The sequence below is a fragment of the Zophobas morio genome, unplaced genomic scaffold, assembly GCF_036711695.1.
Source record: "Zophobas morio isolate AGI-343-1 ecotype UQ-CSIRO unplaced genomic scaffold, CSIRO_AGI_Zmor_V1 ptg000012l, whole genome shotgun sequence".
NCBI lineage: Eukaryota > Metazoa > Arthropoda > Insecta > Coleoptera > Tenebrionidae > Zophobas > Zophobas morio.
This window is the reverse complement of record NW_026972117.1, coordinates 13,254,549-13,326,637: the sequence shown is the minus strand read 5'-3', so window position 1 is coordinate 13,326,637 and position 72,089 is coordinate 13,254,549. Positions and strand designations below refer to the sequence as shown.

Sequence of the window (72,089 nt, the reverse complement as noted above, 5' to 3'; positions counted from 1 at the left end):
CAAATCGAAACTCTAGCTACACAAAAGTGTCAATTTAATATAAACTTTTAATAATAAATAAATAAAATCAGCTATTTTAGAACCACCCCGTATACAACACTTTCTACTTACAACAGTCCAAAACACACCCACTAAACAGATAATGAAATATTTGCGTGACATCTTGAAAAATAACCACCACTGAATCACATCAGTAAAAGTTGCCAAAATGGAACCAAAACAAGAAAATGGCCTGTCAAAATCATGGGTCAGAGGGTCGGTTTACAGTTATGCGAACTAAAGCGATTGTTCCAACCACTGTGTGTGACATGAATATGAGTTGTGTCGATAAGATAATACGACAAAAACCAATACCTTTTTTGATGAGTTAAGATAAAAATTGTTGTTTCAGTTTTGGATAAGCGATCAAGTCAAATATCTTAATGAATTTATTGAGCGATACACGTGTTCAAAAATAATTGAGAGTTTAACTAAGGAAATGGTTGTGATAGGGTCATTTTGGCAAAGACTAGTTTTTATTTTTTGGTGTTTGGGAAGTTGTAGAATTCGAAGATGCAGATTTCTGATTTCGTTTGACCTGTATCATTGATAATCTCCGGAACTATTGAATCCACTAATTTGGAATTTGGAGCGTACTTTGGTAACAATGTATCATATTGTTCACTGACTTTATTAAGCAAAACTTCCTGAAATAAATATTAGGGACTAAGCATGTTTGGTGCAAACGACGTTTTAATTATTTTTACGTAGTTATTGTGACAGGATTTAACCGCAACTTCAATTTTCAACTATTTGAGCATACAATTAACACAAAGGATGGAGCAAGTTCGTGTTTATGCATTTCTTGCAAGAATCGTCGGACAATATTTCCCAAACAAATATTCTGTATTTACGAATTAATTTAAATAGAACTTGTGGGTCATGGTAAAGATTTCCATCATGGTTGTTTACCATTATTAAGGCTCGGTAAACTTGTTTTCAATAATTAGTTAAACGTAAATCCTAAAGTGACTCACTCATGATAATAATAATGTTGAAATGTGTATTACTGCTATCGTACTTCCTTGATAACTGCATTGTCTTGTTAGACGTTAATATTAAACATAAATACAAATTGGTAAAATAACAAGCATTGCGTAACGCAGAAAATAATAATTAACAATTTTTGAAAAACGAAGTATTTGCTTTTTGGTTTTTTAACTTTGCGGAAATTTCTGAAACTGATCAAGTCAAAATTTATAAAGCTTTAGGGCCGGTTGCATAAACGCAAATCAAATTTAATCTCTGATTAAGAACAATTGTAACTATGATAATAACAATCGTTACTATGGAGTTAATCAGAGATTAACTTTGATTTGCTTATGCAACCGGCCCTTATTGTATAAAAATTATAACTTTTCAGATATAAATATTTCATTTTAAAGCATCAAAATGTTTTTAAATCCACAGCTACCTTTACATACTAATTTAAAATAATCTGAGATTTTAACGGAATAAGTGATGTTCAAAGTTTTTAATAAATCTGCTACGAAAATATAAATACTTTCTGAATTTCCACCAAATTCATTGTACTAACTATATTTAAAGCTAATAATTTGTTCTTATCTTTATTGTTTCTGAAAGATAAGACACTTTTTGATACAAAAGTCTAACACCTGTGGCCTGGTTTTTACAATGACCCCAACTTTATAATATTAATATTAATAATAATAATAATAATAATCAATGCATATCATTACTTGGTCTTAGTACCCGTAATGATAGAAGTCTTGCCTGAATGCCGGTTATTTCCGGGTCAGTGGTGGGTCTTAATAATAGTATATTATTCTAGCAGACAATAGTCTATAGTGGATTACTTTCCAACACACAGTTTCACAAATTTTAAATATATAAATATATAAGACTGCAAATATTTTAAATCTAACATTAGATTTCTAATTATGGGAAAAATTTTAAAGCCTGTCCTACATATACAAATTTTTAAAATAGGCTAGTTGTTTTTGTAACACTTTTTGTGATCCTTTTTGTCGCCCCTTTTTGTGGACTTTTTTCATTATTTTTTTATGGTTTTATTTGTTGCCTTCTATATTATCGAATTTTTCTGCCCTTCTTTTTTTACACATTTTTAAATCCTTTTTTCCTCTTTTTAGCGCCTTTATTTTTATAGCGTGTTTTCTGTTGAATCGTTTTGTCGTCTGTTTCTGTCGCCATTTTAGTGATTTTTTTTTGTTCCTTTTATTATCCCTTTTTGATATTCGTCTGTTTCGTCTTGTCGTTTTGTTTTATTGTCCCGTTTGTTGTTGTCCTCTTAGTAGTTGTCTTCTTTTTTGTGATTTTCCTTTGTAACCCCACTTTATCACTTCTTGAGTTACTTTTTTGTTTTTTTTTCTTTTTTGTGGCGTGTTTTTTATCGCCTTTGTTCTCTTTCTTATTGACTACATTTTTGTTTCGTCCCTTTTCTTCGAAATTCTTCTTTGTCTTTTATCGCCTTTTTTTATCACCATTGTTTTTATGGCAGTCTCTTTTATAGTCCATTTTTGTCACTCCTTTTTGTGGTCCTTTTTTGTGGTTTTTTTATACTCTTTTTGACGTTTTTTAATGGTGATTTTTAACGTCGTTTTCACACTTTTTGTAATTTTCTTTTAATGACTTTTTTCCCATTTTTTGCCGTTTTTTATCTCCTTTTTAGCCTCTTTGTTATTGTTCTCTTTGTTTTTGCTCTTTCTATCGGTTTTTTGTTTCTTCTTTAACATTTTTTTGGTAGTCTTTTGTTCGCCTTTTTGGTGTCTTCATTTTTATGGGTTTTTTGTCGCCCTCTTTTTATCATTTTTTTGTCGTTTGTTTTTTTGTTGTCAATTTTTTTTTTATGCTAAGAATATCGTGTAGAAGATAAAACGCCAACCAAAAATTGTAACACTTTTTGTGATCCTTTATATCGCCCCTTTCTATCGTCTCTTTGTGACATTCTTTTTTGTCATTTTTTGATTTTTTTTTGTAGCACTTTTTTCATTGCATTTTGGGATATTTGATCCTTTGCTTGGCTGGATAGAATGCTACTTAACAAATCGTAAGTCGCACGTTGAATTTAATGGCATATTATCTAAATCAATTGATGCTTGTTCTGGTGTTCCGCAAGGTTCCCACTTGGGACCTATTCTGTTCTTATTATATGTCAACGATGTAAAATATGTATTTCAAAACAGTCTTTTCCTATTATACGCTGATGACTTGAAATTGTTTCGAGCTATCAATTCTCCCTTTGATTGTATTTTACTTCAAAATGACCTAGATAAGTTTAAAATGTGGTGTTCAGATAATAGTCTTAAGCTTAACGTACACAAATGTAAATCTATGAGATTCTCTAAAAAAATTGTTAAAGTACCTGAATTCAACTATAATATTTCGGATGTAGTTGTAGAACAAGTAGCATATTTTTGTGACTTGGGTGCAGTGGCGGCTCGTCAGATGAGGCAAGTGAGGCGGCGCCTCACAGCATATATCTTAAGAACAGGTTGACTTAATTTATAATTAAAAAAGAGTTTTCAATGCATTTTTAGTTACAAAAATATGTTGAAATGGGAGATCTGTACATGATTTTTTATTTTTTACGCTTCCTGCTGACATTTTTCGTTGAATACCGTACGATTTATGCCCCTAGTTCTTTAACTGAAGCGGCCAGAACGTCGGTTCACTTGAACCAACGAAGTCCAATCACAGACACGGAATTCCATGGCTTAGCTCCTATACTCCTATACATGCGTTCGCTCGGAACTGAGGCGATATCTTCGGTGCTTCTCGGCCAATTTCGGCGTACTCATGAAACCATTTTTCCATTTATTTTACAGAACGGTAGGGTTGCGGGGTGCGTGGGTAATTAGCATGGACGTGAATAAAAACCCACGTGTTGGTGTTTTCTGTTATTGTCTCTTTCATAGGTACAGGTGAGTGAAAAATGAATCCCGAGTACGATATCGTCATGTTGTTTCTTGAAACGCCGTTTTCACGGCGAACCGAGCTAGAACGTCGGCAAATTTTGCTAAATATCGAGCAGTCAAAACCGTAAATTCATTTAAATTCCATTGATAAGCGACAGAATCGTCAGTACTCCAAGTTTTTTAAATCAACTTGGTACCTACGAAACATATAAATGGCTCTGCCGTAATATTTACACAACATCCCGGGATATAACGATTTAAAGAATTTCATCCGAAGTGCAAAATTACATGAAAGTTCCAAAGTACACATTAAAAATTTCATGGGCTTAAAACGTTTAGAAAAGAACACAACAACTATTCCCGAATCCCTCCAAGAAAGTGCTACTTTCAACAAAATTTTGACTTGTAAAAACATTGTTGATTCAATGTGTTATGGGTGTCATTATTATTATTATTATTGGGACCTACCACTGACCCGGGAATGACCGGTATTGTGGCAAGACTTCTATTATTACTAGCTAGTAAGACCAAGTAATATTACTATTATTGTCAAACTTCTATCATCGCCTCACCACATCAGACAGTCACGAGCCGCCACTGCTTGGGTGTAATGTTAGATCCAAAATTAGCCTTTACTCTACATGTTGATAAAATTGTCAATAAAATTAATAAAACCTTGGGATTTGTTCTAAGACAATGTCAGGAGTTTACTAGCCTTCGTGTCTTTTGCATTTTATATAATTCATATGTTCGCTCATTATTAGAGTACTGCTGTATAATTTGGTCACCTTACTATCAGCTCTATATATCTAGACTTGAAAAAATTCAAAGAAAGTTCATTAAATTTTTATGTTTTAAACTAAATGTTATATTTGATAGGAATAATTACGAACTCATAGTTAAATATTTCGGGCTTAGTTTATTAATAAGTCGTCGCCATTACTTTGATTTGTGCTTTGTTTTTAATGTGTTAAATAACCGTGTAAATTGTTCCGACATTCTTAATCTGTTTTCTTTACATGTACCTAATCGCGCCACAAGAGGTTCTCATTTGCTCCAAGTCCCTTTCCATCGCACACTATATGCTCAAAAATCTCCGTTATGCCGCATGGCTAAACTGGCGATGGAGTATAATGATCTGAACTTTTGTGGTGTGTCAATTAATGTTTTTAAGAGGGAGCTGAAGAATGCTTTAAATATGTAAAGTGTAACTATTGTTATGATTTGTAATGGTATATTCCGTAAATAAACTATTATTATTATTATTATTATTGCTTTTTTTTGTTTTATTTGTTGCTTCCTTTATCATCGAATTTTTGTCATTCATCTTATTATCCATGTTTGATGTTCGTCTTTTTCGTCGTTTTTTTTTATGTTATTGTCCCGTATATTGTTGCCTTCTTTGTTATTGCCTTCTTTTCTCTGCGCATTTTTTGTCTTTTTTGTATGTTTTTTTAACCTTCATTTTTATCTTGTCTTTTTTCGCCCCTATTTTTGTGGTTTCTTTTTTGTCGATCTTACTTTGTCACACTTTTACGTTGTTTTCCTTCTTTTTTGTTTTTTAATCTCCTTTTTTCCCCACGGGAACTACAAACGGGTTATAACAAAGCCCTCTTTGTTTTCGCCCCTTTTCTACCGTTTTTCTGTTTTTTTTTTCGCGTTGTTTTGTCTTTTTTACCCATTTTTTATTGACGGTTTTTTGTGATATCTTCTTTGTAACCCCTTTTTATCACCCTTTCTTGAGTTCGTTTTTTTGTCTTTTGTAGACTTTTTATCGCCTTTTTTATGGTTCTCTCTCTTGTAGACTACACTTTTGTTTCGTCCGTTTTCTTCGGATTTCTTCTTTGTCTTCTTGTCGTCTTTTTTTATCACCTTTACTTTTAAGGGAGTTTCTTTGTTGCCTCTTTTTTTGTCGTCCGTTTTTGTGGTCATTTTTTGTCGTTTTTTATCGTCCATTTTTAACCTTTTTTTTTTGTGGTTTTTCGCTGTCTTTTTGCCACTTTTTGCAATTTTCTTTTAAAGACCTTTTTTCTTTTTTCTGCCATTTTTTGTCTCCATTTTATCCTCTTTGTTATTGTTCTCTTTGTTTTTACCCTTTTTCTATCGCTTTTTGTTTCTTTTTTCGCATTTTATGGTGGTCTTTTGTTCGCCTTTTTGGTGTCTTCGCTTTTATGGCTTTTTTTTGCCGTCCCCTTTTTGTCATTTTTTTGTTGTTTGTTTTTTTTTTGGATTTTTCGCATTTGTTGAATTTTTTGTGCATTTTTCTTGTCCAAAATCAAATTCTATAATTTACCAGAGAAACTGTAGATTTGTTTGATTATACTTCAGGAGCAAGGAAAGTTCTGTTGAGAACTTTGGACCACTTTTACTTACTGAGCGTAAGCTAAAATGTAAGCATGTATTACGGTCCATCCGATGGATCTTTGCTTTCAGATTTCCTCGACATTTTAAGACACCTAGACTACGAAAAAGTAGGTTCCTTGTTTCCGTCCGTCTGTCTGTCTGGCTGTCTGTCATTTGTGTCAATTTTTATTAGACAGATATTCTCTGAAACTAATAGATCGATTGTTGTCAAATTTTTTTTGTATGCTAAGAATATCGTGTAGAAGATAAAACGCCAACCAAAAATTGTAACACTTTTTGTGATCCTTTATATCGCCCCTTTCTATCGTCTCTTTGTGACGTTCTTTTTTTATCGTTTTTTCTGTTTTTTTTTTCGCATTGTTTTGTCTTTTTCCCCCTTTTTTTATTGTCAGTTTTTTGTGATGTTTTCTTTGTAGGCCCTTTTTATCACGCCTTCTTGAGTTTGTTTTTTTGTCTTTTGTAGACTTTATATCGCCTTTTTTTATGGTTCTCTTTCTTGTGGACTACACTTTTGTTTCGTCCCTTTTCTTCGGATTTCTTCTTTGTCTTCTTTTCGCCTTTTTTTATCACAATTACTTTGATGGCAGTTTCTTTGTTACCCCTTTTTTTGTCCTCTGCTTTTGTGGTCCTTTTTTTCTCATTTTTATTATCCCTTTTTTGATGTTTTTTTTTGAGTGGTTTTTCGCCACCTTTCTGCCACTTTTTGTAATTTTGTTTTAAAGACCTTTTTTCTTTTTTCTGCTGTTTTTTGTCTCCATTTTATTCTCTTTGTTATTGTTTTCTTTGTTTTTACCCTTTTTCTGTCCCTTTTTGTTTCTTTTTTCGCATTTTTTTGGTGGTCTTTTGTTCGCCTTTTTGGTGTCTTCATTTTTATGGCTTTTTTGCCGCCCCCTTTTTGTCATTTTTTTGTCGTTTGTTTTCTTGGCTTTTTCGCATTTGTTAAATTTTTTGCGCATTTTTCTTGTCCAAAATCAAATTTTATAATTTACCAGAAAAGTTGGATGTTTGATTGTACTTCAGGGACGAGGAAAGTTCTATTGACAACTTTGGACCACTTTAGTTTCCTGAGCGTAAGCTAAAGAAGTATTGTAGGTATTAGGGTCCATCCGACGAATCGCTGTTTTCAGATTTTCTTGACTCCTAAAATACGAAAAAGTAGGTTTCTCAGTTCCATCTAGCCGTCGTCTGTCTGTCTATCGTCTGCGTCAATTTTTATAAGACAGATAATCTCCGAAACTACTGGATCAATTGTTGTCAAATGTTATAGGTATGCTCGTGTAGAAGGTAAAACGCTAACCAAAAATTATCTAATCATCCCCCCCAACAATGGGATGACGTCATCTCTATTTTTTTTTTAATCAGTGCACTGCATACTTTTTGTTTTAATCTAAATGAATACGTGAGAAAAAAACTGAAAACTGGCAAAACCCTTAAATCCACATTTCAGCAGAAGACGCTAGAATTTAAAATTTCTTAAACTATGAGATTTGGTTTTTTCCGCAAATTTATTCTTAAAAAAACTTAATTTTACTATAATTTACATATTTGTTTTTGTGTGTTTTAAAGTGTTTTGCCAACTACACAACAATTAAATTACGTTGTTTATCTTCCATTCAGATTTTTTAGCAAAAATGATTGTCAAATCGAAACCAGAATATACAACCGAGGTAATTTTTATGGTCGTGTTAAAAAAAGTGTGGGTACGAGTGTTCTAAATTTAGCTGTACTTACAAAATGAAAACTGCGATTTAAAATTGTCTGCGATTCTTAAACGGTTTTTTTTTCAAAATTATTTACAGCTATTTGTCGCATGGTGAATCGGTGACTGTCATTATGACGTCACAGGTATATCTCGTGCCAGCTTGAGACTGCTGGAAAGCGGCGGCCTTCATTACCATTACCGATCTTTGATGGTTTTCCAAGTTTTTTATTATAGTTAATTGTGCCTTGTTTTATCATTTTTGGACGACGAAGTGCATTTTAGTCGTTATTCTGCCTTGAACCTCAACCAAGATTTTGACTAGTTTTTGCCTTCACATTGTTCGCTGTCAATAAAATTAACTGTTAATGAGATAAAACAATAACCAGAATTTAGATAAGTGTTAATCTGTAAAGCAATATTGAGCTTATAACATTTAAGTGAGCAAAATTATAAGCATAAACGGATTTACAACAAAAATTCTAATAAAAAAAAAATTAAGTCAATCGCAAAACTTGCATCATACAACTCTATTAACACCACTGACAGAAAAATCCACCATTTTCTAGAATTATTTCAACCTTTTCCTTATTTATTGAAACACTTATCATCTCATTGAAGTCCTCGTAAATGTACTAATTTAATACATTTAAAATACATACATCAGTCACAAAAAACGTGCCAGGGCAATAAATTTTTCAAATACAACGCAGAAAATGACAAAGTTTCGTTACAAAAAAGTGTCAAAATTGTCACTACTAAAGACAAAACATTAATTATCCGTTCGTTTGCAATGACTAACAAAAACAATAAATCGCGTAATTTTACAACTAAAACGTTCGCAGTCTCGTTAAATTCACCTCAAATTATTTGTATTATTAATTAGTCTAAACACCTTAGTAATAATAATACAATGATACATCACACGTGCAAACAAACGTCACATTGCCGCTAATTAAATTAGTTCCTGCTTATAAGAGCCTCAATAACACGATAATCTCCAGTACAATCCTGCGGTTTACTCAAAAATCATCCGAAATGTCTCCATCATCAAAAATTTTTCTACTCGCTGCACTTTTCAGCGTGATTTATCTAACAACAGTGACTTGCCAATCGACTGAAAATACAGACAAAGCTGTTAGCGAAGAAAGTACTACTGAAAATGTGAACGACACGGTCCCACAAGATCTGTAAGTTGTTCACAACTCAATAAAATAAAAAAAAAATTATTGCTCGATCTGCAGGTACGTGATCAAAACGATTGTCTACGAAGTTGGGATTTTAACGGATGCAACGAACGACACTGACAACAACACCGAAACGTAACTATATTTTCCTCCATAAACTCCTATTTCCGAATTTATCCTTGTATATACAACTATTAACACTTTATAGTCAATTTTCGTAGACGATAACACCATTTCCAAAGTCAAAGTCAAAATAAATCAACCAATCCCGGTTCTACCTTGTCTTTTCCTTTTGCAGACACGAACAAGTCGATGTGTCCTTCTACGATCCTTCAACAAATGGTAGCGTTATTGACCTTTCCAAAATACCCGTGCCCATTCAGACCAATGTCAGTGGTGTCACCATCACAGGACTGCTTCCTGGTGCCGATTTGGCGTCCATTCTTCTACCTCCTGGAGACAAACCTGTTGCAGTTTTGCCCAAAAAACAAATAACTGTGACGCAAAATGTTAGCACAACTGATCCAGACAGAGGCTCGGAAATTATCACGAATTTGCCAAAAATTTTGGGCTTGACGAAAAAGAATAGCTCGGAGACGAGCGAAAGCACGAAGAAAGAGGAGAAGGAAAAGGAAGAGAACAAGGAAAAGGAATACTTTTATCTGGAAAAGTAAAAACTGCTATTACTGATGCACCTCTCTCTATTTCCATATTTATTCTTTTCTATTATAATTGAGCGGTATTTATTTACGAAGTGTTGTAATGTCTAGTACAGTAATAAAAGAACCTACATGAAGTTGTTTTTTAAATCAATTACCAATTCACGTAAATATGAGTCAAATATATTCGATTATCTGTTAATCAGTTGAGAAAATTTAAGTTCAGGTGGAACAAACAATAAGTAGTTACACCTGACGTTGACTGTATGCCAGAAGTGTAGTATCTACAACATCTACAACTGAGTCATACTTTTTATCTTTAGCTGTACATAATAGGAATGTTGATTCGAATGCTTAGAAGACACTTGTGCTTTGATTTTGAATTTTTTCTTTATCTAACTTATAGTAAGTGGGTTGTAAGATGTACAAAAGATAATACGTAGGTGTCTACTAGAAATAAAAATCAAGTGACGTAAATGGAACGATTAAGATAAGAAAATAACATCCGCTTTATGTTATTGCATAAAATTCCGTCGAAAAGCTTACTTGGAATTTCTTGGAACTTTTTAAGTCCTGTTTGTAAATAAAATATGTATTTCACAGGAAGTTATTGACAAACTACACAACTAACCACAACTAATTAACGGTCGTATTCAGGGTGCTTAAACCTTATGGAATAGTTCAAATATTTTGTATTTTTCGTTTACGTCAGTCTGAATCGTCAGTTTCGTTGATAATAATCAAGTTGTTTTTGTTTGAGAGTGATTGTCACGTAATAAACTTTGTTTTTTCTTTACTTTATTTTGTCCTCATCCAAAAACTTTAGATGCAATTGTTATAAACAATAGAGTGCTTTAGATGAACATTCACAGGGTTGACATTTAAAAATTGTCTTAGAACCATGACCAGTTAAAAATCTTAACATTATCTTTTTTTCTTTCCTTGGCAGCCTACGTTCTATTAATTCCCATTGCCATTCTACAAAAGAATATATAATTAATTAACCCCGCCCACCCACCCCGCCTTGATTTCAGTGATTCATTTTATCTAGCCCGAATGAAAGATGAATCTCATACTCAACAGAAATTAAATCATTTGAATGAGAACAGCACGGGTGGGCGGAGCTAGTACTTGCTAAGATAAGACTGACTGGCAAATTACATTCACTCTAAGAAAACAGAGGGTGGGTGGGTGGGGCTAGTAATTGTTAAGATATGGCTGATTTTAGTAAATGGCTGAACAATATATACAGTAATCACTGGAATGAAGAGGGGGTTGTTGAGCCGAGCCATTACTTGCTTATAAAAGATTATGTAATAACAAGTTAAACTTAGCCCCACCCACCCACCCGAGTTCTCATTTTTCGTCTTCTAAAATAAAAAATTAATCTTATAACAAATAGCATAACAAAAAAAATTACGATTAACGCTTTTGTTTTCTTTTCTTGGCAGCCTACGTTCTATTAATTCCCATTGCCATTCTACAAAAGAACATATAATTAATTAACCCCACCCACCCACCCCGCCTTCATTTCAAAGATTCATTTTATCTAGCCAGAATGAAAGATGAATCTCATACTCAACAGAAATAAAATCATTTGAATGACAACAGCGCGGGTGGGCGGAGCTAGTATTTGCTAAGATAAGACTGACTGGCAAATTACATACACTGTAAGAAAACAGAGGGTGGGTGGGCGGGGCTAGTATTTCTTAAGATAAGACTGATTTTGGTAAATGGCTGAACAATATTAAGAGTAATGACTGGAATGAAGAGGGGGTGGATGGGCGGAGCTATCGCTTGTTTATAAACGATTCTGTAAGAAAAAGTTAAACTTTGCCCCACCCACCCACCCGTTTTCTCATTTTTTGTCTTCGAAATCAAAAAATAAATCTTATAGAAAATAGCATAACAGAAAAAATTACCAAGTAGCGCTTTTTTTCTTTTCTTGGCAGAGTAAGTTCTATTAATTCCTATTGCCATTCAACAAAATAACATATAATTAATTAACCCCGCCCACCCACCCCACCTTCATTTCAAAGATTCATTTTATCTTGCCAGAATGAAAGATGAATCTCATACTCAACCAGGGGCGGCTCATGACTTGAAAAATTGATGAGGCAAAGCACAAAACGCTCTAAAATATAAATAAATCAAGATTACTTAAATATTTTCTATTTAGTCAAATAAACAAATTTGTAAACTCATTTAACTGTCCACAAAGAACCAACGTGAAGGTGTAAGGAGGTCTTGCAAGGAAAGGATGAGAATGACAGGACAAAAGGAAAGGGAAGCGTGGTCAGAAAAAACTAATATAACTTCTAACAAAAAACAAAATTAAAATAAACTATAAAGAAAACATATCGAAAAAGATCAAATACAACATAAAATAAAGCTAATTTGATTTATAACAAAAAACAAAATGAAAAAAATATAAAATATAAATACGGATTTATTTTAAATTTTTTTTATGGATCAATTAACGATTTACTCAAATCAGGAACCGGCGGTTTTAATTCCTTAACTACATACAATTTATCATCATACGTGAAAGTAGAAAAAACAGAACTGCCATTGTCATTTAACGTTAGTAGAGAAAAATTCCGATTTACTCGTAATCTTAAATAACGATTACCGAAATCAAATTATGACAAGCACAAAGCACCAACGCGACCCACGCAAACGTAGGCACTTTTAAGACAAAATTCTGTTACCGAAATTTTGAATAAATTTATACACACACAGATTTGTGGCAAAACAATCAACGGCCTAATTTTGAATACTCCTGCGAATGCAGACTGCATTGTAATCGCACGTTCCACGCGCGCAAATATTATAGTTGTCCATCTCTTTTGCAAGCACGGAAATGAGGCTAGCCTCAATTTTGTCTTTTTTCAACTCATACCGCTTATGAGTGTATTGCAGGTTGCTTGCCTATTAACGACATGATTTCTATATATGCTGTAGAGGCAAGCTTCGAGTCGGCCTCATTCGCGTCAAAAAATACATGTTGTGCCGAGTGTTTAAGCGCGCTGTTTAATTAAGGGAGCAACGAATACCTACCGAGATAAAAATAAGAATATAATTTTCTATATTTATTTTTAAAATTTTAGAAAAAAGACACAAATTATTGGCCGAAATGTGTCCGTATAAAATAATAAAAATCCTAATAAGGCGTAAAATTCATTGGTGAGGCACTGCCTCACCTGCCTCATAGGACAAGCCGCCCCTGTACTCAACAGAAATAAAATCATTTGAATGAGAACAACGCGGGTGGGCTGAGTTAGTACTTGCTAAGATAAGACTGCCTGGCAAATTACATACACTGTAAGAAAACAGAGGGCGGGTGGGCGGGGCTAGTATTTAATAAGATAAGACTGATTTTGGTAAATGGCTGAACAATGTTAAGAGTAATCACTGGAATGAAGAGGGGGTTGTTGAGGCGAGCTATCGCATGTTTATAAAAGATTCTGTAAGAAGAAGTTAAACTTAGCCCCACCCACCCACCCGTTTTCTCATTTTTCGTCTTCTAAAATAAAAAATAAATCTTATAACAAATAGCATAACAAAAAAAAAATACGATTAGCGGTTTTTTTTCTTTTCTTGGTAGCCTACGTTCTATTAATTCCCATTGCCATTCTACGAAATAACATATAATGAATTAACCCCGCCCACCCACTCCGCCTTCATTTCAGTGATTCATTTTATCTAGCCAAAATGAAAGATGAATCTCACACTCAACAGAAATAAAATCGTGTGAATGAGAACAGAAGAGGTGGACGGAGCTAGTACTTGCTAAGATAAGACGGACTGCGGCAAATTACATATACTCTAAATAAACAGAGGGCGGGTGGGCGGGGCTAGTATTTATTAAGATAAGACTAATTTTGGTAAATGGCTGAACAATATTAAGAGTAATCACTGGAATGAAGAGGGGGTGGATGGGCGGAGCTATCGCTTGTTTATAAAAGATTCTGTAAGAAGAAGTTAAACTTAGCTGCACCTACCCACCCGTTTTCTCATTTTTTGTCTTCGAAAATAAAAAATAAATCTTATAGCAAATAGCATAACAAAAAAAAAATACGATTAGCGGTTTTTTTACTTCCCGAGCGTTAGCAAAGGAAGTATTGTAATCGAGTCCGTCGGCCGACTCTCTACTTTTACGTTTTCTCGATCTTTCATGACCCCTAGAAAACGAAGAAATAGGTCTCCCATTTCCGTCTGTCTGTCCGTCTGTCCGTCTGTCCGTCTGTCCGTCCGTCTGTCCGTCCGTCTGTCCGTCCGTCTGTCCGTCTGTCCGTCTGCCGTCCCGGATTTTTATTAGACAGATAATCTCCGAAAGTACTCGACCGATTGTTGTGAAATTTTGTACTTATATTACGAATATCATGTAGATGGTAAAACGCTAACCAAAATTTGTCTAATCATCCCCAACACTAATGCGATGACGTCACTTCAAAATTGTACATAGTAAATGGGTTTTCAATTGTATAAAATAACATAGTCCTACACATGTAGTTTACAACTCTGAATCGACTTTTCACCCGAAACGTCCAGATTTTTGGAAAAAAAAATCAAAACTATAAAACAACATTTTGAAATTTAATTTTTAATCTGCTAACCAGAATGCTTTGAAATGTTGCAGATGTTTTAAGGCTATAAAGAACATCATAAATCTTTAGTCAAAAAATATTTGCTTATCCCCTCCAAAAACTTGATGACGTCAGCTCAAAAGTTTGTGGAATAAATCATATCTAAAATGTACAAAATATGATGAGTCTGTACTTGTGATCTATCACTCCATTCATATTTTTTGGATTTGCATATACAGGGTGACTCAAAAAAATTAATGAATGCGTAAATATATTTTATTGATTTAATCAGGAACTACAAAACCGAATGCTCTGAAATCTTGCAGATGTTTTAAGGTCATAAAGAGCATAATAAATGTTTAGTCAAAATATATTTGCTTATCCCCTCCAAAAACTTGATGACGTCAGCTCGAAAGTTTGCCGAATAAATCATATCTAAAATGTACAAAATATGATGAGCCTGTACTTGTGATTTATCATTCCATTCATATTTTTTGGATTTGCATATACAGAGTGACTCAAAAAAATTAATGAATGCGTAAATATATTTTATTGATTTAATCAGGAACTACAAAACGGAATGCTCTGACATCTTGCAGATGTTTTAAGGTTATAAAGAGCATAATAAATGTTTAGTCAAAATATATTTGCTTATCCCCTCCAAAAACTTGATGACGTCAGCTCGAAAATTTGCCGAATAAATCATATCTAAAATGTACAAAATATGATCAGTCTGTACTTGTGATCTATCACTCCATTCATATTTTTTGGATTTGCATATACAGGGTGATTCAAGAAAATAAATGAAAGCATAAATTTATTTTACTGATTTACTCAGGAACTACCAAACCGAATGCTTCGAAATCTTGAAGATATTTTAAAATTATCATAAGCATGGTAAATTTTTGATCAAAATGTATTTGGTCGTCCCCTCTAAAAAATTTATGACGTCACCACAAAATTTTGCTGAATAAATCCTATCTAAAATGTACAAAATATGGTGAGTCTCTTCTTGTGATTTATCATTCCAGTCAATTTTTTTCGATTTGCATATACAGGGTGACTCAAAAAAATTAATGAATGCGTAAATTTATTTTATAGATTTAATCAGGAACTACAAAACCGAATGCTTTGAAATCTTGCAGATGTTTTAAGGTTATAAAGAGCATAATAAATTTTTAGTCAAAATATATTTGGTTATCTTCTACAAAAAACTGATGACGTCAGCTCAAAAGTTTGCCGAATCAATCGTATCTAAAATGTACAAAATATGATGAGTCTGTACTTGTGATTTATCATTCCATTCATATTTTTGGATTTGCATATGCAGGGTGACTCAAAAAAATTAATGAAGGCGTGAATTTATTTTATTTTATCGATTTAATCAGGAATTACAAAACCGAATGCTTTGAAATCTTGGGAATATTTTAAAGTTATTATAAGCATGGTAAACTTTTGTTCAAAATGTATTTGTTCATCCCTCCTAAAAAAATTGATGACGTCACCCTTAAATTTTGCTGAATAAACCCTATCTAAAATGCAAAAAATATGATGAGTTTGTACTTGTGATTTATCATTCCATTCATATTTTTTAGATTTTCTTAAGAGGTGGTTCAAAAAAATTAATGAAGTCAATTTATTTTATTGATTAAATTAAAGGCAACACTTATTATTAGTATTACACCCCAACCAACCCAATTTGGTAGACACAAAATTTGTTAAAGGAAAAACTCGGTTGAAACATAAGGGTAGCACGCTTATTTACATCGACTTTAACATTACAGACCTGCATTTGTTTTATGCGCTCACTTGGTTCCGCGAATGTGAAATAGACATGTTTATAATCAACCAATTGTGAATTTCACCGTCAAGAATTAAAATAAAACCCAATGTTTTATATAATAAGCGGAAGTCGAAGCAATAAAACCGATGGTCGTTTTGTTTACAGTTTCTCTGTTTGACTCTCACGTATGCTGTTACGCCTGTCATCTTAAATTAAGAATGTTTATACACACACGATTTTCAGTTGCCTCTGATACGTATACGTGAGTAAATTGTTTCGTTATTTTATTGATTATTACAAATCAATATTCAAAACGACCCAATTCATTTTCCCGAAAATTTGAGAATATTTATAATAATTTTATTCTTAGTATTACACTACATCTATCCCAACTGATATACGTGTCCTTGCAAAAATGTTGATGACGTCATCGCATTTTTTTTTAAATCCCCACTACAAAAATGTAATGAGAAAAAAAAAACACAATAGGCATGCAGTCGTCAAGTTTCCGACAGCGAGGGAAGTACTGTCTAAACTCTTTAGACCATTTTTTTCTTTTCTTGGTAGCCTACGTTCTATTAATTCCTATTGCCATGCTACAAAATAACATATAATTAATTAATAAAGTTAGCTCACCTACCCGTATTCTCATTTTTCGTCTTCGAAAATAAAAAATAAATCTTTTAACAAGTAGTATCACAAAAAAAAATTATTAGCCTTTTTTCTTTTTTTAGCAGCCTACGTTCTATTAGTTTCCATTGCCACTCTAAAAAAAGAACATATAATTAACCCCGGCCACCAACCCTGCCTTCATTTCAGTGATTCATTTTATCTAACCAGAATGAAATAACAGAAATAAAATGGTTAGAATGGGAACAGCGGAGGTAGGCAGAGCTAGTACTAAGATAAGACTGACTGGCAAATTACATACACACTAACAAAACAAAGGGCGGGTGGGCGGGGCTAATATTTGTTAAAATAAAACTGATTTTGATGTATATTAAATTAAGGCTTAACATACAAATGTAATACAATATTCAGGGCATTATATTTGAAAAAACTGAAATATCGATATTTGAAAATTATAGTGTTTTAGAATCTTTTTATAAAAATTCTGTACAATAAAATTTAATTTAATTGATACCACAATAAAGCGTCCATCTTTGTATTTCTCTCCCTAAAATATTGTACTACAGACCACAGAAATAATTCTACCATGATTTTTTTGTGAACCTTTGCAATAGCAAAAAAAAATTTTAAAAAATGGAATAACGTGGCAACGTCGCATCGTACTTTCGAAAATAAACAATGGCTGTAAGCCTACAACGATTTCAATCATAATATCTAAAATAACTAAAAGCATATTAAAAAATCTAATTGAGATACGACTCAAACACAGAACATTCTGTATAGTTGAAAATGGTTACTCAAAGAACTATGTAACGTTATTCATGTGATAACCCAAACATGCCGTCTTAAATTGACATGTGAAAAAAAAGGAATTAAAAGCCCGCGAAAAATTCAAAAATTTGGCGTTGGCTGTGATTGTCTAACAAAATGGAACCTTACATTGTTTTTTTTTGTGGCGGGATGCGTTCAGATGCAAGTGATAGACCCCAAGGTTGGAAAAGTACCGCTAAATAAAACACAAAATATGTATATGGAAGACATAAAATCATTTATTCCTCCACTGACAAAAAAAAATAAAAAAAAAGCTGCGAGTAAGTTGTGCCGATTGTTGAAGAAATCAAATTAAACATTCTACATCAATGCAAATATTTGAATATCACAAATTTAAAAAAACAAAGAAACTGGAAGCAAATACACAAGTTATTATGGACAGTGGCGGCAAATTTAAAATTATGCCAGTCAAGAGAACAAAATTTTAATACAAACTCTATGCAGAGTGTGGCGATCGAAGTATATCAATTTCATTCTAGAACACACCAAAATTACCCATAGATGGCGGTGTACCTCGAGCGGAGTTTGGAGCTCCTGATTGTGGCTGTTCTCCCACCACGACGGTGATTCTACTGTATCGGCAATCACATGTCGCCCAGCACTCTTCAATCTAAAGAAGAAACGTGCCGCGCTTACAGGCCGTTACGGTCGCAAACTCGTGGTTGGAAATCCAGACCGCTTCCCTGACTTCTATTCTACGTCTGCGTCTTTTGTGCAGATGGCGCGATAAATCCCGCCAGCTCGACTAGGAACCGCGCCCTCCGCTTCTGCCACGTGTTTCTGTATTATTTACTTCAATTCCATTTAAATGTTCAATTTCTATAACTCTGATATTAAACGACAACTGAACAAATGTTAAAGTTTCAAAATGAGCAATAAACAACATTTAAATTCGCCATACATTCTCGTAACATTTTAAACAGCAAACAATTCTCATCTGAGATTAAGGTTGAACATCGGACAATTTATATGACGGAAACATTAATCAACAAAATATTTGCGTGGTCAAAAAACTAGCAAAGATTTATAAAAACAAAAAGATCTGGTGTGGAGTAAAACTGATAAAAAAATTACGTGAGATTAGGAACTGCACAAACAAAGAATTTACATGATGTTAAATTATGCCCTGATCCAAGTGACCATGGTTACTTAAAAACATTTAGCTTTGAGAGTTTATATCGTGGACTGTCCCCAGCTTAACACATGGTAAATAAAAAAAATCTCCCACGTCGCGAGAAAATATGTCTCGATGATATAAATTTCGACGTCGCAAGAAAAGCGTCTCGTTGATGTTTAGATGCGGTCTAATGGAAAAATTGGTCTAAAGAGTTTAGACAGTACTTCCCTCGCTGTCGGAAACTTGACGACTGCATGGCTATTGTGTTTTTTTCTCATTACATTTTTGTAGTGAGAATTTAAAAAAAAATGCGATGACGTCATCAACAATTTTGCAAGGACACGTATGTCAGGGATAGATGTAGTGTAATACTAAGAATAAAATTATTGTATTCCCAAATTTTCGGGAAAATGAATTGGGTCGTTTTGAATATTGATTTTTTATAATCAATAAAATAACGAAACAATTTACTCACGTATACGGCAACTGAAAATCGTTTATGTATAAACATTCTTAATTTAAGATGACAAGCGTAACAGCATACGTGAGAGTCAAACAGAGAAACTGTAAACAAAACGACCATCGGTTTTATTGCTTCGACTTCCGCTTATTATATAAAACATTGGGTTTTATTTTAATTCTTGACGGTGAAATTCACAATTGGTTGATTATAAACATGTCTATTTCACATTCGCGGAACCAAGTGAGCGCATAAAACAAATGCAGGTCTGTAATGTTAAAGTCGATGTAAATAAGCGTGCTACCCTTATGTTTCAACCGAGTTTTTCCTTTAACAAATTTTGTGTCTACCAAATTGGGTTGGTTGGGGTGTAATACTAATAATAAGTGTTGCCTTTAATTTAATCAATAAAATAAATTGACTTCATTAATTTTTTTGAACCACCTCTTAAGAAAATCTAAGAAATATGAATGGAATGATAAATCACAAGTACAAACTCATCATATTTTTTGCATTTTAGATAGGATTTATTCAGCAAAATTTAAGGGTGACGTCATCAATTTTTTTAGGAGGGATGAACAAATACATTTTGAACAAAAGTTTACCATGCTTATAATAACTTTAAAATATTCCCAAGATTTCAAAGCATTCGGTTTTGTAATTCCCATAATTTTGGTTAGCGTTTTACCATCTACATGATATTCTTAATATAAGTACAAAATTTCACAACAATCGGTCGAGTACTTTCGGAGATTATCTGTCTAATAAAAATCCGGGACGGCAGACGGACAGACGGACAGACAGACGGACAGACGGACAGACGGACAGACAGACGGAAATGGGAGACCTATTTCTTCGTCTTCTAGGGGTCATGAAAGATCGAGAAAACGTAAAAGTAGAGAGTCGGCCGACGGACTCGATTACAATACTTCCTTTGCTTACGCTCGGGAAGTAAAAAGATTTAATATCCCGACCCTCAGTCCACAATATTATGAATTCTACTGTACTTTCACGGTCCTTTTCCCAGAATGGGATAACGTTTGGTTAATTTTAACTGCCGTAAATGAATCTTGTGTGAGGAATTAAGAACTGTTATAATGTAACACTTATTCATAACTTTGTAAACAAAGGTTGTTAGCCTGACTTAGTGAATTTCATGAAAACTCCTGCAAGTGCTTATCTAAACAAATTTCTGATTGTTAAATTGTGTTAGATTAGAACTAGTTAAGGGGGAACGCTAGACGAGAGACAAGTTTGAATTGGGCGCCATTTGTTGCCTTAAACGCAACCAGCAATTCTTCTTTAAATCTACCTGACGCGCTCGGATAGACGATTACCGGACGTGGGTCAAAAAACATCGTAAGCTGATAAGAATAATGATAATTTATGACAGGCGGCCCACAACATACCTTCAGCACAGAATAATCATTTCTCGTATTCTTTTGCCATATTAATTTTAATATTCGAGATAATTATTATATTATTCAAACACAATTTAAACACTGTAGAGCAAACGAGGCTTATCAAGCCCGTCTATTAGTTTATTCGCCTAAATGTATTATTAATACCGTTTTCTTGTTATTTAGATAAGGGAACAAATTAAATGCACAGTTCTATCTTTTAACGAGAAATTGAACAATAAAAAAATCAAAACATTGAAATCCCAGTAAGTTGATAAATAGGAAAATTTAAAAAACAAAAATTTTAAAAATCCAAGAATTGAACAACAAAAAAAATCTAAGCCTGAAAACTCAGAAAATCGAATGATCGAGAACTCAAAATATCAAAGAAAACAAAAAATCTAAAATTTAAAAATTCGACAAATTGAAAAATCATGGAACTGAAAAATCGAAAAGTCGAGATAGAGAGAAATCTAAAAACCTAAAACTTTAAAAACTGAAAAATTAAAATATCGAAAACTTTAAAAAGAGAGAAAACACATAAAAAATTTGAAAAATTGAAGAAACGAAATATTGCAAAATTCCAAAGCTGCAAATATTGAAAAACCTAAAAATGTAAGGAAAATTAAAGAATCGAAACAGTGAAAAAATCCCAAACTGATACATTGAAAAATTGAGAAATGGAAAAATGGGAAAAGCAAAAAAATTGATCTTGGAAACGTGACGACTGCATGCCTATTATGTTTTTTTTTTCACATTAGATTTCAAAGCATTCGGTTTTGTAGTTCCTGATTAAATCAATAAAATAAATTTGCGCATTCATTAAATTTTTTGAGTCACCCTGTATATCCGACTGCAAAAAATATGACTGGAATGATAAATTACAAGAAGAGACTCATTATATTTTGCACCTTTTAAATAGGCTTATTCGGTCAACTTTTGAGCTGCCGTCATCAGTTTTTTGGAGGGGATAAGCAAATATATTTTGACTAAAAATGTATATTCTTTATAAACTTAAAACATTTGCAAGATTTCAAAGCATTGGGTTCTGTACTTCTGATTAAATCAATAAAATAAATTTACGCATTCATTAATTTTTGGGGTCATCCTGTATATGCAAATCCAAAAAACATGAATGGAATGATAAATCACAAGAAGAGACTCATCATATTTTATATAATTTAGATAGGAGTTATGCAGCAAAATTTTGAGGTGACGTCATCAATTTTTTAGAGGGGATAAGTAAATTTATTGTGATTAAAACGGTCCTGGTTTAATAACAGAAAAATATTGTTCGTCTATGAAACAAGCTCGTCTTAGACAAAGTATTCGTAAAAAAAATATGTCGTAAAAAATGTACGTATGCTGGTCCCGACTGCGATTATGGTTTAAATATTTTTTAGATAATCCTGACATGGATGTAGAAACATCTGTAACAGCCAAAGAGGTTTTTTTGAGAAAATTATCTTTTAATTTAGACCAAATTGAAATAGACACTAGGCAACAGGCACATTTGGACAAAAGAAAGAGAAATTAGGGTTACGGCTTCAAATTTTGGACGCATTTACAAACTTAGATCAACTACAGCAACAGCTAAAACTGTGAAGTCTCTGTTGCACAGTACATTTAGACGTAATAATCATACATACTATGGACAACAAAATGAGGAAAAAGCTGTCAAGTGTTTTGAAATAAATAAAAATATTAAAACTGAACGGTGTGGCTTGTTTATTTCAAAACAATTTCCTTACTTGGCTGCTAGTCTAGACAGGGTTCTAGAGGATAGGAGTGCATTAGTCGAAATTAAATGCCCTTCAAAAGATTTGTCTCCCGAAGAAGCGATTAGAAAAAAAAATAATCAAATTTTGTACATTGACAGACAGAGAATTGAAACTAAAAAAAAATCATGATTACTACTTTCAGGTCCAGGGACAAATGCTTGTTACGAGTATTTCACAAGTTTATTTTGTTGTGTGGACACCCAAAGGAATTAATATAGTAAAAAACGAAGAAATATGTAAAAAGATGGCAGATAAACTTGGCAGATTTTACTTTGCCGCATTATTGCCCGAAATAATTGATTTAAGAAGAAAGAGGAACCTGCCTTTGCGAGAGATTTTTTTAAAATAAATAAAATTTGTTTCTATTTTTTTATGTACTTTAATAATTTATTAGGAGTACATTTTTCATCACCAAGACTTGCATATTTTTATCATAAATATATTTTGAAAATGATCTCTCGGCAAATGAAAACATACGAGCACTTTTTTCGAGTAAACAATGAAGGGAGAAGTTACTGGGCGTAGGTCTTTTTTAAAACACCTCCCTTCTGGGATAAGTAGTAGATACACTTAGCTCAGTGGTTCGCAAACTTTTATTATTGATGGCACCCTAAAATATTAAACAAAATTTGACGGCACCCTGCCAAGAACAGTTTTAATTGTAACTAATTTATTATCAAAAACACTTTATCACATGATTGTATAATATGTAATGATTGATGTTAAGATTGTTTTTATAAATATTTATTTTCCATAATTTAAGCTTGTCTTTTAAAGCCAAAATTTTTTACTGGAGCTTAAAATATTTTCATTTCTACCTTGTATACTTGAATTTACATATTTTATTTAAGTGTTCAAAAATATTAGTTAAATATGCTAGTTTTGTACACCAAACGTGGTCTTGAAGGAGGTCAAAAAATTGTTCAATACATATTTTCTGATTCAAAAAACGTTTACATCTGTTTTCTTAATTCCCAAAATCGGGAAAGAACACGGCCTTTAAACCATCTCATCATCTTTTAGCCATCTTACTTCAGTATGAAGAAAATTAACATGTTCAGAACACATTTTCCATTACTGAACAGTTGTACCATATTAATAAAATCATATCATCAATTATTATTTTTTAAAGTTGGTTTTGTGCTTATATTTATTAAAATCATTATAAAATTTTCACGGCACCCTCTTGGGGGTTCCGCGGCACCCCAGTGTGCCGCGGCACCCAGTTTGCGAACCACTGACTTAGCTACTTATACGTGTTAAACAAAAGCTGTATTTTATATATTTTTTATTATTATTATAAATATGCTTATTAGTTTTATTAATTAACAAAACAAAATATATATTAACAATAATATTACAATGAATTTTTAGTAATCATGTGTATTGAATTCAGGATCCTGATTGGAGTAAAAATATTATAGTTCCCCAGTTTTAATTCGGTTTTATGATAGTACCTCATTGCGTAAAAGTCAATAGATTACTGCGGCCGGTCCTGGCGGCTTGTTATAAAACTGAGTTCCTTGCCATAAATTAGAAAAATCAGCCGAGAACGCCAACAATCAGCTTATGGTAGAGCAGGCGATAAGGGTTTTACCTGGAAAGTCGCTTCCGTAAATTTTAGCGGCGCTCCTGTCGGCAAAGTACTGAACTAACGGCTCAAAATCTGTCGAATTGATACCCATTTTTTTCAATAATTGTTAGTTTTTGTTAAAAACTCTGCTAACCAATAGATCATTAATTTTCCTCTGATATTCCTGTTAAAATTATTCTACGTATTTTGCATTAATTTGTGGTATATTTTGATTTTAATAAACACATTATTACTCAAACAAATTGTACCACTAACAAACATTTAATGACTCTGCGCCCTGTAAAAAGTGATATTTTATCCATGTGCGAATTTTCAAGCGACTCAATGATGGTTATGACTCAAAAAACTTGAAAAGAAAACATACAATGGTGCTTTTTTACGATATTTCTCAGCCATATTTTTTTAATTGATTGAACTGGTCTCTGCGCTCTAGAATATGAAAAAAGCTGCAGTTTGATGTATGATACATCTATATTAATATCATTTTTTCATACAAAAAACCAAAAAAATGTTATACCTCGTCTAGCGAGTTCCCTTAACGATTAAACTCCTCACATGAACTGTGAATTTATAAAAAATCAAACAAATTTACACACGTGTTAGCGTGGTATTCACTTTTTGCAGTTGCCCATACTGAGTGGCAGTATTTCCACAAAATGGCTTTGGAAAAAAATAATTTATGACCTTGGTTTTCCAATCGTCCTTAGAATAAGTATATAAACTATCACATCTAGTTCCTACAATAAAAACAGAGTATAAGTTATTGTGTAATTATAGATTACAATTTCTCACCCATTATCCTAAATTGCCTTTCTTCCAACCACTTTTGTTGCTCACAATTGTTTGAATACAACAGGGCTGAAGAGGCGTGCTTCTGTTTAGTTGATAAAGCATCTCAGAAAACTCTGAAAGCTCTGAATTTTTATAGATAATGTCTAGTTCTTCATACCTGAAAAAAAAAAACAAAAAAAAAAGCAGCAAGAATACTAAAATAAGACCGTGGAGTCTCAATGGTACAGTTTCATGGTAGCGCTATTTTACATTACAATTTTGGTACAAGTTGATAGACGTGTTTTGCTCCTTCAGGACGTCCCGTGTCTTAAGGTACACTGATACTTCTCATTCCGGAACAGCTGAAATTACTATCTTAAAATTTTATGCGATTTTATAATATCTGTAACTGACCTGCCATACATCTAGCTAAAAATAATTGCTGAGATACGACTATTTCCATTGATAATGTATTGTACTGTAAATACCTATATTTTACTTGTGCAGAGACGGTTTATACGGATATACTTATGATGCTAGGTCATCAAGCCCCCGAAGTTAACGGACTTCTTCCAACCTAAATGTAACGAAAATAAATGTATTGTTTTTAATTTGGTTATTGTAAAAATACGATTTCGTCTTCGACTGGCCGTTTGTTGGAACATATAATCTCGAGATTGTGCGAAATGCAAAATTGTCTGCTTCCGGTAGTTTACGACTTGCAGCCAGGCAGCCACCTGTACAAAGAGCTGCCGCCTGAATTTTGTTTGGACAATCATCCCATTCTTATTAATGACTCAATTTATTTTATTGAATGATTCAAGAACTGTAAAACCCAATGCCTTGCCTTGCATTTTGGGATAGAAGTGTCGCATGTGAAGGAAATGGTAGGGAGCAGTTAGATAAATTTTTGTTTTAATTTCAAAAGTGATGTTAAATACTGAAGTGTATTTTGGGTTGCGTTCTCAATTCTGTCAAGCTCATGATTACTCGTAACTTACCTTACCACCTTTTCACTCACCGTTGAACCGTTGAAACATTAGCCTATGCAGGGTCTCTGTATGAAATCAGGTAAGAAAAACAAAGAAGTACTCAAAAGATAACACTACGGTTTTATTTCCAGAAGTTATGAATCAACAAAAAGATATATAAAAATAAATACAACGTGTGAGAGTTTATGTCACAAACATTAAAATTTATTCTGATAATGTAAAACTAAAGAAACACATGTATATAATAATCTAGTCCTATTCTTTAGTCTTCTTTGCAAGTGCAACATTACTTAATTTCGGTCTATCCTATACCATATGAAAATTCATTATTTATATTTTACATAATAAATAGAGAATATAATGCAAATACATATCAGACAGCATGTCTCGCAAGAAACCGCTTGGTCCATGTTTTATAAAATGATTTAACGTCCTGCTCGTGTAATTTGTTGTTAAATAACTGTCCACACACCACAATCATAAGCACTAATATTTAACTAAGACGCTTAATCCGCAGCCTTCGCATCACAAGGCGATGCGTTTTCGGCCGACGAATTGCTTACTGTCGTGGAATCAGCATCTACAAAAGAATCAAGAGACAATCCAGGAATGGCAAGATACACACTCGAGTCGTTCAGTTCAGGGAAACGTGCAACAGATACGCAATGTCTACGTAAACACGCACAGAAGAAAATGTACAGAAAAAGAAAAAGGAAAAAAAAAAGATGGATGTATGTACAAAACAGAAAATGAATTTATTTGCTCACACATACAAGAGAGAGATCAAAGGGTATGTGCATACTCGATCACCTTTTGTTTGATACCTTTACATTTCAAATTGGGCATATAATTTCCACATTACACAAGAGTATTCTACATACAAATAAAAAAATACCTATCAATTTACAGTGGACAACGATATCACGATACCGTGTATATACTTCGACACTATGTTAAAAACAGGCAGGCCTTTAGATCACGAATTACCTACTTTTACTAGTACTGGGGTTGCTGTTGCGCGAGTTTGTTGACCCTGTTGATGACGATGGACTCCCTTCTTTGCTCGGAGTCGCCTTCGCAGGCTGAGGAATTATCGTTATTTCGTCGTTGATTTTCAACGGTTTCATGATTTGATCGTTTTTATTTGTTGACGACGAAGAGTTCTTCTTATCCATCACGCGCTTTGCCACTACACTATGGGCAGAGTACACGTGGTTCTCGAACTGCTTGTACATGCCGAATGTAGCCGTACACACGGTGCACTTGTACGAGAGATGGGCAGGCTTCAGGGTCATGTTGTGGTCGCGCGCCACGTGGTTCAGCAACTTCCATTGATACACCTGCAATTAGACCAAATAGTAAGTTTGCGTCCACATAAAATTTTGTTGCCGATGATAAATTAAACAAATCTTGCGATAAAATTTGCTATACTTTCTACGAGTTTAATACCTCCCATTAAAGCGGCTACACCCAGTTTATTAAAAGTTAATTAAATATTGACGAATTAAATATTTAATACGATTAATTGTGGATTGAAAATCTGACTGGTTTGAGTAATCGCTCAATTAAATTGGTATTTTTTAATTTTGCCGTGCGCAAATGAGCCTTTAAAAATTTAAATTATAAATAATTTTATTATTTTAATTTCGTCTCATGGGACTCGCTACACCGTTCAATATTTTTCAATAAATTTAAGAATCACCAAAAAACTTATAATCGTGATTCAATTATGTATATGTATTTACATAAAACAATTAAAAATAAAATTACGTTTAAAAACAACACATTTATTACCAGATAACCCACAAAACTGATTATTTTCATAACGCTATAACTTAATTTTATTAAAATTAATATCAAAAATTAGTAACAATTATGACACAAATTAAATCTTCAACCAAAATTTATAGCAAACAATATCTAATAAGCACATAAAATTAAATGTTAACGTGAAATTTAAAACACTGTCTCAGATTACTCAGACACAGCACACCCTATATAAGCAATTAAAAAAATAAAGATGCATTGCTAAACCACAACACATAATATTTTGCATTATTTATTAGATTTATTAGGTAAAATTTCGAGATAATGTAAGCAAATTTTGGGAGAGGATAAACAGATATAGTTAAATTGTAACTGGATGTCTTGGATAAAAACCAAGACGGTTTCATAAACCACATCTGGAGGAGTATGTTATTTTATAAAATTTAAATAACAATTACTGTGAAATGTTTTGAGGTGACGTCATCACATTGTTGCTAGAGACAATTAAGCATAGTTTGGTTAGCACTTGGCCACCAACATGATGTCCAAACACATTTTTTTTTGTTTTTTTTTCTAATTTATTTTTTCCTGTTTTTAGTACCTTATCACTATTTTTTTAAGAGAAACTCCACAGCGTGATTTATGTACTGAAAACGAATAGAGATAATGAAATTTCGCAAACGCCATTGTTTTTAGCTTAAAGGGGGAAGCTTAATTTAGTATATTGTAAATATGACATATACCAGGTGTCTGGAAAATGGCGGACTAACTCTCACACACAATCACTATTAATAACTAGTAATAAAACTTTTAGTTAATATTTCTCTCGCCCATGACCATATTTAATTACCATTTCAGTTAGAATGTACAAATATATGGTTGTGTTGTTATTGTAAATATTTGATAAAATTCCATTTGCCTGATATAAAGCGAAGATACAAATCAGCAAAAAATCGAGTAAGCAGTTAATTTTAGGTCCCCTAATTTTCGGATAAATTTAAAGGAATCTGGTGTTCTGTGGCTGGATGAACTTGAAAAAATCTGTTGAGCTTTTAATATTTTGGTTTTTACGAATTTGAAAAAGTCTTGAGTGCCGCAGTGTTTTTCTTTTTAATTCGGGAGACTCTTGGGTACCCATGCTGTATTATATCTAGCATAGAGATCTTTTTTGTAAATTACTTATTACTAGATCCACCCACCCGCCTTCTCTTTTCTTAGAGTGCATGTCATCTGCCAAAATCAGTTTTATCTTAGCAGGTACTTGCCCCGCCCACCCGCCCTTTCTTCTCTTAGAAGGTCTCTCATCTGCCAAAATCACTCTTACTTTGGTAGCTACTAGCCCCGCCCACCCACCCTCTCTTTTCTTAGAGAATATGTCATTGCCAAAATTAGTTTTATCTTAACAAGTACTGATGACTAATTTTTACAAAAAATGATCCAAATTTTTAAACATTACGAGCTTACTTATATGCACAAGGCAGGAATTTTGAACATCTTCTCTAGTGTTTAGTTGATTATGCTTCAATGGATTTTTTTTGGTTTTGTTTTTGTTTATAATTTATAAACGTCTTTTTTGATTTATTTCTTAATGAATAACAGCTTGTTTTATTAATAATAATGCAAATGATTAATGATTACTGGTTGTTATGGTTATTGTTCTAAAAAAAATAAAAGATGGATTTCAGTCACCATCTTTACTAAGAAATCAGAAAGTAAGCCGGAGGTATTCACGCATCAAGTGCGTGCAGTGTTGTCAATTTTACTTTTATAAAGTTACGTTTTTTTTTAGTAATCTACATCATAAAGAATTTTTTACCGACATACATTTTTTTTTCAATTGCAACGTATATATTTTTCAACTAATTTTATTGGACAGAAGCTAAAAACAAAGGCGTTTGCAAAATAGCAATATTTTGATTGACCCAAGGACCTATTTTCAACAACAGTTTTTTGTTTATTGAAAGAAGTTGAACAATTACAAAAATATTCCCAACAGCGTTTTCGTATTTTCGCAAAGACGTCCTGTATATTTTGATTTTTTAAATAAACTTTATTTTGAAAGATATTAATTAGCGTCAACGAGAACACCTTAATTTTTCTTAAAGTGACTTTTTTTTATTTGTGTCATAATTTACAGACACACTTATATACAGGATGTTTCATCTAAGATTTAATCTTGCTGCCATTTTTTATAATTATGTAATTTAACGAAGGACACTGTATGACTAAAATATATTGAACGCCAAAAAAACTAGTTTCGGAACTGTTTTTGCGTAAAATTTATCGAACTAAATTATAGGTGTATTACTTTGGTCGATCCAAAAATACGATAAAAACCGATAAATCTTGGAATCTCGAAAATTCTAAAATTTATAAATACGTTTTTTTAGAATCGAAAAAAGTTTTGTGGCTCAAGCTCAAGGAAAATTAATAACTTCAATACCTATTAAATGCCGCGTGATTTTTTAAATTTCTGCTCTAGTTACCCATGACACGTCAGCACTGAGTTCATTCCTCCTCTCCCATGAAAATTTTGACCAATTTTCAACAATTCTCGGTAAAAGATTAAAACATGTTTGGTTCAAAATCACACAAACAAAAAAAAAAAACAAGCATTAGTTCAATGGGCGACTCTGGGAGAATAGTAAAAGGTATCGAAGAAATGAAGCCAAAACTAACTTCTGGAGGTCGAAATTTATAAGAAAACGATTTTACTTAAATTTCGAGAATTGTAAAATTGAAAAATTTCACTTTTGAAAAAGTTGCCAAAAAATTCCCAAAAAAATCTGGGACACAGATTTTGTCGTGCTGATTCCAAAAAACGTAACGTTCAGTAATTAAAAAAAATACAATAAATTCGGTGGGCGATTCTGGAAAAACTATCAAGGAATTGTTAATATGTCTACAACTTCTGAGATAGTAGAAACCTTGAAACCCTTAGCTATTTTGAAATCCCTATATTATATTGTATATATTTCAAGGATCTTCAAAAACTTTAGGGCCTGAAGAATTTAACAGATCTTTGTAATAATTCTTGGGAGTTTCTAGATTTTTGTATTCGGCATTTTCGGAATCGTCATGAACTTCAGTATCTTCAGTATTTTCAGAAGATTCAAAATCTACAAGTTCTAGGATCTTCAGGAATTTCAAAACTTCAGAGTTCATGACATTCAAGATCACCAGGACTGGAAGAAGTTTCAGTATTTGCACTATTTTTAAAAGTCTCTACAATTTTCAAAATAATCTGGCTTTTCAAGATCTACAAAATTTTGAAAAGATGGGCAAGAAATTCAGGATCTTTACAATTTCATATCTTCAAGGTTTTCAGAATTTCTAAAATTTTGAAACTCCTCTAAAACTTTAGAATCTGTAGAATTAACATCTTTGGAATTTCTCCAGAATATTTTGGATGTATAAGATTGTTAAATTATCTAGAACTTCTAGGATCTTATAAATCTCGGAAAATTTTAGCTATTTATAATGATTCCTAGGATCTCTTGGCTGCCTTTAGCATATGTATGTATCTCAAGGATCTTCAAAAACAGAATTTTCGGAATCGCTATGAACTTCAATACCTTTAGGGTCTTTCGAAAATTCAAAACTTTCGGGATTCTTGACCTATTCAACATCATCATGACTGTAAAAAGCTTCAGTATCTGCATCATTTTTAATGTTGCTACAATTTTCAAAATAATCTGACTTTTCAAGATCTTCAAAATTTTGAAAAAATAGGCAAGAAATTGAGGATCTTGACAATTTCATATCTTCAAGGTATTTAGAATTTCTAAAATATTGAAACTCCTCTAAAACCTTACAATCTGTAGAATTAACATCTTCAGAATCTCTCTAGAATATTTTGGATGTGTAAGATTGTCAACATATCTAGAACTTCTGGGATCTTATAAATCTCTGAAAATTGTAGCTATATATTTTGAAATCCTATAATCGGTATATTATGATGATTCCTAGGATCTCTTGGCTGTCTTTAGCGTATGTATGTAGCTCAAGGATCTTCAAAAACAGAATTTTTGGAATCGTTATGAACTTCAATATCTTTAGGGTCTTTTGAAAATTCAAAACTTTAGGATTCTTGACATATTCAAGATCAGGGCTGTAAAAAGCTTCAGTATCTGCATCATTTTTAATGTTGCTATAATTTTCAAAATAATCTGACTTTTCAAGATCTTCAAAATTTTGAAAAGATAGGCAAGAAATTCAGGATCTTTACAATTTCACATCTTCAAGGTTTTTAGAATTTCCAAAATATTGACACTCCTCTAAGAGCTCAGAATCCCTAGAACACCTTTAGAATCTCTCTACAATATTTAAGATCTGTAAGATTGCTTATAAAAGACTCTAAAGACAAAAGTTGAACTTAGCCCTGCTCCGTCCTCTATTTTCTTTCTTTCTGAAGTAAGGAATAAATCTTATAGCAAATAGTACAACAAAAAAAGTTACGATTTGAGCTTTTTTACATTTTTAGAGCCTAAATTCTATTAAGTAGTTCCCATCCCATTCCCACTCTCCAGAGCAGTGGTTCGCAAACTTTTATTATTGATGGCACCCTAAAATATTAAACAAAATTTGGCGGCACCCCGCCAAGAACAGTTTTAATTGTAACTAATTTATTATCAAAAACACTTTATCAAGTGATTGTATAATATGTAATTGATGTTAAGATTGTTTTATAAATATTTGTTTTCCATAATTTAAGTTTGTCTTTTAAAGCCAAAATTTTATTTTTTCATTTCTACCTTGCATACTTGAATTTACATATTTTATTTAACTGTTCAAAAATATTAGTTAAATATGCTAGTTTTGTACACCAAACGTGGTCTTGAAGGAGGTCAAAAAATTGTTCAATATTTTCTGATTCAAAAAACGTTTATATTTGTTTTCTTAATTTTCAAAATCGGGAAAGAACACGGCCTTTAGATAGCCATCTTACTTCAGTATAAAGAAAATTAACATGTTCAGAACACATTTTCCATTACTGAACAGTTGTACCATATTAATAAAATCAGATCATCAATTATTATTTTTTAAAGTTGGTTTTGTGGTTATATTTATTAAAATCATTATAAAATTTTCACGGCACCCTCTTGGGGGTTCCGCGGCACCCAGTTTGCGAACCACTGCTCCAGAGGAACAAAAAATTAACCCCGCCCACCCACCCGCCTCCATTTCAGTGATTAACTTTATCCGCTCCAAATGAAAGGTGTAACTCATACTGAACAAGAACAAAATTTGTCGTTGGAATGAAAAGAGGGCGGGCGGGTGGGACTAATACTTGCTAAGATAAGATTGTTTTTAGTAGATGATATATCCTCTAATAAGAAAATGATTGGTGGGCGGGACTACTGTTGGTTTATAAGACTGTATAAAAAAGATAATCTTAGCCCCGCCCATCCACCCGTTCTCATTTTTTCTTCTGAAGTACGAAATAATTCTTATAGCAAATAGTGCAATAAAAAAAGTTACGATTTAAACTTTTTTTTTTATAATTTTACAGCCTAGATTCGATTAGTTCCCATTCCATTCCCACTCTACAGAGGAACAAATAATTAACCCCGCCCACCCGCCCCGCCTCTATTTCAGTGATTAATTTTATCTGCTCCGAATGAAAGGTCCAACTCATACTGTAGAGAAACAAAATTTGTCGTTGGGATCTTATAAATCTCTGAAAATTTTAGCTATTTTGAAATCCCTAAAATCCTTATTTTGTGATGATTCCTTGGATCTCTTGGGTCTTTAGCATTTGTATGCATCTCAAGGACCTTCACAAACTTAGGGGCCTGAAGAATTTAACAGATCTTTAGAATTCTTGGGAACTTCAAGATTTTTATACTAGTTAGAATCTTCGGAATCGTTACAAACTTCAATATCTTTTAGGGTCTTGCAAAACTTCTAAACTTTCAAGATTCTTGACATATTCAAGATCATCAGGACTGTCAAAAGCTTCAATATCTTCAATATTTTTAATATTTTTAGAATATAATCAGTCTATACAAAATCTTCAGAATTTTGAGGATCGTCAAGAAATTTGGGATCTTTATAATCTTTCATATCTTCAAGATTTGTGAACTAATCAAAACAGTGACACTTTCTAACACCTCAAAATTTCTCTAGAATATTTGGGATCAGTAAGATTGTTAACATGTCTAGCTTCAACATCTTTATTATTTTTAATGTTTTTAGAATTTCTAAAATAATCAGGCTCTCAATAAACATCTTCAAATTTTGAAGATCGACAACAGATTCAGGATTAAAAAAAAAATTTTTAACCAAAAGATTGCAATAATTCAGTGGGCGATTCAGGAAAAATAATAGGGCGGAAATTAAGTTTCTGAAGATCGACATCTAAAAGAAAATCTTTAAATTTCGAAAATTGGCCGAAATTATCATGGTGGGTGAAATCATTCTGACATAAGCATCATGAGTAACTAGAGCAGAAATTTAAAAATTCGTCGTATATTATATATTCTCAAAATTTCGGAATTCTATATATCCATTATTTGCAAAGTTTTTAACTTAAACCTCGCTATTGTTAGGAATGTTCAAAACTCAAACGTTTATTTTCCTTCTCAGGGCATACATATTGTAACGAGTTTCGAAAAAAAAAATCCGAAACCATTGCAATTTTTTGCAAAATGGATTTTTATATTCCACGAAATAACAAAAAAATAATTAACCAAAACTAGTCAAAATTAGTGAAAAAAAAAAAAATCATTAATAAACTAGACCACTTACGCACAAAAAAATCTTGGTGCCTAAAATTTTGAACAAATTTTGGCGTTCAAGTTTACTTACCCTTCCGCAGACCGGACACCTTCCGGCGTCCTTGCTCTTGTTCGCCGCATCCTGCATACTAGACGTGACCAATCCGTGCGAACCCAGCAAATGTCGCTCCAGTCCCTGATCGGTGAAAAATCTAAATTGGCACTTTTGGCAGTTAAGAGGTGGCCTGTTGTAGATCATCTTCGGATGAATCTTCACTTTATGTATCCACTGCATGTGATTCCTCAATTGTTCTAAATCTTTAATGTAACCATCACAGATCTCACAAATAACGAACGAGTTCTTTGAGTTCGTGTCGCCCGGCTTGGATTGAATGTTCGCGTTAGGCGACGACGACGCTCGAGGTAGTGGAGTTATAGAAATGCTCGGCTGGTGGACAGACTTGTTCTTTGATTGGTTCTGGAACATACGCGGACGGGCGTTAGAAACGGACTACTCGAAGGGTCACAGAAGCTAGTTCTCGGTGAGGGAGCGTTAAATTAATACAAAACAAACTGAGCGAGTCGGAGATGTCTACATGATTTTTTTACGACCAGTGTCAATTTTTTTGAATCGTTATTTCGACAGAACTTCCCTCGCCCCTGAGGTACAAACCAACAAATTCCGCATTTTTGAAAAGTTAGTTATATTTTAGTTTTTTGATGACATCTATAAAGTTAAAACCAGTGGCGTGAATAACACTATCGCAGCTTTTTTAACTTGAATTCAGTTTTTCATTGTTTTTTTGTTTCTCAAGATTTCAATTTGCAACTTTTCATGTTGTCGGGTTTAAATTTTTCAGTTTTTCAGATTTTCAATTTTCCAATTTTTGAATTATTCAATTTTTTGATTTTGCAACTTTTCCATTTAAAATTTCTCGAGGTTTCAATATTTAATTTTTCAATTTTACGGTATATAACCCATTGAGTTTTCATTTTTAAATTGTTCAGTTTTTCGATTTTCCAATTTTTGTAGATTTCGCAATTTTTCGTTCAGGTTTATTTTCGTTTTTTCAATTTTTCGGTTTTTTACTGTCCTGATTTTATAATTTTTCTTTTTTCAATGTGGAATTTTTTGATTTTCCAATTTTTCAAATTGCAATTTTCGGTTATTCAACTTTTAGATTTTTTAATTTTTCGTTTTTTCAACTTTTGATTTCCATTTGTTCTAGTTTTATAACTTTTAAAATTTTTCACTTTTTGGATTTTACGATTTTAGGATATATCCATTTTTCAATTTTCTGATTTTTATTTCTTGATTTTCTCGACAATTAAGTTTTCAATTTTTCGATTTTACAATTTTGGGGTTTTCCAATTTTTAAGTTTCTCGATTTTTAGTTTTTCAATGTTTCAATTTTTCGTTTCTTCAGTTCTTCGATTTGAAATTTTTCGATTTTCCATTTTTTCAATTTTGCAATTTCTCGTTTTTTCAGTATTTAGGTTTTTCAATTTTTTTACAATTTCTTAGTTTTTTGATTTTTTAATTTTTCATTTCTTCAATTTTTTGATTTAACATTTTTCATTTCGGCTTTTATTTTTTTTATTTTTTCAATTTTCCGGTTTTTCAATGTCCTACATCATAATTTTTCTTTTTTTCAATGTGAAATTTTTATTTTTTACTTTCCCGTTTTTCAATTTTTCGTTTCCTCATTTTTTCTAGTTTTCATTTTAAATATGTACTAATAATTATAACTTTCAAAAATTTTCCGTTTCAATTTTACGATTTTAGAATTTTTCAATTTTAAAACTTTTTCTTTCATTTATTCAATTTTTCGATCTTGCAATGTTTCGGTTTTTGGCTTTTCCAATTTTGACGACTCTATAATTTTTTGATTTCATAATTTTAGGCTTTTGCAATTTTTCGATTCGATTCATTTTTTCTATTTTCCAATTTTTCGACTCATTAATTTTTTCGATTTTTCGAAGTTTTTCTCTTTTTAGTTATTCAATGATTCAATTTTTCTACTTTTCATTTTTTTCCGATCCTTCGTTTTTCTATTTTACAATTTTTCATTTTTGCAATTTTGGATTTTTCAATTTTTCGTTTCCTCAATTTTTGATTTGCAATTTTTCTAGTTTCCATTTTAAATATGTAACAATTGTAATTTTTCAATTATTGGATTTTTCAATTTTTTAATTTCTCGATATTTAGTTTTTCAAAATTTCGATCTATCAATGTCACAGTTTTTCTACTTTGCAATTTTGACGATACTATAATTTTCCCTTTTTATAATTTTTATTAAATTCTTTCTTTTTTCATTTCTTTAAGTTTTCGATTTGCAATTTTTCGTTAAAGTTTTTTATTTTCCCATTATCATTTTTTGTTTTTTCAATTGCAATTATTCAATTTTTCGATTTGCGATTTTCCAATTTTTGATTTTTTTTACGATTTGTAACTATTCCAGTTTTAATTTTTCTTTTTTTTTCTTTTCGGTTTTTCAACTTTAGATTTTTTAATTTTTTGTTTTTACAATTTTAGATTTTTCAGTTTCTCAATTTATTCAATTTTTGATTTGCAATTTTTCTAGTTTTTATTTTGAACATGTAGTAAAACTGTAACTTTTAAAATTCTCACTTTTTCAATATTACGTTACGATTTTAAAATTTTTCCATTTTTGAATTCCGCGATTTTTATTTTTTGAATTCTTCAATTTTTTCAACTTTCAGTGTTGCAGTTTTTCGACTTTGTAATTTTGACAATTCTATAATTTTTTGACTTTACAATTTTCGGGAATTTCAATTTTTCATTTGGATTAATTTTTCTTCTTTCCAATTTTTTGTTATTTTTTTTTATTCTTAAGTTTTTCGATTTCTAGTTTATCAATAATTCAAGTTTTCGTTTCTTCAGTTCGTCGATTAGAAATTTTTCGATTTTCCACTTTTTTGGATTTTGTAATTTCTCGTTTTTTCAGGATTTTGATCTTTCATTTTTTTCCGATTTTTTAGTTTTTCCATTTTTCTATTTTTCCACTTGCAATGTTTCCTTTCGATTTTATTTTCTTTATTTTTTCAATGTGAAAATTTTCAATTTTTCCATTTTTCAATTTTTCGTTTCATCAATTTTTACTTTTCCTTTTAAATATGTATGTGATAATAATTACTATAACTTCTAAAATTTTTCAATTTTACGATTTTAGAATTTTTCCATTATGTACTGGATTTTACAACTCTTTCATTATTCAATTTTTCGATGTTTACTTTTTGACTTCGCAGTTTTCGGATTTTCCGAATTTTCGATTCGTTTTTTCTCGTTTCCAATTTCTTGGTTCTTTTTTGTTCTATTTCTAAATTTCTCTTTTCTAGTTTTTCGTTTCAGTTCTTCGATTTGCAATTTTTCGATTTCTCAATTTTTCGGTTTTTCAACTTTTAAATTATTTAGTTTTCGTTTTTTTCAGTTTTTCAATTTTACGATTTTAGAATTTTTCCATTTTTTTCAAGTTTGAGTTCCTTCAGTTCTTCGCTTAGAAATCTTCCGATTGTCCACTTTTTTGGATTTTGCAATTTCTCATTTTTTTAGTATTTTGATTTTTCAATTTTTCGACTTGCAATTTTTCATTTCGGTTTTATTTCCTTTATTTTTTCAATTTTTCCTTTTTTCAATGTGAAAATTGTCAATTTTTGGATTTTTCCATTTTTAATTTTTCGTTTTGTCAATTTCATTTTTTTTGAGTTTCTCAATTTTTCTTTTTATCAATTTTTAATTTGCAATTTTCTAGGTTTTCCTTTTAAATATGTATGCGATTGAAATTTTTCAATTTTAAGATTTTAGAATTTTTCCATTATTCAATTACTAAATTTTAAAACTATTTCATTTATTCAATTTTTCGATATTTTTTATTGACTTTGCAATTTCGACGATTTTATCATTTTTCGATTTCACAATTTTCGGGTTTTCCGAATTTTCGATTCGATTCGTTGTTTCTTCTTTCCAATTTCTCGATTCATTTTTTTTTCAATTTTTTAGTTTCTATATGTTTAGTTTCTCGTTTCAGTTCCGCGATTTGCAATTTTTTGATTTTCCAATTTTTGGGTTTTTCTTTCAAATTTTTCGTTTCTTCAGTTCTGCCACTGGAAATTTTTCGATGTTCCACTTTTTCGGCTATCCAATTGTTCGTTTTTTCAGTGATTCGATTTTTAAAATTTTCCCGTCGTTTTTAGTTTTTCGAATTTAAATTTTTCAATTTTTCTATTCAACGTTCCGAATAAACAAAAAATGGAAAAATTGTAAAATCGAAAAATCAAGAATCAAAAAACGAAACATTAAAAACTTTGAAAAATCCAAAAACTGGAAATCAGGAACTTGAAAAACTGAAGAAATGAAAAATTGGAAAATCGAAATATAAAAAATTGAGAAACTTTAAAATCGAAAAAGTGCAAAATGGAAAAAACAAAATATTCAAATTTTCAAAAACATCCCAAAATCGGATAATTGAAAAATCCAAAAATTGCAAAATTGAAAAATTTAAAAATCGGAAATCAAGGAATTGAAAAATCAAAGTCTGAAAATTTGAAAAATTGAATAAACAAAAAATCATGAAATTGAAAGTAACATTTGAAAAAATAAAGGAAATGAAGAAACGAAAAACTATGAAATACAATCCACAAAATCAAAATTAAAAAATAGAGAAAATGAAAAATTAAAATGAATAACTTGAAAAATTGACGAAAGGAAAAATTGCAAAATTGAAACATCGAAAATCGAAAAATTGAAACGCAAAGTTGAATAATTTGGAAGTCGAGAAATTGAAAATTCTTTAAAACCAAAGTTGAAAAAACGAAAAATTGTGATATTAAAATATTAATTAAATAAATCCAGATTTTACGAAAAATTATATGATTCGATTTTGGGAATTTAATTTTTTGATAATAAATTGCCTCGTTTATTAATTTTTTTGACTCACCTGCATAAGTAATTCTAAAATCTTCTATGAGTGCATTGATAAACTAGAACTATATAAGTCAAAATATTTTGCATACTTCATCAATCACATTTCATCAATTTTTTGCAGATTCAAAATTATTTTACAAAATGTTAGATAATTTTGATTTTTTTTTTCAAAAATCTGAATATGTAGGGTAAAACAGACGACAGACTAAAACGGCAGACTTATTTTTTCGTACTCAAGGGGTCACGAAACGTCGAGAAAACGTAAAAGCAGCCAGTCAATACTTCCTTACGCTCACCAATTAAAAATGTAAACATCTTCGCCGCTTGTTAAAATTATTAAAATATGCTTTTAGGTAAATAAATAAGAAAGCGGTGTGTTAACGATTAGAACACAACACTACTTGAAAATTCTCTTAAAAATATGTGATTAAATAAAGTTATAAATGCTACAAAGCATGGTCTTTTTTTGATTAGCTGCAAGTGAAGGTGAAACGAGCAGGCAAGTCTGGCGTACCTGAATGGTGACTGTGCTAGAGGCGGAAGGTATGTTGGGGACGAAAGCCATGTGACCAGGATGACCTAGTCGTCCACCCAACTCCTGTCCACCCACCACCTAACACACATTCTAGCTTACTTTCAAACACACTAGGCAAACATGGTATTGATTTTACTTAATCTACACGTGCTTTGAGAATGTTTCCGTTGGTTTGAAAAACAGTGGGTGACACAGGGCCGTAATTACAATATGTACTAATATTTTTTCTTATAAAAACCGTAACTACAGCCCCGAACCACTCAAAATACACAATATTAAGACTTAAGTCAGACCAACGCAAGCCAAGACGCTTGACAACTGTAGCAACTTTCGTTTCTTTGCACAAAACTCGACTCAACATCAAATTTGATCTCCCCGACCCCCAAAAACAAAAACCGCAATCACCTGGTACACCTGATTCCCGCTGAGCTGGTAGTTCGTCGGCACCAAGACCGACCCCCCGCTCATCGTCTGCTTGTAGACCATTCCCGAGGGCCTGATCATCGCCTGCTTCATCGAGGCCGGCCCGCCCAGCGACGGCCTTCCCCTGCCCCTGTGGAGGGCGTTCGACGTGGCGTTGTTGTTGCTCAGGAGCTGCATCTTCGAGAGGAACTGCAACTGCGACGACTTCATCGCCTGATATGCGGAGACGTTGATTCCCTGACGGGCCTTAGGCACTCTCGGTATTTTGGCTGGCGGCTCCCAGTCTATGGGCGGGTCGAGGTTCCTGTCCGGCTTGAACTTTCTCATGCAGGCGACGAGGTGACGAGACAGCTTGCCCTTTTGGTTGTCCTCGAACGGACAGTTCGGACACTGGTGGAAGGAGGGGGCGCGTTCCAAGCGGCCGCGAACGGCGTGCTCGGCTTCCATGTGGAAGAGGATGTCGTGGGGGCTGCGAGCCTGAAGATGAATTTTTTTGTTAATTCAAAACATAAATAAATAAAAAATGCGATCGTAGAACGAAGTGTCCGACATTTATCGATACTTATATAACAAGTTAAGTGGATAATAATGGGTTATTATTAATTTTCTTACATCACAGATGGTTTAAGAAACGTTTACATGTGTCGATATTAAAACAATATCAACAATGACACTTCGCTATTTGATTTTAATTCGTTCATTGATTGCTGTTTTCACCCAATATCGTTCTTTATAGTGTAATTTATTGCGGTGTTCTGAATTAGCTAAAGCAATAAATCGAAACAACAGAAATTTCTGAGGGACTGGAACCTCAAGAACAAAATCCATAAACACTTTAACAAAGTTGTCCTAGCAATTAGAATGTTGTAGACCATTTTTCAAAATGTGAAAAGTAGGATAGGAAAATTGCTTAATTTATTGTTGTACTATGCTTGACCTAGATTTTTTTAATCAAAAGTGATCTTAATCCATTTTTTGAAATTATTTACATGTCCCTTGTTTATATGCAACCAGATAAACACATCAAATGGTCTTCGAATAAACCGAGCATATTCAAAAATTTTACTACAATGTAATAATACTTTATAGTAACCCTATATGTATTATAATGAGCATACGAAGTTATTAAGACTTCTTGCAATCATTCAGACTTGTTGACAATATAAAAATGTACATAGGACTTATTTTTGGTTTAAATAAAAAACATTTTTGTTTACAAAAATGTATATAAAACCGAAAAAACAGCTTTTGCCTTTAAAACAAATTCTACCGTCAAGATTTTTGCCTTCACAGGAATTATTTTTAATTTTTTTGGTTAACTATCCACTTTTTTAGTTATTGTTGATTAAACAGGGCATGTAAAAGTCAGATAAAATCATGAAATCACATTTAAATAAAAAAAAAATGAAAGGTTTTGTTAATTTCTACATTTTTATTAAATTTACGAAACCAAAAAAAAGTTTAATTTTTTTGACCGTTTTTTCGAACTTTCGAGATATTTAAAAATCCAATTTTCAAATCGCATTTTTCGAAAACCTTGGTCCAGGATGTTAGTTTTTCAAATTGCGTCGTCGAAATGTATCTCCCAGACTTTTGAGTACATTATTTATTTATGACTTCATTTCTTCGAAAATTTCAACAATTTTTCTATGATGAAATAAATTAATTAATTAATAAAGTCAGGTACTAGGCCCGCCCACCCGCTCTCTCTTTTCTTAGAGGTATCTCATCTGCCAAAATCAGTTTTATCTTAGCAGGTGCTAGCCCCGCCCACCCACCCTCTTCTTTTCTTAGCGGGTATGTCATTTGCCAAAATCGATCTTATTTTAACGGGTAATTAACTAATTAATTATTTTCTGAAGATGAAAACTGACAATTTGCGGGATACCTAATTAAAAAATTTCATTTTCAAATCGAATTTTTCGTAAATATTGGTTTATGTTTTTCGAATCAACTCTATGTGACTATTTATAGGCAACTTTTCAAAAATCTCAATTTTTCCATAAATATGATTTTTTTATAGTTATTCGAGCTTTCGAGATATAAAAAAAAAATTATGATCAAACAGAGTGTTTCCAAAATATTGTTAGGGGACCATTGACACTTAAGTTTTCGAGTCAACTCGTCGAGATCTGCACCCCAGAATTTTTGAGTATTTTTAGGCAACTTTTCAATATCCCCACGTATGAATTTTTGGACCCATTATTCAGCTTTCGAGGTATTTAAAAAACTTCGTTATCAAATCGAATTTTTCGAAAATCTTGTTCGAGATTCACTGACACATAATTTTTCGAATCGAGAGAGAGAGAGAGAGAGAGAGAGAGAGAGAGAGAGAGAGAGAGAGAGAGAGAGAGTAGAGATCTAAATATTTTCCGAAATTTTTGAGGAATTTTAGACAAGTTTTCAAAAATCTCAAATTTTAAATATGATTTTTTTATTTTTATTTCTTAATTTTCTCGACATTTAATTTTTCAATTTTTCGATTTTACAATTTTGGGGTTTTCCAATTTTTCGATTCGTGTTTTCTTCTTTCCAATTTTTATCTGTGCATTTGTTTTTCGATTTTTAAGTTTCTCGATTTTTAGTTTTTCAATGTTTCAATTTTTCGTTTCTTCAGTTCTTCGATTTGAAGTTTCTCGATTTTCAATTTTTTTACACTTTTTTAGTTTTCTGATTTTTTAATTTTTCATTTCTTCAATTTTTTGATGTAACATTTTTCATTTCGGCTTTTATTTTTTTGATTTTTTCAATTTTCCGGTTTTTCAATGTCCTAGATCATAATTTTTCTTTTTTTCAATGTGAAATTTTTATTTTTTACTTTTCCGTTTTTCAATTTTTCTTGTTCGGGAATCACTGGCACATAATTTTTCGAATCAAGAGAGAGAGAGAGAGAGAGAGAGAGAGAGAGAGAGAGAGAGAGAGAGAGAGAGAGAGACGAGATCTAAATATTTTCCGAAATTTTTGAGGATTTTTAGACAAGTTTTCAAAAATCTCAAATTTTTAATATGATTTTTTTTATCATTATTCGAGCTTTCGAGATATTAAAAAAAAAACATTATCAAACCGAATATTTCCAAAATATTGAATTTTTAAGCAACTTTAAAAAAATCTCTTTTAATACCCCCCAGTTTGAATTTTTTGAATCGCGCATTTTTGGAAAACCTTGGTCCAAGACGTTAGTTTTTCAAATTGGGGCATCGAAATGTATTTCCCAGAAACTTTTGAGTATATTATTTATTTATGGCTTCATTTCTTCGAAAATTCCAATTCTCGAGCTTTCGAGGCATTTCAAAAATTTCATTATCATACCAAATTTTTCCAAAATCTTGTTCGGGGATCACTCACTCATAATATTTCGAATCAGCTCGTCCAATTTTTGACGATTTTTAGACAACTTTCCCAAAAACTTTAATTTTCAGCAATAGCCGTAGAAATCTTTTGACCCATTACCAAATTTTCGAGGCATTCGTCGAAATCTGCTTCCCAGAATTTTTGAGGAATTTTAGACAACTTTTCAAAAATCCCAAATTTCCAGTTTGTCCCGTTTTCAAGCTTTTGAGACATATACAAAATTTCATTACCATACCAAATTTTTTTAAAATCTTAGTTGTAAATTAGGAACACTAATGTTTTTCGTATCAACTCGCCGAGATCTATATCCCAAAAATTGTTGATGATTTTTAGGCAACTTTTTACAAATCTTAATTTTTAAATACCCTCGTATATTTTTTTTATCCTTATTCGAGCTTTCAACTTATTTTAAAATATTCCATTATCAAACCAAATTTTTCCAAATCTTAGGGAATTTTGGATTTTTAAGCAACTTTTCAAAAATATAAATTTTTCAAAAAAACCAAGTATCTTTTTTTTCGTTATTCAAGAAAAAAAACTTAATTTTTTTCCAAAATCTTCTTCGGCGACCATTAACACTACTGTTTTTCCAACCAGCTCATCGCGAATAATATTCCAGAATTTCTTGGATTTTTAGGCAATTTTTCAAAAATCTCAATTGTTCAGTACTATTTTCGAGCTTTCAATATATGTATTTAAAAAATCAAACAGAATTTTTCGAAAATTTTGGTTATGTACCATCAACACGTTATATGTCTTTGGAATTAGCTCGTCGAAATATTTTGAAAATTTTTAGGCAACCTTTAAAAAATTTTTTTCTGTTAATAACCACTTTCAATTTTTTGACTGTTTTCGAGCTTCGGAGATTTTGAAAAAATTTAATTTTCAAATCGCATTTTCCGAAAACCTTGATTCAGGTTAGTTTTTCAAATCTTTTGAATACATTATTTATTTGTAGCTTCATTTCTTCGAAAATTTCAACAATTTTTCGATGATCAGTAAAATGAAAACTGACAATTTTTGGGATACCTATTTAAAAAATTTAATTTTCAAACTGAATTTTTTGAAAACACTTGTTTATGTTTGTCGAGATCTAAATCCCACGACTTTTTGACGATTTCCAGGCAACTTTTCAAAATACTTCAATTGTGTGAGCCACTGTCGAGTTTTCGGAAGATTAAAAACAATTCAAACCCAATTTTTCGCATCAGATCGTCATGATCTCTATATCCCGCAATTTTTTGAGATTTTTTTAATCAACATTAAAAATCTCAATTTCTGAAAAATATGAATTTTTTAATATGTTGATATATAAAAATTTCATATTTACATACATACATAGAATTTTTAGAAAATCTTGGTGGGGGACCATTCCTTTTTTTTTTAATCAGTTCGTCGAAACATTTCCAGAATATTTTGAAAATTTTTTGTCATTTTTTCCAAAATCACAGTGTTTTAATAATACGCCCTAGTTTGAATTTTTGACCACTTTTCCAGCTTTCCGAAATAATAAAAAAAAATCGAATTGAGTTCCAACAATTTTTCTAGAATCGACAAAGTGAAAAATGACAGGCAACTTTTCAAAAATCACGAATTTTCGAAAGATTAAAAAAAAATTAAAACCGAATTTTTCGAAAATCTTGTCTTGCGTATCAGGTCGTCATGATCCCGCAATTTTTTGAGATTTTTTAATCAAAATTTCTGAAAAATATGATTTTTTTTTTCGTTACTCCAATTTTAGATATATTTAAAAATTTTATATTCTGACAGAATTTTTAGAAAATCTTGGTTGGAGACCATTCGTTTTTTCGAATCAGTTCGTCGAAATATTAAATTTTTAGGCAACTTTTCCAAAATCTCAGTTTTTTAATACGCCCCAGTTTGAATTTTTAACCGTTTTTCGAGCTTTCCGAGATATTTAAGAAAAATCTCCAATTGAGTTCCAACAATTTTTCTAGAATCGATAAAATGAAAAATGACAACTTTTATGTTAATGAAAAAATTCCATTTTCAAGCGGAACTTTTCGAAAATCTTAATTTATGTATTTCAAATGAGTTCGTGAAGATCTATATCCCAGAATATTTTCAGCATTTTATGGTAAATTTTGAAAATCTCAATTCTTCAATAACCCTCCGTATGATTTTTTTTAATCAATTTTCTAACTTTCGAGACAATTAAAAAAATAATTTTCAAACCAAATTTTTCGAAACTGTTATCTGGAGACCATTAACACTTATGTTTTGCGCATCAGGTCGTTGTTGATCTATATTCCACAATTTTTTGAGAATTTTTAAGCAACGTTTAAAGATCTTAGTTTCTGAAAAACCCCCCTTATTCGCGGTTTCGAGACATTTAAAAAACTTAAATTTTAAACCAAACTTTTTCAAAATCTTGTTGGAAGACCATTAACACTGTTTTCGAATCAACTCATCAAGATGTATATCCCAGAAATTATTGGCAATTTTTCCAAAATTTTAATTTTTCAGTACTATGTAGTCTGTGGTACTATCCCGTACAAATTTTTTGTTCGTTTTTCGAATTTTGTCATTGTAATTTAACTTTTTTTTAAAGAAACCATAATATTTTATTAATTCTTGTAGATTTTTGTTTTAATTCATTGGTGTATCATGATGTGATATTTTGTTAAAAAGTTGTAACAATGATTTTAATTTTTCTGTCGAGAGGGCTACTTTATAAACACAATTATTTAAGTACAAATCTATTTCACGCCAAAACAGTCGTTAGCAAGTTCGAATATTTTTGAAGCTTTTGTTAATATTAACAAAGTTTTTTTTTTGCAAATATTAATGTTTGAAAATATGAAAGTACTATGACATGAATGAATTCAGAAAAAATCTTTAGAAAAATATATAGGGTGTCACTAAAAAAGTTGAGTGTTGTAGACAAAAATAAGTGAACGTTAAAAATTAATTTTTCAAACCAGATCACAATCAGCTACGGACTTCTTTTTCGAACATAACGTAATAAAGAATTTTTTGAAAAATAAGATTTAAAAAATATGGAACAGCAATTTAGTGCTAATCTGAATTTTTGATTGTACGAAAATGTAGCACATGATTTTTTAAGTTGGTACATAAGGGGAGACGGTGGAAACAAAAGATGTGAAAGACATAGGGCGTAGTTTAATTAATTTAACCTCAATTTGTTTCAGAGACAGTGACATTTATATAAAAAATAATTAAACTACGACCTACGACCTACGTCCTTCGCATCTTTTGCCTCCACAACCTCCCCTTATGTAAATGTCATTTGCAATTTAGAGTAAGTTTTCTACAAATTTTCAACTATGGTCTTATTTTACATTATTTAAATAAAAAAATTGCTAAACGGCAATTTGTACGGAGACAGCAATAAAATATATACTCTGACAGGACAAAAATTTAATCAAAAACAAATCTTCGCAAAATCATGGCTGTCTTTGATCATGCTTTTTAATTGTTCTCTGCAGACCATCACCATCATTGTAGAATGCCAATAAATTCGCTTATTTTTGACCAATTTCCTAAAACATGATTCCAACAACGAATTTTTTCGGTGAAATAGTTGCCTTTAAAACCATCCAAAATTATAGCGGCTTCATAGACTTGGAAATTTGTTCTAAATCTTTGAAACGCCTATTAATTAAATCGTTTACCATTAACAACAATTTTGTAAAAAATCCACGATTCTTTCAAGCAAAGATAAATCAAAAGCTTACCTATAGAAAGAATGTTGGTTGCCTACATTTACAAAAATGCGTTGCTTAAGTACTTTTCCTTAATCAGCAAGAATTAAAAAGCGTAGTTTTAACAAAAAAATAAAAATAACGCCCCTGAACGCAAAAACATAAATCGTTTCTTTTTACTATCTCAGTTCTAAGAAATAAAGTCAAAAATATATCTAATAGCATTTCTAAAGTTTTGTAAGATGAAATCAGTGGTGAAAACCGCGTTCCAAAATTTCCATAAATACCTGATATATTGATTTTTTAAAATAAGTGATGCAAAAATTACAACAAAATTAAAAAAATAATGTGATGAACTGTTTAAAAGTATATACTCTATGCTGTGACTCACCTCATAAGTACAAAAATTACATTTATAAACATAATTTTTCGTGTGCGGCGTTTCCAAATGGTGTGCCATCACCAGCAGCGACTCCGTCTTGAAATTACAGAACTCGCACTTCTTCATCGTCATCCTGAACGGTTCGTTATTCTCTTTAGTATACTCGAGATTCTTCATCAGCGAATAGATCGTCTTGTTCGTCGTCGGGTTCTGGCCGCCTTCTCTATCCTTCTTCTTCTTCTGCTGTTTCAGCATGTCCGCTTGCACGTACTCCTGCACCAAATTAAACCCTATGTCGATAAAAAACTTCCCTAGCGGACTGTCAAAGTACGAAAACGACCTCTTCGACGGATCGGCCATCGAGTCGTCTTCTTTGTTCGCTTCTTCCTTCTCCTTCTCGTCCGTATCCATCTTCTCGTCGTCGTTGTCCGCCTTTCCGTCCCTCTCCTCCTGCTCCTTCGCAACCTTCTCGGCGACTTCCTTCAGGAAGTTTTTAAAGTCCGTCACTGGCGGCTTCTCGTATACGTAGGGGACGATAAAAGAGGGCGCTTCCACCACGAACATGTCGTCGGTGAGGGTGGGCAGCACCGGCGCCAGCGCCGCGGGGTTGATACAGGACGAGGAGGAAGGGGCTTTCGTGAGAGGCGGGGGCGGGGGCGTCGTCGGCGCTGAGGAGTTCATGGGGATGGGAGTGATGGTTGCTCTCATGTTAGGAGGGTACATACCTTGGGCGGGGAGGGCCATCGGGAGCAACGTGGGATACGACTGGCTGACCGAGGGAGAGGAGGACTTACTCACAGGAACCGGACCGCGACCTGACAGTATAGAGTTCGTATCTATGATCACCAAAGTCGGCTCTTTTTTGTTACCGGAGTTGTTACTGTTACTCTTCGCCGCGATCTCCACCAGCCGCTTCGTGTCCTTGACGACGATCGTCGACGAGTTCGAGTTCAACTTGGTCTTCTTCATCTCGATCTTGTCGTTCATCGCGAGCGGGTCCTGCGGCATCACCTCCTCGATGTCGGACTCCTCCGACGAGTTCGACTGCGCCACCTGCTCCTCCTTGTCGCTCTCCACGTAGCTCTTGCTCTTGTTCAAGTTGCGGACGCTCCGCCGCGGCGGCAGCAACGACAGCTCGGGCTTCTTCTTCAGCGGCGTCGTGTCCAGCTCTATCACTTCGAGCTCGTCGGAGGGGCGCCGCTTATCTACGGAGCCGTTCTCTTTAGGTTCGTCTATGATCATTACGTCACCGTCGGCGTCACCTTCTCCCTCGCCCGAGTCGTTCAGCTCGATCGGCTCGTCGTTCTTCGTCGAGCCGTTCTTTATGCTGCCCTCGTCTTCATCGTCGTCGTCGTCTTCGTCGTCGATGATCTCGTGCACCTCGTCGGCGCTCTTCCTGCCGTTCGCGATCTCGCTGGCTTTCGAACCGCTGTCGCCGCTCTTCGCGCTGTCGCCGCTCTTCACGCTGTCGACGTCGTCGTCCTTCTCCGACTCGACGTCCTCCGGTTCCGTGTTGTCGTCGTCGTCGCCGCGTTCACTCTTCGTTTCGTCATCGCGGTTGGTGTTCGCGGGCGACTCGACTTGTTCGTCTACGTCCATCGACTCGTTGTCGGTGGTGGTTTGGCTTTTCTTGATACTGCTTTGGCTATCTTCGTTGCCATTTTCTACGTCCGATATGTCCCCGTTCAGAATTTGGTTACCTGGAAGTGGATGAGTTAGTATCGGCTAGAATGAACGACGAACTTGCTTACCTTCGTCTTTGGAATGCATTTCCTCGATTTCGCCCATTTCAGCTTCTGCTGCCATATCCACCTATGCACCTGCAACAACAGTTCTGAATGAAGTTAAAGAAATTAAACTACTGCATGGTTAGACAAGTTAAGTACACATCGTTCACTGCTATAAATCTGCGTAGAAGCACAAAATCGGTCGACTTTCAAGTTTAAGGGATGGGACACGTCATCGTTTCTCTGAAATAGGGAAATTTTCTACCTGCGTAACGGTACCTGTTTAGATTAGTGCCTAATACATTCATTTGCATTCATGTAACGTGTTGACCAGTTTATATTTCCTGTGTAATTGTTTGCGATTTAAAAAACCACCCCCTTCTGAAATGTGCTGTAACGCTACTGGTTGACAGTTCGTGGTCAGATTCTGATGACTCACTATGTTGAACTTAAAATGATCCATCTCTACTGAATATAAAGAACTTTTTCAAAAAAATATGAATGTCCAAAGTAAAAAAGATGATCGAAGGTAGAGCTTTTTTTTTGTTTTTTCAGTTTTTCGATTTGCAATTTTTCTTGTTTCTTCAATGTTCAGATTTTATAATGTTCTGTTTTTTTTTTAATTTTTCGTTTCTTGGACTTTTCGGTTTGCATTTTTTCTATTTTTTCGACTTATGATTTTCCAATTTATCCATTTACAGCTTCACGAATTTTCAATTATTAGATTTTTCAATTTTTCATGTCCTCGATGTTCTGATTTCATAATTTTTCGAATTGCAATTTTTTGTTTTTCCAATTTTGGATTTTTCGGTTCCATGAATTTCCAATTTTTCGTTTCAATCTGTGATTCGCAATTTTTCTAGTTTTCATTTTAAATATGTAATATTTATTTTTAATGGTTCATTTTGTCAATTTTACAATTTAAAATTTTTCCCTTTCTCAATTATTGGATTTTAATACTTTTTCATTTATTCGACTATTCATTTTCTTTATTTCTACTTTTTGTTTTATCAATTTAAATTTTTTCAATTTTTTGTTTCTTCAGTTTTTCGTTTTGCGATTTTACGAGTTCACTTTTTAATTTTTCAATTTTTCCTTTCTCCAATTTTTCAATTTACGATTTTTCGATTTTTCATTTTTCAGTTTTTTGAATTTTTAATTTCTTCATTTTTACAATTTTTCAATATTCAAATTTTTTGTTTTTTTCTTTCGATTTTTCCTTTCTTCAACTTTTCGATTTGCAATTTTTTTTCGATTTATGATTTTCCAATTTATCATTTTTCATATTTCTTTAATGTTTAGTTTTTTCAATTTTTCATGTCTTCAATTCTTCGGTTTTTCAATGTTCAGATTTCATAATTTTTCGATTTGCAATTTTTCTAGTTTTCATTTTAAATATACATATGTCATTATTTCGTTTTTCAAATTTTAGATTTTTCGGTTTCATAAATTTTCAATTTTTCGTTTCTTCGATTTGTGATTTGCAATTTTTCTAGTTTTCATTTTAAATATGTAATACTATACATATACAATTTAGAATTTTTCCCTTTGTCAATTATTGGATTTTGATACTTTTTCATTTATTCGACTTCAATTTTTCGAGTCTTCTATTTTTCATTTCGACAAATTTTCGATTTGCAATTTTTTGTTTCGGTTCATTTTCTTTATTTCTACAAATTTTTGTTTTTTCAATTTCAATTTTCTCAATTTTTCGTTTCTTCAGTTTTCCGAATAGCAACTGTTTATTTATTATTTTTTTTTTTAATTCTGACATGCAACTCTACGATTTTACAATTTCTCGATTTTTTAAATTTTTAATTTCTTAATTTCTAAATTTTCATTTCCAATTTTCAGTTTTTCGATTTGAGTTTTCCTGTTTTTCGATGTTTCAGTTTTTTCAATTTTTTGATATTTAGATTTTTCAATTTTTCAGGTCTCCGATTTTTTGATTTTTTAGTTTTTTATTTTTAGATTTTTTAGTTCTTCTATTTTTTAATTTAATTTACAATTTTTCAATTTTCTTTTTTTTTTATTTTAGAATTTCACTTTTTCGATTTTTCAATTTTTTGATTTTTGGATTTCTTGGTTTTTGGATTCTACAATTTTTCGATTTTTCAAGTTTCCAATTTTTAGATTTTTCAGTATTTCGATATTTAATTTTACGAATTTTCTATGTTTCAATTATTTTTCAGTTTCTCGATATTCTGATTTTCCAATATTTTGGTTTTCGATTTTTTGATTATTCAATTAGATTTTTCAGTTTTTCGAACTTCCAATTTTTCGATATCGGTTTTCCGCTTTAAAAATTTTTCGTTTTTTGAATTATCGTTTCCTTTTGCAGTTTTTCTGTATTTGGTTTTTTCGGTTTTTCAGTTTCTCTTTTTTTGATTTTTCAATTTTTTTTTACAGTTCTGGACATTTCAATTTTCCAATTTCCCAAAGTTTCATTTTTTGGCCTTTCAATTTTTCAATTTTGTTTTTTTTTCAGTTTTTCTACTTTACACATTTTCAATTTTTCAGTTTTTTGACTTCAATTTTCTATTTTTTTGGATTTTTTTGATTTTTTTTTTCAAGTTCTCGACATTTCGAATGTTCCATCTTTCGATTTTCCCGTCTTTCAATCTTCGATCGTTCAATTTCTCAAATTTTCGGTTTTTCGATTTTTCAGTGTTTAAAATTTTTCAGTTTTTCAGTTTACCACAGATCGTTCCAAGAATCAAAACCTTATTGAAACTGGAAAATTAAATAATCAAAAATCGGATTAATTAATTTCTCCGTTTTTCAGTTTTTAAATTTCAAAAATTTTTCGAAATTAATTTTTCCATTTTTCACATTTTCATTTTCTCACTTTTTCGATTTTTCAAATTTTCGAATTTGGAATTTCCGATTTTACCATACATATTTGGATTTTCCGATTTCTCAATTTTTCAAATTTTTGATATTAATTGTTTGATTTATCAATTTTTCGATGTTCCATTTTTTTTCTGAATTTCTCCATATTTCAATTTTTCAATTTTTCGAGATCAATTTTTTCTATTTTTCAATCTTTCGTTTTTTCAATTTGTCAAATTTTCGTTACATATTTCAGTTTTTCAATATCTATTCTCTATTTTCGATTTTTCATTTTTTTCAATTTTTATTTTTTTGTCGAATTTTCGTTTCATTTTTCAATTTTTGAATTTTTCAATGTTTCAATTTAGTCATTCTTCAATTTCTCGAATTTTCGATTTTTCAATTTTAATGTTAAAGTTTTCAATTCCGCGATTTATTAATTTTTTTAATTTTTCAGTTTTTGATTTATCAATTTTTTTATTTTTGAATTTTTCCTTTTCTCACTTTCTCGATTTTTCAAATTTTCTATTTAATTTTTCGAATTTTGAATTTTCTATAGTTCCATATTTCGATTTTTCGAATTTTGAACTCATCAATTCATGGACTTTTGATTTTTTCGACATTTCTAGTTTTCATTTTAAATATGTAATGTAGTAATAATTATCATTTCGTTTTTCCAATTTTAGATTTTTCGGTTTCATAAATTTCCGATTTTTCGTTTCTTCAATTTGTGATTTGCAATTTTTCTACTTTTCATTTTAAATATGCAATAATGATAATTAATTTTAAGTAGTCCATTTTTCAATTTTACGAATTTAGAATTTTTCCATTTTTCAATTATTGAGTTTTAAAATTTTATCATTTATTCTATTTTTAGTTTTACAATTTTTAGGTTTTGCAATGTTTCGATTCGATTTGCATTTTCTTTTTTCCAGTTTTTCGATGCATTTATTTTTTTCGATTTTTAGTTTTTTAATGTTTCAATTTTTCCGACTTTTAATTTTTCGATTGCAAAATTGTAAAATCAAGAATGAAAAAACGAAAAAGTACATAATGAAAATTCTAAAAATAGAAAATCAAGAACTTGGAAAATTGAAGCGAAAAATTGAAAATCGAAAAAACGAAGTGTGTGTTGTAAAATTGATATACATATTGAAAACTGAAGAAATGGGAAAATTGGAAATCCAAAAATTGCAAAGTTCAAAAATTTAATTAAAAATTGAAAAATCGAGGGAGTAAAAATCAAACATTGAAAAATTGAAATAATGAATAAACAAAAAATTATAAAATGGAAAGAAACATTTACAAAAACGAAAAATTATGAAATAAAAAACTGAAAAATCAAAAAATGAAAAATTAAAGTTGAATGAACAAAACATAAAACCGAAACATTGAATAATGGAAAGATGAAAGAAAATGAAAAAATAAAAAATTGGCCGAAATTTTTACTTAAATCGTTTGCAAGATTTGAGAACATTGACATCTTACGCTCAAGAATTAAAAATAAAAACAGATTCATAAACCACAGGTATAAAACAATAAAAGGTTGATTAATCGGAATGACCAGACAAATTTTGGATAACATTCTCTCGCAGTTCGAGAGATAAACAAACGGAAACGGGGACCTACTTTTTCAGACTTTAGGGGTTATGATAAGTAATTTCTTTACCTCAGATATTGCGTCACAGACTATTTTTTAGAATTTAAGAATATTATACCATTAATTTAAGGGTTACCATAATTATCCACCCCTTCCAGAAAATTGCTGACGTCAACTCAGAATATTATTAGATAAACCACTATCGAAAAATCCATCTAGGACGACCAGAGATTGTCTATTTAAGTTGAATAAGCGTGTTCAACCAACAAAATTGCCATCCTTTATCTCCCTCAGAAAATCACGTCAACTTCAATTTCAAATCCGTTTAAAGTACGAAAGACCAAAAACTTCCAAACTCTTACATCCCCGCAAACTCGCCATTTATCATTTTTCTCTAGAACAATAGCGTAAATAACTTTATAGAAACCGCGAAAACACCACCTAAACCTGTTTTTGTTTACCTAAATACACAGATAATACAACTCGGAGATTTGAAATCGCACTAAAGATGGAAATAATAAGATTACGTGCGACCTAACACGCCAACAAAATATGTTTCCTTTTTATGACAGAAAGATTTAGGCAATAAGAAGCACCATAAAAGCAATGTCTCCCATCAGCGCGCCTTCCGGTGTAAAAATAATGAAATTAATGCCAAAAATGAAAAGTTTTGCTTCCCCGTTCTTCGTCAACCGCCGGAATAAAAGTCCGAGTTAAATGGAGGGTTGTCGAGTTAAAATTATTACGGTTGTCTCTTTTCGGTCAATCGTGCGGCGAAGTGGCCGTAAAAGCCTACCAGAAGTAGGTATTTATTGTAGGCGATTTTCACGAACGAAACAACGCTAATTATTTTATTTAGTGGCGTTATGTAACTGCAAAGATTTGGTTTTTTTTTTAACGCAAATCCGAATTGTTTCGGATTAAGTTCGAATCAAAAACAATTCCGGTGTATTTATATTTTCGCAAAGTAGCGTCAGATGAAAACCACTGATTGTATATTGTATTATTGGAGAAAACCGGTTTCAGTTATTCCTTATTATAAATTATTCAGACCCCGGGTTAAAAAACTTTGAAACTAATACAAAGGCCGGTTGTACTGCAGACAACTTTTTTCTTTACGGTGGATTAAAAAAGTCATACATATTAAAAATAAAAGTAATGGGTTTTATTTTTTGCAACGATTTTGACACACACGAATATTTGTAAAAAAAAATAATTCTCCATGTTTTAAACAAATTTCAGTAATATCACCTATGAATATCATACTTATTGAAAAGATAAAAAGTTATGGTCGGAGAAAACGCCATAAATACAATTTATAAGCGATTCAGTTTGACGTATTTTTCTGACGTCACAAATGTATAGAAAACATGAAATCGGCACCAATGACTCAGTTTGTGCACCAGATGTCACTCGATTCCTGTTGAAAAATATTCGAAAAACAAAATTAGTGCCAAAACAATCTGCTCTTTTCTCCTTTAATTGAGTAACCGAACAATAAAATTCCTGCTTCCAAAGCTATAAAAATGTCAACAGGAAACCTGCCAAAGTGGAGCAGGAAAGACCCAAAGTTTAATCATTTATCACTTCTTTTCCCACCCCATTAAGAGATAAACCGATTGACATAAAATACTTAAGATACTTCCTCCACCAAGAAAATTTTATCAGCACGAATTTAATCCTGTAGGGTTATTTCATTTACCAAAAACATACGCTCGCCGTACTTAACAAGCCCTTATCGACGAAGCAGACAAGAAAAAAGATCGTGCAGATTATACGGATTACCATAAAATTAATTGAAGGCTAAAAAATGTGAAAACATCTTCGCAGCAACCCTTGAATAACATCGCAACACAAACATGTTTTGGTATTTCCTCGTGTTTATGGCGAAAATTCGCAAATAAGTAAAATAAGATTTGTCAGTGGGGTCGAGTGTTGACTTTACATAATGTCAATCATGGAAAAGTGGGTAAAAAAAAACCGAATCGCCTATTTTTAGAATTCGTTTGTTTCCTCTATATGCGGACGGTCTAGCGAAAAATCGATAAGGTCGTTTCTAAAAAAGACCCCTGTAAGAAGCTACACAATAAACCTGAATTTTTTCGAGGGTGGTAAGAAGACTTCTTGACACTTGCTTAAATGCGACCGGTTTTTTTTGTTCAAGATAAATAATTTTGGAAACTCCGGATTTAGAAAGCACTCGGGATTTAATTGAAATTCCGCCACTGACAAAGAGCATACTCTGCCATAAAATGAGTACGTTCACGTTATTTTTTTAGCCACACCTACGCTCCAATTTGACAAGACTTTTTCTTGTAGACGACCCATAAAAACGAGCTTAATTGGTAATGGGGTCTAGCGAAGGGTCAACTCCCTAAAACGCCTCTTCAACAGCAAATCCAATTTTAGTACCATGGAGATGGAAACGGAGCCACCTTGAATACTGTAACTCGAAATCACACTTGCCCTTGCCTTTTGGATGGTTTGGAAAACGACTGTTGAGAAAGCACGCAAATTCGATATTCCACCACTGATAAAAAGATAACACGATATTGCCAACGCTGCACAAGAGAAAACTCCAAAGCCCTCCGATTCTGTGCCAACAACCACACATAAATATCCATGATGTATTGTAAAAAAAAAACAAAGCACAACAATAACATTCCGGTTCTAAACACAATTGTTTTTTACAATTTTTCTTGAAAGAAACATTATTTGGTAACTAACTTGGTTCATGCGGTTTGTTTTTTTCCGACAATGAAATGAAAACATGATTACACAAGCAGTTTTCTGTACAACATGACAGCAAAAATAAAAATTAATCTTTTTTTTCTAAAACAGCCATAAACAAATTTCACTCTACTATCATGAGCATGACACAAGAATCTTGTTTTATAATAAAAATAATAAAAAAGCAATCTTTTTGTACCATTTTAAAATTACGAAATTGTATATTTGATATATTTCAAAACCAATTATTTTATATACCTATAAGTAATTACGAACCGAATTCTTTCGACGGAAATTAAACTTCAACTACAAGCCTACAAATCAAAAAATTTTTCGTATCTTCGAATTTTCGATTTGCAATTTTTCCTTTCAGTTTTTATTTTCCTTATTTTTACAGTTTTTCCGTTTTCCATGTTCCGATTTAATAATTTTTTGTTGTCAATTTAATTTTTTGAATTTTTCGTTTCTTCAATTTTCTCATATCCAGTTTTTAAACTTTACGATAGGTAACTCGAGTTTTCATTTTTGATTTTTTCAGTTTTTCGATTTTTCAATTTTTCATTTCTTCAATTTGTGGATTGCAAAATCTTTCGTTTCGCTTTTTTATTTTCTTTACTTTGTCAATTTTTCGGTTTTTCAATGTTCTGATTTTATTATTCTTCTTTTTTTCATCTTTTTGAAATGTATAATAAAATTTTTTTAAATTTTTCCATTTTCAAATTAGTGAATTTTAATGTCTATGAAGGTAAATTACTTTGAAAAAATCAACCTCTAAAATGCGAGCGTAGCGAACACGTTCAGGATTTTTCAGTCCCACAGACATTAGTGATCACCAACAATATTTAAACTCATATTTTTAAATAACAACAAAATCCTTCTTAATAATAATTTAGCTTCTCAGGGATACCAATTAATAATTTTTTAATTTACACCCGAACTTCTCTCATAGAAGTCTGCAGGAAAGAGTCTCGAAGTTGTATAAGGATATGTCATTTGCCAAAATCAGTCTACCCTTGACCGGTACTAAAACCGCCCACCCACCCTTTATTTTCTTAAAGGATATGTCATATGCCAAAATCAGTCTACCCTTGACAGGTACTAAGCCCCCACCCACCCACCCGCACTTTATTTTCTTAAATGACATCTTCAAAGAACTAAAAACTAAAACCGCCCACCCACCCTTTATTTTCTTAAAGAATATGTCATATGCCAAAATCAGTCTACCCATGACCGGTACTAGCCCCGCCCACCCACCCGCCCTTTATTTTCTTAAATGGCATCTTCAAAGAAAATAAAGGGTGGGTGGGCGGCGCTAGCACTTGCTAAGATAAGACTAATTTTGGCAGATGACATACATTCTAAGAACATAAAGGGCGGGTGGGTGGGGCTAGTACTTGCTAATATAGACTGATTTTGGCAAATGATATATATCCTCTAGGAAAAAAAAAGGTGGGTGGGCGGGGCTAACACTCACAATGCACTTGCTAAGCCCCGCCCACCCTTTATTTTCTTTTTCATTTATTAGATTTTTCAATTTTTAGTATTTATGTTTCAATTTTACGTTTCTTATTTCTTATTTTTTGAAAAATTGTAAAATTTGATTCAATTTTTCGATTCTGAATTTTTTGATTTCTCGATATTTAATTTTTCATTACTTGATCTTTCAAATGTTACAGTTTTTCGATTTTGCAATTTTGACAATTTTATAATTTTTCGAGTTTACAATTTTCGGGTTTTCTAATTTTTCGATTCGATTCGTTTTTTCTTTCCAATTTTTCGATTCATTAATTTTTTCGATTTTTAGTTTCTAATGTTTCAATTTTTCGTTTCTTCAGTTCTTCAATTTGCAATTTTCGGATTTCTACTAGTTCGATTTTGTAATTTCTCGTTGAGTTTTTCGAATTTATTTTTTCCGATTTTTTTGGTTTTCCATTTTTAATTTTTCGATTTTATCAACTTTTCGAATTAAAAAAATGGAAATCAAGAACTTGAAATTTCAAGAAATGAATAATTGAAAAATGGAAATATTAAAAATTGAAAAACTTAAAAATCGAAAAATTAAAAAATAAATAATATTCCAATTTCAATTAGAGCAAAAATTCAAGAAAATCGGATAATTGAGAAATCAAAAAAAATGTAAATTGAAAAAATTAAAAATTGGAAAATCGAGGAATTGAAAAATCAAAGACTGAAAACTGAAACGTTCAACAAGAAAGAACACTGAAAAAATTAAGGAAGATAAAACGAAATATTGCGATATAAAATCGAGAAAATGAAAATCAAAACATTAGGAAATGAAAAATAAAAAATCAAGAAAAGTTTGGGAAACGAAAAATTGATCAATCGAAAAATGAAAAATTGTAATAACGAAAAATTGCAAATCGAAACACTGAAAAACTTGGAAGTCGAGAAATTGAAAAACAGAAAAAATTAAAATTGTAAAAACGGAAAATTGTAACACCAGAAAATTGTAAAATCGAAAAAAAAAGAGACACGAGAATTTCTGATATAAAAAAATTGGTCTAAGGTAAATAAATCCATATTTTTCGAAAAATTGTAAGATTTGATTTAATTTTTCGATTTTGAATTTTTTTATTTTAATTTTTTTGAATTTCTCGATTTTTACTTTTTGATTTCTTCTACTCTACATTACAATTTTTCGTTTCTTCCATTCTTCGATTTGCAATTTTCCGTTTTTCCACTATTTCGATTTTGTAATTTTACGTTGAGTTTTTCGAATTTTCAATTTTTTCCGATTTTTTAGTTTTTCGATTCAAAAAATGGAAATCAGGAACTTGAAAATTGAAGAAATGAATAATTGAAAAACGAAAATATTAAAAATTGAGAAATCTAAAAATTGCAAAATCGCAAAACTAAGTATTGTAAAATCGCAATATTCGGATTTCTTTAATTTTCAATTAAAGAAAAAAATTAAATAATATCGGATAATTGAGAAATCCAAAAATTGTAAAATTGAAAAATTGGAGAATCGAGGAATTGAAAAATCAAAGGCTGAAAATTGAAACATTCAATAAGAAAGAACACTGAAAAAATGCAGGAAGATAAAACAAAATATTGCGATAGAAAATCGAGAAAATGAAAATTAAAAAATTAGAAAAATGAAAAATAAAAATCAAGAACAATTGGGGAAACGAAAAATAAAAAAATCGATAAATTGCAAATCGAAACATTCAAAAACTTGGAAGTCGAGAAATTGCAAAACAAAAAAAATTAAAGTTGAAAAAATGAAAAATTCTAACATCAGAAAATTGTAAAATAAAAAAAAAGAGAAACGAGATATTCTGATATCAAAAAATAGGTCGCAGGAAAATAAATCCATATTTTTCGAAAAATTGTAAGATTTTATTCAATTTTTCGAATTTGAATTTTTTGATTTAAATTTTTTTTATTTCTGAATATTTAATTTTTCATTTTTTCTAATGATAGTTTTCCGATTTTGTAATTTTGACGATTCTGTAATTTTTCGAGTTTACAATTTTCGGGTTTTCCAATTTTTCGATTCGATTCGTTTCTTTTCTTTCCAATTTTTGGATTCATTAGTTTTTTTCGATTTTTAAGTTTCTCGATTTTTAGTTTTTAATATTTCAATTTTTCGTTTCTTTAGTTCCTTAAGTTGCAATTTTCCGATTTTCCACTACATATTTTGGTTCTGTAATTTCTCGTTGGGTTTTTTGAATTTTCAATTTTTTCTGATATTTAGTATTTCGATCTTTCAACATTTCGAATTAAAAAATTGAGAAACTTAAAAATTTTAAAATTGCAAAAACGAAAGATTGTGAAATCGAAATATTCCGATTTCGTCAATTTTCAATTAAAGAAAAAATTAAAGAAAATCGGATAATACAAAAATTGTAAAATTGAAAAAAATAAAAATTTAAAAATCGAAAGAAACGCTGAAAAAATAAAGGAAGAAAAAACGAAATATTGCGATATAAAATCGAGAAAATGAAAAATAAAATTCAAGAAAAAGTTGACAGTCGAGAAATTGACAGAAAAAATTAAAGTTGAAAAAACGAAAAATTGTAATATCAGAAAATTGTAAAATCGAAGAAAAAAGAGAAACTGGAAATTCTGATATCAAAAAATTGGTCGAAGAATTGTAAGATTTGATTTTGCGAATTTTATTTTTTATGATCCTCTCATAATTTAAATAAAGATATAATATTTTGCATATTTCAGAAAGGATTTATTCGGCAAAATTTTGATATGACGTTATCAATTTTGGGAAGGAAATAAACAAATAAATTTTGGCTTTTTTACCATTATTACATTAAACTTAAAACGTTTGCAAGATTTCAGAGCATTCGGATCCAGTTTCAAAGTTAAATTACAAAATATATATTATGTTATTTTATAAAATTGACAAACAATCGGTCCAGTAGTTTCAGAGATTATCTGTCTAGTAAAAATTCGAACAGACGCCAGACAGACAGACGGAAACGAGCGACCCATTTTTCATACTACAGGAGTCATGAAACGTCGAGAAAACATAAAACTAGCCAATCGTCCAATGGACTCGATTACAATCTACCTTAGTTCACTTTCAGGAGGTAAAAATGATCAAAAAATATTCGAATAGTGATTACTTTCATTTAAATCTCGAACCGGACATTCTGCTCTTCAGTTAATTTATGGAAATAAAATTCTCATCTGATAAAATTATATTATAATAATTTTTTCACAGCATGCAGAAAATAAGGATTCTGGTTTTAAAAATAAAGCAAATGTAAAACTTGTCTCACTCAGTTCTTCGAGCCACATTACAAAGTAATCAGAGTGATTTTTATGATATGGTATCGATTTTTTGCCAATTTCACTTAATATTTTCTGTTGTATCTTAGCCGAACATGTTCCTGATTAAAAAATACTTAAAAGTCGACAACCTTGAAAATGTACTGATCTTAATGGTGATAAAGTGATGATTAATATCAATAGAGACGGTGATTATTGCAAATGGAGAAAATATTTTATAGTTCCATGTTTCCTCTAATACATCCCTTGAGTTCTGTCAATTAACATAAAAACAGAAATTTTCGGTTTAACCATTTTTTTTCTTTTTCGTTAATCAAAGACTAAAAGAAATTGAAGATGTACACAAACAATTGGAAAAATGTATCACAAATTAGTACACTAAATAGGTGTAACATTTAAAGAACCACATTTTACATGGATAAAAATGATTCAGTCTTAAACATGTTGTTTGGGTACGTATTAACAATAATGACTCACCCGATATATACATACATCATGTACCCAGTCAAGCACTATTGTTGTATATAAAAAAATGTGCCTCTAATTAATTAATAATTACAACGTCTCAAATCATGTCTTGGTGATTTTACTTTAAATAAATACCCTAGTTATATTATCAACAACGTACGAATACAAAACATGGTGAAAAATAAAAAGAAAAACCAAAGCTGAACCATTTATCACTTCCGTTCCCACCCCACGAGATAAACAGAATGACATAAAATACTTGAAAGTACTTTCTGGTGTGAAAATCGCATCAACATAATCTTGAACAGTGGCGTGATCAAGTAACGACGTACGCTATATACACAAGAAGCTGAAAAAATCTGTGTAATGAAAAAAAAAGCCATAAAATTATCTCCAAGTCTACAAACGGAAAAACATCCAGCCACCCTCACAAGCGTCTTCAGTCATATCTAAACACGTTCTGGAATTTCCTCATGTTTTTATCACCCATCATTGACAAATAAAATTCATGGAATCACTAAATTACTAAAATAAAATTTAAACATGTGTTAGTTGAGTGTTGACCTTACATAATGCCAATCAAAGAAAACTAAAAAAAAAAGAAACTAAATGGCAATGCCTATTTTTAGAATTCATCCGTTTTCACCACGTTCGCTTCGTCCAGCGAAAAATCGATAAGGTCGTTTGTGAAAACCACATTGTACGAAAGCTTCGAAGCCAAACCAGCCCCCAGTAGTTGTTCGAAGAGCAGTGACACAATAAAGGGAAATGGGGGCAGCTTCTTGGCTACTTTCACTCTGAACGCCTCTAATGCATCCGTTCGACGGCATATGTGGCATGTCACGCTTGTCTTTGCCCTTTTGGCTGAACCTTTTGCGAATTCCAAATTTGGAAAGCACTCGAATTCGACTCAGACCCCACCACTGATAGAAAGATAACAACACAATGCTGCCAACGACGCTACGGAGTGGAAAATTTCTCACGGGGCCCCCCAATGCTCCACCGACGAGCGCACATAACCTAGACGGCGACGGCGGATTTCGCATGAAGAGGGCCCCTTTCGGGCGGTTTCTTTACCATAGAAGCTCCTCATCGGTCAGATTCCCGCCATAGTCCATGGGACATCACACCGAAACCACTCCGACCATCTGCACCGCCGCCAATGGATGGATATGTTGTGTGTGACAATCGTAAATACCCGAACAAAATCCTTTGACAACCCGCGATATTCAAATGTGCCGACACGAAAACAACACGAAACGACACACAAATTCGCCAACACGTAATTCTTCTTTAATAAATGTCCATTTCTTTTAACTGGAAAACACTGGCGAACAACAAAACTCACGTCACTAACCCCTAGCACTGCACTAAACTGCCAATATGGCGTCTAACGGTAAGTCACGTGACCGAAAATAGTGACGTAGCCGATCCGTTCCGCGATGTCTTAAAATTTTTTCATTACGTAAGCACTGATACAAATTTACAACAATTTAGGATGGTATCGATTCGAACCCACGGATGGTGGATGCCCAGAAATGGGGCCCCGGGACGGCTGTTTGAATATTCGAAATAATCGCGATCGCAGTAGCCGGGTTTGAATTGGCGCCACAACTGTCATCAATGACGGGACGCTAGAGCGGCAATTGTTTCATTACCAACCCCCGAAAGTCGACCATTTTCCGGGAATTGTGGGCTTTAAACCGACGACAATGTGGAGGCAGTGATTTGGCGCGAAAGAGCGCGTCTTCGCGCCGAGCGCTCCCGTCGATGGTCGATTTACGAAAAAAATCCACCCATGGTGGTCTGGGTGGTGGTTTCGAGGGTCCGAGCATGGGAAAAATGCACCCGATGGAGATACCCCGCCCCGGCGAAAAAGTCGCAGACAGCGGACACCCCCCTTTCTAAAAATGGTTGAGCCCAAACCTCATTTTGTTCATGTATACTCCATATCTAATAAATTTTTCTTAACGCACACCCGATGGTCTCTCATTTCGGCGCTTTCTAATAAATATTATAAAATTAATTGCCGAACTGTCGCCCCACCAAAATCACTAGGCCCTTTAGTCACACTATTAAAAAAAAATAGAGTCGATGGTGTCCCCAACAAACAACTAGATTAAATCGCGTCACCTACGATCGCGTATTTTGCGAAAACAAAAAACGGGCTCTAGATTCGCAAGGGCGGATGCATATTTCCCGCGTTTTCCTATTAAATTCGCTATCGATTTTCCAGCACTTAACATTTTACCATAATAGGCAGACTTACGGAAGTGCGGGGATTTTTTCCTTCCGTCTGAGGAAAATTAGTCGTCGTCTTCCTCGTCAGCGAAGGACAGCAGCGGCTTGGTCTTGGCTTTTTTGGCTTTCTTGTCGAAATCGGCCGACCTCTTTGCGGATTGCTCTTCGGTTTTTTTCTTAGTCGGTGCTTTGAAGATGATTCGCGAATTTAGATCGGCCGGGGCCTCTTCGGCTTCTGAAAAATTTCAGGCATTGCAGCGGTGTTTAGTTATTTGGAGGTTTAGGCCGAAAAGGGCCTCTGCCGATGACGGCATCTCAGCCACAGGTTATTGCTCTTTTGATAAGTAAAAGTTAAAGCTTGAGGTGCCGAGGTTTAGCGCACTGGAATTATTTCGATGATCACGAAAAAACGCACTGTGAAAAAAGCCAGCTTTTACGACCGATAAAATTTCATTGGAGTGCTTAAAAGTAAAAATGAGGATTCCCGTGCCCTTTTTGACCCATAATCGCGAAACGCAAAAATCCACCTTATCACGGCTAAGTTTTATAAATTTTACCCACGCACTAGTCATACTTTTTTTTTCGTTAATTTCTAATCACGAACGAACAATAATAATTATTATTGTTAGTATTTTGCGCGTGGAATTGTTTTTCATTAATTTACTTAACCACCTTTCACTTTTCTGCACGCCAGGACCCAGACCCATAACCATCCATGACGCAAAGTAGGGGTGTGAACTTTGTTCTTTCACATCATTTCCATCGCATCTAATTAACATCAACTGTTTTAATAATATGAATGGGCAATTTAAGAAGAAGGATAAATCAGTCATTGTCATTGAACCCGTCGCGGTCCCAATCGCATGTACCCACGACGTACCTTATCACCAAATTGACATCTAATAATTTCTAGAATGGAACTCCCCATGAAAGTGTCGTTTTTGCGCTCTGGGACAACTTTTACCGTTGTTTTGCATGTTTCGTATAATGGACGAGATATAAAAATATCACGGTTTGTCGTAGGCTACAACTAGCCATACTCATTCATCATTTAGTGGGCTACGTATTTTATTGGTGTAGATGTAAGATTAAAAGTTTTCACTGAGTTATGTAGATTTAGCCAACATAAGGCGTCTTAAATCACTTCGTGTCAAACAACGCAAAAGCCGCCACAGAAATGTCGAATCAAATCTGTTGTTCGTTGGGCAGGTGTTAGAGGGAATTTTTATTTTATTATTTTGTTACGAACACATGGCGGATGTGGAGGGCGTCATCTCCGAGGAAGCGCAAACATACTTATAAACAAAGTACAAAAATTAGTGTCATTGTAACATTATAAATTTTCTTATAATTTGTATGTTGTGTGTTGGTGTCAGAATGAATGTTACAAGCCATCAAATTGCTACAAAACAAAAAGACGATTGTGCCGAAAACAATGAAAATAAATTTAAAGACAGTGTTGTTTTTTGGAGAAGACAAAGTTGAAAGCATTAATTTTATTATACAAAACAATAAGGTTATGTAGAGTAAATGTTAATAATATTTACCCAGTGATTTTTTTTTTAATCAAATATTAAGTGAAAAATTGAGATATTTTGTGTTAATGTTGAATAAAATATCATCTACAAAGTGTTCCATTTTATTACAAAAAATATATATTAGTATAGGATTGTAGGAAATAAATTGGGTCGTACACAATTACAAGTCATCAAGGTGCCGTTATGAAATATATGTGCAATAAACATAAAATTTAATCGATGACAGCTGACAACGCGGTGTATCATTCCGCAATATATAACCTCACTTTTCCTATAATAAAATTAGCGCTTATCAAAAAAAGAACTCCAACTTGATGACTTTTTCAATGGACATGGACCTTTTGCACAACTAACATGGCCGCTGATTCAGTGGTACCAATCAAGTGAAAAAATTGGAACACTCTAACACAATGAATCTTTTAATTTAAACACATTCCATTGGTGGATTTCGTGGCACCAAATTTAAAATGTGCGAAAATCCAGTTTTATGATGTTCCATTTCCAGACGTGACATAGTTAACATTTAACATTCAAAGTGATAACTAATCCGGTTTTTATCAATTAATTTTAATTACATATTTTGTTAATAGTTTTTCGATTATGTTGAATATTTTTCAAATTAACTACTATTAACTGCTCTTAATAATCAACTATTAAAAAGAAATAACAAAAGATACCCATAATTAAATTAATTAATATAAAAAGTATAATAAGACTTGATTTTCCCCACATTTCAAATTTGGAGCCACAGAATCCACCAATCGAATGCAGGCGCGGATTCCCCTGACACACGACCGAGGTACTTTATTTTGACCAATTTCAAAATTTTGAAATCATATTTCATTTTGTAAATACAGTACAACCTCTATAATCCGAACTCACGATTGTCTCAACATCCAGTAATCCGAACAGAGGCTATTTGAAGTCGATGCCTCTTTAATCCGAACAAAAACTCTGCAATCCGAACTGAACTTGAAAACATGCATCTACTTCCAAAAATGACGCAAGATCTTTCTGCATACATATGTTGTATGGAATATTTTGAAATTTTTAAAAATTGCGATATTTCAAAGCACTGAATTAATTAACTAATTCTGGAGAAACGGATGAAGTTATCGAAGACCCAAAATCTACAAGAGAAAGTATCTGGTTAAATTTCGAAAATCGTCGAAAATGGGTCGAAATTTGCATGAGAAAAATTTCATTTTTGAAAAATGTTCCTAAAAATTCTGAAAAAACTCAGGGATATATATCCCGACGTGCTGATTCCAAAAATAAACCATGTTTTTCGAAATTTTTAAAAATTGCGATATTTCAACTGGACGATTCTGGAAAAATGGTTTAAGTTATCGAAGAAATGAAGCCAGAAGTGACTTCTGAGGTCCAAAATCTACAAGAAAATATATTTAGTTAAATTTCGAAAATCGTCGAGAATGGGTCGAAATTTGCGTAATGGAGGTAATACGAATACATAATGGAAAATTTCATTTTTGAAAAATTCATCTAAAAATTCTGAAAAATTTCAGGGTATAGATCCCGGGGTGTTTATTCCAAAAAGATAGCGTGTTTATGGTCACGGAGTAATATTTTTTTAGAATGTATCTATTATCCATTGTTGCTTAAGAATTCTTTAATTTTTGTTTAATAAAATTTAGGTTTATTTCTTGAAGTTTGTTTTCAGTTGTGTATGAAGTTGTTATTCAATTCCCTTTCAGATTTTTGCGAAAATTGCCGAACCGAACAAATCGTTAATCCGAACACACCTTTTTCCCAATTAGGAATTAGGATTATCGAGGTTCTACTGTACACTATACGTGTAATGAAAAGAACCAAATGTCACCCACGTTATGTGAAAAAGAGTATATTAGCGAAAATTTTATATTTTTTTTTTTGTTTAGAACGAATTTCTGGTAGATAGGTAAAATCATACAAAAATTGCCCCCCCCCCCTGAACGAAATCCTGTATCCGCGCTGATCGAATGTGGTGCTTGTTTTAAACGATTCATTGTTGCCACCTTAAATTTGAGTGTGAACAAATATTACAATTGTTTTCGCTTGAGTGGGTGAGTGGTACCACTGAACCGGCGGCCATCTTAGTCGTGCAATAGTCGTTTTCAAAAATTTAGTATTTTTTAACCAGTTCATTAAAATTTGTACATCATTAAGGTCACACTTTCGAAATCTTTTTTATTTATTTACTAATCTATTATTCGAGCTCCTTCACAAAATGGGTTGAAAATGACGTCTTTACGACTATTTATGAGTTCTTATTAGTTAATAAACGACACAATAGAACTTATAGAAAGGTAGTGCTTGCTATAAACCGTGCCTTCAGCCCACAATGTGACCGTCGTAATTACGGTCCCTTTCATCTGCTCGCTGAAGCGCCGTGAATTTTAAAAATCAATGACTCTCATCAAAGTTGGCGAGTTATGTACAGTGTGTCAAAAAATATTAAATTTTGAATAAACTCTAAGTAATTCTAAAAATATACCGAAAACAAGATGTCAACAATAAAACCTTAATTTTAATTACATATTTCTATTTACAACCAATGTTGTTAGCAGCGTAATCTACCAGGTTTGATGACATCACTCACATTTTTCTAATTACTTTTCTTTCGCATTTATCCACGCTGTATTTCCTGAAACAGGTTTACAAAGGTGAGGATGTGAAGCTGCGTTCAAGTAGTATTTTACAACAGCATAGCACTCGGTGCCAAATTCTTCAAACTTTTAAAATCGATATCTTGGTAGCTACAGGGCGCGACCTCTATTATGGCGGCTCTGCAAGAACACAAAACTAATCCCACCATGTACATTTAAAATCTGACACCCTCTTCGGCTAAACACTTCGCCAAAATTTGCATACTGAGTGGCAGAATTTATTTTTTTAAATGCATAAACACAACCCGAGTTAATTTTACCCTGTATATAGACGTCGGTTCAACAACACCGAGTTCGAATTTTTATTCCTGGATAATTACAAATCGTGTTAAATAATAAACCACGCTTGGCATAACCCCAAATTTCTCCACGGGTTAACTAATCGCAATTACTACCCTTATTGCAGTTCTTTTCCGCATTAGCATCCCTCCTTTCACGTGGTTTACCTTCCACAATTAAACTCATTGTTGACAACACCTTGCGAATGGGGAGAATTAGACACCAAAGTTGAGGATAAAATTATTGATTCGTGAAGGTGTGGGTTCGCCCCAAAATCCGAAGACGAAGACGAAATCGACACCCAAAATCTCGTGCAATTAAAGTCGCGTTCTTCATAAGTCTCTAGACAAATGTGGCCGAATAATTGAGCAAAATGTAGGAATCCGTCTCGAGGGAGCGAAAACAGACACAACGCGAATTTTAAGCCCACGATGATTCCGGATTTTTAAGTTTAATAAACGATAAAATATTAATAAGGGTGATGATGTATCGTCTCCAGAACAAATTACTTTAAAAGCTTAGTTTTTCCATTAGTTAAAAATTCCGGCGATGAGGTGAGGAAACATTTATTATTCAAGTCGACGTGATGACGGCGAACGCTTTCTCACACAGATTTAATTTGTGAAAATTAGCGATATCGGTGGGTTTTTCACGAGTGACTTGTAAAGTGAAAATTCCCCTTTTAATACCCGAAGGGGTTGAAAAATGAAACTAATCAAATATTTAAAAGTTGTAATAATAATCAATAGGATCTCGCTGGAAAATTGTCTACCCTCTTTACAATAAGTATGGATGCCACTAGTCGACTCGACATTTTTATTTATTTATTTTTTTAATTTATTCTCGGCGAAAGGCGTTACGGAGTAATCAGCAAATCAATATAACGAACAACGTGGTTATTGATCGCATTTTTGTAAAAACAGCTCAAGGACTTCCAAATCTTGAAACGGTTTTGCAAGTGCTAACTGGGGAACCATAAATTGCCGAAATCGTAACGAAACAGAAATAACAAATCTGCGAGTTTCGGACTGTTAATGAAGACGCGATCTTCATTCCGTAATTAATTCAATTAGAAAAGCACTAGATAATCGTAATTATGACAAATTCGCTTTAAGTGGGTTCCACATTGCCAATTAATCACATTAGAACCGTAGAAAGGGAAATCACGTGGTCGCTCAACATCTACCAAACATCTAAACGTGAAGAAGATAACGGATAAAAATAACAGATGTCAAATGTACAGAACGAACAGCGCAAAATGCGAAAAAGAAAAACATACAATGTAAAAGAAAGGTCGTTTGCCGATGCTTATTATTATTATTACACTTGACAATTTACTGGTTCGAAGGTGGCCACTCATTTTCATTAGTTTTGGTAAAAGAAACTAGAGGTAATGCTCTAGTTATTACCCTCGTTTTTTGTACATGTTTATTCTCGATTCGATCGGTTTCTCTATTTTTTTTTTTAAATTCGTTTAAAAAATAGCGAGGAGCCGCCGCGTTTGTGGCGATTCCTCTCCAAAGACATAGAAAAAAGCGCAAATTACAAGTGAAGCAACAATATTTTATCGAGTGGTCGGGAGCAGAGCAAAATACCGTTTCATATAATAGACCAAACCATTTTCACGAAAAGGGGAGTAGCATCCTTTCCAAAGTCTTATTACGAGCTAAAACGGTCACGTGTTCAGAAAAAATCCGTCCCTGTCTCCGGAAAGCGCCGCTGCATAAATCCGTCTCTGTCCCTCCGTGGCGACGTGTGGAAAAATAGGGTCGAAATTCCGGCGACTCGGGGCAACTCCCGTCGGGCGAAGGGCCCCCAGCGGGGGCGGCAGCCCGCGGACGCGCCCCGGGAAAGCCCCCCGCGGCACCTCAAGCCGCCATTCCAGTTTAAAAGGCGGAAAATTGGCGCTTTTTCACTTTGGCGCCAAACGACAGCGCGCGAAAGCTGCCGACGGCGCCCGACATAACCTCCGAGACGCCGTCTAGATTTCCGAGAATTAATCCGCGGAGTGGTGTTTGGCGCAAAATGGGCGCTTTTCCGGCGTTCGGGGGCCAAGAAGGTAGGGCGCTTGCGACTTACCCCTTTCCAGCCTGGCTTTTTCGCGTTGGGCCTCCTCCGCGGTCAGGTCGCCCTCGTTCAAGACCACGACGGTGGGCTGCTCCTCGTCACAGTCTAAGTCCTCGGCGGGGCCCAGCTGCTCGCTCTGTGTGTACAGCGGCGGTGAGGCGCGCTTAGAATGTGACTACTTAATAACATAACCTACTTTTGTGGCGACGGTGGGGCCTTCCTTGTAGCCCGCTTGCTGCTTGATTTTCTTGAGGAATTCGGGTTCTTCGGGCTTCGTGTAGGTTATGTTCCTCTTGGACATCGCGTCATTGGCGGCGGGTTGGGGTTTTGACGCCTTTTCGAATGGGCAAGTGCACGACAGTGGGGCCACTACAACAACTAGTAGATGCAGTTATGTGGATTTGAAAAGTTTTTTCCGTACGCCGCCAGTTTCGCCCTTCTCTTGATGGTTTATTTTCTACTTCTATCCCACATTGCTTTTTCTCGTTGGGGCTACATAGAAAATGTGCTATAGATACGTGGTCGAAAATCTTTCATGCTTTTCCGAGCTGATGGTTTTCCTGATATCTCGGGGTTATCTCGACCTTTACGTGGACGTAATTGTTCACGCGTAATTTTTTTTTTATTTGTTTTTTACTTGTCTGTCTCTAATTTTAAATCCAAATAAACTTGGGTTCCAACGTCTAAGTACTTAAATTATGTAACAATTAAATACATTATATCTGTAGGTATATACAGAGATGACTTGTTTTATATAGGCGTGGGAGTACATTATACGTTAGGTTTTTAATCGGTTCCACATGCGCAAGTTAATTGAAAATAATCTCAATGTCAAAAGGGCTTCTTGTTAATTGAAAATATAAATCAATTAAAAATCTACACAAAAATGTTTTCCCTACAGTGAAAATTTTTTGCATATTGCCAATACATGTTATCGAATTCCAAGGAATTTTTCATCTCACTTTTTTTGTTAAATAAATTATTTAAAAAATATTCAATTTTCAATTGTCAAGAAAGCTGACGCAGTTGTACCGTTTTTTTAATATTAAAGAAAAACCTCAGTTGACATCTTTCTAAAAATTTAAATAACCTTTGTCTTCTTTGAAGTATTAACTTACCTATATTTATTTATAACATTATTAAAATTAACTTAAAATTTGTCAGATACTCTAATCACAACAATAGCTGTGCTGTTGGTATTTTCAATTTAGTTTTTTTTTCATTTAACGCAATGGTTGATTTCAAAAAAATTTAAACTTTATCGTTTCTGGTCATAAAAGTTTGTCTGGTGAAGACTTAGATTAATTTTTTTTATATCACTACGCGTTTAATATGAAAACAAACAAGTGTTCGATTTGTGTATAAAGTAAAATGTACATAATTATGCAAACAACTATCACAGCATAATTGTCAACATATCATCTGTAATCATCTATAATATATATAATTATCCGCCAATAAACCGATATGACTTTTTTTGTTATAACTGAAGAAAATGGTAATCACTTCCGAATTAATTTAAGGTTATCTAGAGTAACTACTACTTGTTTCACGAAAAAAAAAAAAGA

At 32.5% G+C, this 72,089-nt stretch overlaps 4 protein-coding genes across 10 annotated transcripts in view; 1 reads left to right on the top strand and 3 right to left on the bottom strand.

Moving 5' to 3' along the window:
* LOC135128331 (uncharacterized) overlaps positions 1–308 on the bottom strand; it is a 9,604-nt gene extending 9,296 nt beyond the window's left edge. Inside the window, exon 1 of the mRNA XM_064055239.1 lies at positions 112–308. Coding sequence (XP_063911309.1) covers positions 112–162 — 51 coding nt within the window. The 5' untranslated portion in view covers positions 163–308. The remainder of the gene's footprint in view (positions 1–111) is intronic.
* Positions 309–8,989: 8,681 nt separating this feature from the next.
* Positions 8,990–9,981, top strand: LOC135127808 (uncharacterized). The gene is made up of 3 exons (XM_064054440.1): positions 8,990–9,188; positions 9,243–9,320; positions 9,484–9,981. Exons 1-3 carry the CDS (start codon positions 9,037–9,039, stop codon positions 9,857–9,859), a joined length of 606 nt encoding a protein of 201 aa, XP_063910510.1. The 5' UTR covers positions 8,990–9,036; the 3' UTR covers positions 9,860–9,981.
* Positions 9,982–25,911: 15,930 nt separating this feature from the next.
* On the bottom strand, positions 25,912–70,622 carry LOC135127805 (MOG interacting and ectopic P-granules protein 1). Of its 7 annotated transcripts, XM_064054433.1 has the most exons (9): positions 62,808–63,200; positions 49,352–49,420; positions 48,863–49,300; positions 47,610–48,805; positions 40,164–40,658; positions 39,738–39,836; positions 34,370–34,756; positions 26,784–27,132; positions 25,912–26,372 (listed from the first exon to the last, which is right to left on the bottom strand). In XM_064054433.1, exons 2-9 carry the CDS (start codon positions 49,404–49,406, stop codon positions 26,299–26,301), a joined length of 3,093 nt encoding a protein of 1,030 aa, XP_063910503.1. In that variant the 5' UTR covers positions 49,407–49,420; positions 62,808–63,200; the 3' UTR covers positions 25,912–26,298. The 7 variants fall into 7 exon arrangements, with proteins under 7 accessions (XP_063910503.1, XP_063910502.1, XP_063910500.1 ...); XM_064054432.1 differs by lacking the exon at positions 62,808–63,200 and adding an exon at positions 70,534–70,622 and having other exon boundaries at positions 47,610–49,300; XM_064054430.1 differs by lacking the exon at positions 62,808–63,200 and adding an exon at positions 64,000–64,089 and having other exon boundaries at positions 47,610–49,300.
* On the bottom strand, positions 70,451–70,822 carry LOC135128184 (uncharacterized protein KIAA1143 homolog). The gene is made up of 2 exons (XM_064055078.1): positions 70,718–70,822; positions 70,451–70,657 (listed from the first exon to the last, which is right to left on the bottom strand). The coding sequence occupies exons 1-2, from the start codon at positions 70,820–70,822 to the stop codon at positions 70,451–70,453; spliced, it is 312 nt and encodes a 103-aa protein (XP_063911148.1).
* Positions 70,823–72,089: the final 1,267 nt, after the last annotated feature.

Coding starts and splice junctions, on each gene's coding strand:
- LOC135127808 (XM_064054440.1), top strand. CDS start 9,037: ATGTCTCCATCATCAAAAATTTTTCTACTCGCTGCACTTTTCAGCGTG. Junction 9,189..9,242: donor GACACGGTCCCACAAGATCT/GTAAGTTGTTCA, acceptor CTCGATCTGCAG/GTACGTGATCAAAACGATTG. Junction 9,321..9,483: donor ACTGACAACAACACCGAAAC/GTAACTATATTT, acceptor TTCCTTTTGCAG/ACACGAACAAGTCGATGTGT.
- LOC135127805 (XM_064054432.1), bottom strand. CDS start 49,406: ATGGCAGCAGAAGCTGAAATGGGCGAAATCGAGGAAATGCATTCCAAA. Junction 49,301..49,351: donor AATGCATTCCAAAGACGAAG/GTAAGCAAGTTC, acceptor ATCCACTTCCAG/GTAACCAAATTCTGAACGGG. Junction 27,133..34,369: donor GGTGTCCGGTCTGCGGAAGG/GTAAGTAAACTT, acceptor GTCTAATTGCAG/GTGTATCAATGGAAGTTGCT.
- LOC135128184 (XM_064055078.1), bottom strand. CDS start 70,822: ATGTCCAAGAGGAACATAACCTACACGAAGCCCGAAGAACCCGAATTC. Junction 70,658..70,717: donor GCCCCACCGTCGCCACAAAA/GTAGGTTATGTT, acceptor CTGTACACACAG/AGCGAGCAGCTGGGCCCCGC.